We start from the raw sequence: 69445 nt of genomic DNA on the forward strand, positions 1-69445 counted from the left end.
CATGAATGTACATGCAGTTTTGTGAGCTGTGTGCTAGGCCAGACCTACGTACATAAAGGCGACGCCTACAGTTCCTGCAACAAAAGATTCACGTATGATCAGGCTTCATAGAAACAGCGAGACTGTTTCCCCAAGTGGGTGCATGAGAATTCCAGTAGCTGCATATCCTTACCGACACCTGGCACGCTAAGCATTCTCTATTTGCCTTTCTTCTGGGGTTGCAGAAGAAGTTCTCTCTGCAACCTGAACTCGCATTTCCAATGACCAAGGCTGCTGGGCACTTTTGTAAGTTTAGTGGTTTAATGTCCTTCCAGATGTGCCCTTTCTGGAGGGCTCTTGCAATCAGGTCTTTTGCCTATTTTTATATTGAGTCACTTTTTCTTTTTAACATGCAGGAGTTCTTCCATATTCTGGGTCCATGCCCTCTGTTGGTTATATTTACTGCAAAAATGCCCTAGTGTCTGGGCTTGCCTTTCATTCTCTTAATGGTGTCTTTTGATGAAGAGAAGGTCTTTATTTTGATGTCCAATTTGTTCATTTTCCCCGTTTACAGTTAGCCCTTTATTTTCCATCTGTTTGCCTCCAAGATCATGAAGATATTCTCCTGTTTAATTCCAGAAGCTTTGTTGTCTTACCTTTCATGTTTAGATTCAGTCCATCCAAAACTGATTTTTATTTATGGTATGAGATATGGGTCAACATTAATTCTTTTCTATAGGGATATGAAATTGACAAGAACCCACTATTTATTGAAAAGACCATGCTCTCCCCTCCGCAACATCACTCTTTTCATAAACCAAATACCTATCTATCTATCTATCTATCTATCTACCCACCCTTATCTCTTTTTGTACTCCTCATTCTGTCCCATTGGTCTGTTTGTCTATTCCTGCACTAATACCATGCTGTTGTAATTACTACAGCTTCCTCATATATCTTGATACCTGGTAGTAAATCCTCTGTCCTCGTTCTTCTTCAAGATCGCCTTGGTTATTCTTAGTCCTTCCCAAATGGGGGTTGGGGGAGATACATTTTAGAATCAGCTTGTCAATTTCAACAAAAGAAAACTTGGGGGGCTTTTTATTGGGATTCTATTAAATCTATAGATCAATTTGGAGGTAACTGTCCTCTTTACAGTTTTGAGACTTTTAATCCAAGAATAAGGCAAATCCTCTCTTCATTTACAAGTCCTTCAATTTCTTGATATACTTTTGTGGTTTTCAGTGTAGGGCTCTTTCACATGTTTCTGGGGATTTGAGTTTTTTGGGTTTTTTAAACAAAATTCTAACACAAATGGCATCCTTTCTTTTAAATTTTTAAAGTTAAAGTTAAAAATTTTTATCTCTCTTGTTGCTGGTACATAGAACACAATTTTTTAAACTTTCTTCTTGAAACAATTACAGATTTACAGGAAGTTTCAAAGAAAGATGGAGGGAGGTTCTGTGCACCCTTCACCCTGTCTTCCCCGATGACACTGTCCTACATGATGGTAGCCTCCACACTGGGACACTGACTTTGATGCAATCCATGGAACTTAGATTCTACCAGTTATACATGCATTCACCTATGTGCGTGCACCTGTGTGTGTGTGTGTGCACATGCATATGCAGATACGCTTGTAGCTCTATGCTATTTTGTTAGCTGTGTAGCTTCGTGGACCACCACCATCAAGATACGGAACGTTTCCATCACAACCCCCCATTCCCTAGCCTCTGGTGACCACTAATCTGTTCTCCATCTCTATATAATTTTGTTATTTCAGGGATGTTACTTAAGCAGAATTACATTGTATGTAATCTTCTGAGATGGACTCTCTTCACGCAACATAATTCTCTCCAGGGGTCCAGGCTGTTGCTTGTATCAACAGTCCATTGGTTTTTCTAGCCGAGCAGTGTTCCATGGTATGGATGTACCACACTTGTTTAGCTGTTCACCTTTGAAGAACAGGTGGGTGGTTCTCAGTTTTTAGCTGCTAGGAATGAAGCTGCTACGAACATTCATTCGAGTTTCTCTGTGAACCTAAATTTTCATTTCTCTGGGGTTAATGTTTAAGACTGTAATTGCTAGGCTGTATTACAGTTCATTTTTAGTTTTACACCTTTTCCAATTTGGAAACTGCTAAACTGCTCTTTAGCAGAGCGGCTGTACCTTCTCACATTCTTACTAGCAGTGTATGCGTGAACTAGCTTCTCTTCATCTTCTCCACCATTTGGTGTTATCACTATGTTTTTCATTTGGCCTTTCTGATAAGTGTGAAGTGGTATCTCATTGTGGATTTAATTTACATTTTTCTAATGGCTGATCACGTTGAACATCTTTTCATGTGCTTATTGGTTATGTGTATAACCTCTTCAGTGAAATGTCCGTTCATGTCTTTTGCCCACTTTTTAATTGGATTACTTCTTACTGTTCAGTTCTGAGATTTCTTTGTGTGTTCTAGATGCAAGTGCCTGGTCACACCTGTGGTTTGCAGGTGTCCACCTCCACCCCCATCCCCACAGTTGCTTTTTCATCCTCTAAGGGTTTCTCACAGAGCAAAACTTTTTAAAAATTTTGATGAGGTCCAATTTACCAATTTTTCCTTTTTTGTATTATGCACTTGGTGTCAAGCCAAAGAATTCTTTCCCTAGTCCTAGGACAGTGATGTCCGATATTTAATTTAAGGTTATTTTGTTTCCTACTGGGATCGCTCTCCCTTTTTCGCTAGGGCATCAGTAAAAGTTGTTAAACACAGAACTTTGTCTTGGGAAGTGAGATGAAGGATGTGTGTTTGCTTGGGGTGAAGCAGGAAAGACAACCGGAGTGCTGGAGGGAAGATGCAAGTGGTGTGGACAGTGACACAAGGCCAGAGAGTCTGACAGGGAGGTGTCCCCACCCTCACCCCCCCGGACTTCTCAGACGCGCTGGCAAGGACACGGAGCTTCTCAGACACATCAGAATGTAGAGCCAAGCCTTGGGTAATAAGCGGTGATTCCACAGGGCTGGATGACTTAGGGCTACCTGGTCACGCCTGCTCATCCAGCTGTATTTGACGTGCACCTGTGATGTGTTAGGAGCTTTGCTTGGGGCTGGGGGCACAGTGGTGTAGGATCTGGAAGTGGCCCATGCTGCCGGACAATGCAGGGTGTAGAACACTATTCTCTCCATGTGGCTCATTGACATCAGAATTAGCTGGAAGCTTGTTAAACACATTTTAGGGCCCATCCCAGATCTTCTAAATCAGACCCTCTGGCACTGGGGACTAGGAATCTGTATTCTGGATAAGCAGGGATTCTCTTATTAGAGAAACAGCCATTGAAAGGACCTTCGTTTTTACAACTCCAATGATCATTCTGAAAAGTTGAAAACCAAATGAAATTTAAACAAAAGAAAAGTTAGGGTGTTAAAAACAATAAGCCGGAGGAGGAGAGTGAGGATCGTAAAGCCTTTTCAAACGGCAGCCTGGTAGGTAAGAAATCTCACATTAAAGTCACCTTCTAACCTGAAAGGAACTGAGGCCCCCGGTCATTGGATCGAGGTTTTAACAGGGGAATGAGGACAGCTTTTGTTTGCATGTTACTCAAGGTGTTGACAACACCAGGCCCGCCAAGGGGTATGAGACCTCTTAGACCTGGAGTCACGAGCCAGGCGGGGAGATGGGCCCTGGGGAGGCGGAGGATGCGCGGACCTCAGCCAGGCCGGCCCTGCTGGACAAGCGCCGTGGCTCGGAAAGGTCAGCCTACGGTCCTCCTTCAGAGCCTCTCGGACGCCCGCGCTCACGCCGGCCCTCCTTTCACCCCCCGCCCCTAGCCCCAGGCCGCCTTCCTAGCCTCGGGTGGTTTGTGAGCTATGGAGACACTTTCGAAGAGGTGGTTTTGAAGTCCGCACCTGCCGGTCTAGGGAGTTTGGGAGCGTCCTGGACGCGGGATGTGCTGCAGCAGTAACTACGAGGTCTGGGGCGGCCTCGGCTCCCCGCACTGCGCGCCGTCAAAACCGGGCAGTGGGCAGGCCTCCCCTTGGAGCCCGGGCGGCGGGCGGGCACTACAAGGTCCAGAGGAGGCGGACGCCAAGGGAGACCCGAGGTTAACCAGCCCCCGGCTGCGCTCTGCGCGCCTGCGTCCACCGTCCGGAAGTTCCCGACAGGCGCGGCGCGGGCATCCCGGCAGTGACGTCACTGTGGCGCGCCGGTCGCGGGAGGGGCCCTGTCGCGACTGCGTCCCCTCGGGTCCTTGAGCCGGTGCTGACAGCGGAGCCATGGCCTTGAGGCTGCTGAGACTGGTCCCCGTGTCCGCGACCTCTCGGGGCCTCGCGGCGGTCGTCCAGCGCGTGGTGAGGCGGCGGCGGGCGGAGGCCGCGGGTGGGACCTGGCTTGTCCTCCTGGCGCCGCCCCTTCCTCACCTCCCCGGGCCTCCCGGCGTCATTCTCGGGGGGGATTCTACTGTCCCCTGGAGAGTTTGGTCCTGAGTCGCGAGGGTAGGCCTCGGAAGGGCCGCCGCGAGCTTCTCCAGGTCGTTTTGTCTCAGCTCCGAGCAGAACGTGGGGCCCGGTGGGGAATAGGCGGCCTGGCCGCCCTCCTCGGGGAGGCCAGGTTGCAGATATTATTACCCAGTGCGATTGTGCGATAGACGAATGAGCTGGTGTGGGCGAGCCGCGAGAGCCTGGGGGCGCTCATGCATTCATTAATTCATGGGGCAGCGCTGTCAAGGGCCAGGTAAGGGGCGATGTGACGTTGAGCAGAAACGTTGAGCAGAAGGCGTTCAGGTTAGATCTGGAAGGATTAGGAGAACTTCTTATGGTAGAGACAGTGGAATGACGTTGTACGCGGATTCAACAAGACAAGCAAATGAACTGTGGCTGGAAACCTTAGGAAAACTATTTTATGACAGTGACTGTATAGTGGCTGGAGCAACGTTGGTGTCGAACTGTAAAGGGACTTGACCTCTGTGCTCAGGATTTTGATGAGCAAAGGATTTTGAACAGAACAGTACAATAACCTTATTAAAAAGTCATATAAATGTTTTCAGGAGATAACTCGGGCTGCAAAATAGAAGAAAGGGAGAAAGAATGAAAGAGGGAAAGGTGATTGTCTATAATACCCAGCGTACTTCCCTGCATTAGTGACAGTGAGGGCCCCAGAGTAGAGGGGGCTGCTGGGCACACACTAGGTGGACCCACCTGTAAAACTGTGTTCACCTCTGGACGCTACTCCCTACAGGGGATGTAGATGGCCTTCAGTAGGTCCAGAGAAAAATGAATAAGATGAAAAGGGTATACAGCTTGATACTTGGAATAATTGAGGGAATTGGAAATGTGTCGTGAAAGATCACTTATTCCCTGTGATTCCAGAGAGCAGAAGAATGGAACTGAGGATGGGAAATAATAGAAAAACTGTCATAACCGTAAAAAAGCACTTTCTAAAGATTTGAAGTCGGGGAAGAGTTGATTGCTTTATTCACATATCACTGTGCACCTGCAGTGTGCCACATCCGAGGTATATTCAAGTCGGGGACACAGATGGGAGACAGTTTGCACATGGCTCAGAGGTAACCTGGAGGAGAGAGTGATTAATTTCTTGGGTGCAAGGTACCAATATGATTAACACCCCGTCACTTATCTCATCTGCTACTCTTCCCGCACCCAGTCCACTTGGCACCAGCTACACTGGCCTTGCTGACCTTGCCTCAGGGTGTTGGCGCTTACTGTTCCCCCTGCCCGAGAGGGAGACCCTCTTTCAGGTAGCCACGTGGCCAGTTCCCTCACTGCCGTCCAGTCTCGGTTCAAATGTCACTCTTTCTGCGAGGGTTCCGTGACCACCCGTTTTAACGTACATCCCATCCCGTAAACCGTCCTCTCCTTCACAGCACTTACTTAATATGCTGTATAATTACTTGTTTTGTTATCCTGTGGAATTTTTTGGCTCACTGCTCTATCCCCATCGTCTAGAAAAAAGATTGCATAGTATGGGAATCTAATGAACAGTTGCCAAATGAATAAACGAATGAGTGAATGACACACAGTTGCAACTGAGTAAATTAGGTATTCGCAGTTGTTGGGATTTGAGAGTTTTGGAATATATAGAGAATATCCTGCCGTTTACTCTCCTGGTCTCCTGTCGAGGGACCTTTGGTTGGTTCCAGTTGTTGTTGTTGTTGCAGGTGTTACTCTGTGAGCGTTTTGATATGTGTCATTCCTCCTGTTTGCTTCTCTTGGTTGCGGTGGCTTCTCAAATTCTCCTTGTTTCTGTTGACCTTGGCAGTTTTGAGCAGTACTGTGTGGGTAGTTTGTCCCTCGGTGGGACCCGTCTGATATTTCTCGTGACTTGACTGGGGCTGTGTGTTCTTAGGAGGAAGAGCACAGAGGCAAAGTGCTGTTCTCATCACATAATATGAAAGGTACACTGTGAGCATGACTTACCACTGAGGACCTTCGTCACCTGGCTGAGGTGGCGGTAGTGTCTCTGCTGTGAAGTTACCCTTGCTTCCCCCTTTCCATCGTGTCCTCTTTGGAGGGGAGTCACTGCGTGCACACGGAGAGTGGGGGGTTAGGCTCCCTTCCTCGAAGGCAGAGTAGCCACATAAATTGTTTGGAATTCTTCTTTATGGGAGGTTTGTCTCTTCTCCGCATTTATTTATTTATACCAGTATGGACTTGTGTATATTTATTTTAAATTTGGGGGTAAAGTTCAGCACAGCTCTCCTTTGTTGCTCAGACCGTTCCAACTGTGCCATTGGGAGCTCCTTCAGGTGGCTCCTGTGTCCCTGTAACCTGCCCCTCACGGTGTGTGTTGAGCACTTCCTTACTACCTGGCCTGGCAAGCTGGTAGGCGTAGAATGAGCCATTTCTCTGAGGAGCCCTTGTTCCTTTTACTGGAGAATGGCGTTAGAAACCAAGACCTAGGTACTCCGTGTGACTGATCTTGGAGCTTTGTTGCTTCTAGGTCCTCTCAGCAGACAGAGCAAGGAAGTGTACTGTACTAACCTGTGTACATGCCCACATCTGTAAGTACTTCTCTGTGTCCACTAAACGAGTTCATGCTGTGTCTGTAGCTCCAATGCGGTTCTGCATGGGTCATTCCAGCTCCTCCCCTTGCTGATCCGTGGGGTTTTTTGTTTTTCAGGGATAGGGGTTGTTTGAGTTTCAGTGTGGAGAGTAGATTGGGACACTGGAGACAGGAGACAGAGCAGGCATTTGCGTTGCAGACGAGAGACATGAGGATGTCGCAGAATCGGTGCACTGGGGGTGGGGAGGGGCCGCTGGCCCGAGAGACTTCAGATTAGGATCAGTAGGGTTTTGTGAGTGATTATGGAGTTGGAGGAAGGAGGAGGGTATCAAAGGTGACTTGTGGCTTTGCTCTGTTCTGCTTGGTGGATGGTGGATAGGGAGCTTGTGAGGGGAGCAGATTGGGGCTTGGGGTGCGGATGCTGAATTTCAGTTTTAGGTCTGTTAGCTTTCAGGTACTTTCAGGACATCTAGGACATCAGGAGCTGTTTAAAGGCATGAGATAACCCGTTCCAGAGCTCAGGACGGGAGCCTGCACTAGAGAAATGTTCCTTATCCCCTTCCGCCCTGTCCCCCCCTCCCCCTCCTTCCTGCCTTTCTGTCATCCGTCCATCCATCCGTCCATCCAATTTTTATTGAACGTGGTAAGCATGTCCTGTTCCAGGCCCTGAGGATTTAGCAGTGATCAAAGCAGGCAGTCGCTGTCTTTATGAACTTACGTTGGGGGTGGGGCTGAGAGGCAGTAATTCAACAAATAGGTTATACAGAGGTCGGTGTTTTGTCACCAGGGGTCTTCTTGGCATTTATATTTACCTAATAGCTGCTGGTGCCTGCGGTGACCAGAATGCTCACGTGCTGTTGTCTGCTGTGTGTTTTTCAGGGAGGAATTCACACAAGTGTCCAGTGCAAGCTGCAGTACGGCCCGCTGGCGTACCTGCTTGGTGAAAGAACGACCAAAAAGCTGACGGGAAAGAGCAAAGTGATAACTGTGGACGGCAACATATGTTCGGGGAAAGGCAGGCTTGCAAAAGAAATAGCAGAGAAGCTAGGTATGAACTTGTGTCCTGCAGAGTGACACGACTTTCTCAGATACACAGTTACTTATCTGAGTTGGATTTTGCTTTAACATTGAGCAGGTAGAATTGCGCCTGAGGTAGGTATTTTACGCTTTTGAAATATCTCCTGAAAAAGCTGTTTTTAGTCTTTCAGATTTGGAAAATTTTAAAAGTCCACACTGGTTGTCAGTTTGAATTGGGATTTTATCTTGACCATGTAAGCAGAGCACTTTCACAGGAGCAGTCTCATTTGAACTGTGTAACAGCCCGTGGAACAGGGCTGACAATCTCCTCTCACTTACGGATGGGCAACCTCAGTAAGAAGCTGGGTCACAGGCTGCTTTGTGTAGGGCCAGGCGTCCACCCCGTTTCCCGACTCTGGAGCCGGTGTCGTCCCCATGCCTTTCTCTAGTGTTTGACGAGCCGAAGCCCAGTTGCATGCAGCGGGCACCCCGCTCAGGGGCAGCTCTCCTCAGGAGGAGTTCACACGATGGTGCAGTGGGAGATGCTGCCATGCAGCCCTGGACCTTCATGCTGCCCTTGCACACGTGCTTCAGACATGTCGTCTTCCGTGTCTCGTGTGCTCCCTTTCACGCACCAAGAACACAGGTGTCAGGGTAACTTTCCCCAGGTCTTCGCCGACCGGCCTCAGCAATGGTGTCCACATGCATCTCCGCCGCTTGCTGGTGGGATGCGCCGTGCCCATAGCATGTTTTGTCCGGTTGTTTCTCTCCTCAGGCCTGAAGCACTTTCCCGAGGCAGGGATCCATTATGCAGCCAGCACCACTGGGGATGGGAAACCCCTGGACATACAGCTCAGCAGCAACTGCAGTTTGGAGAAGTTTTACGATGACCCGAAAAGTAATGACGGCAACAGCTACCGCCTGCAGTCCTGGTTGTACGCCAGTCGCCTCCTGCAGTACGCGGACGCCTTGGAGCACCTGCTGAGCACAGGTGCAGTATCTGTGGTTGGGTAGCTGTCGGGCGTGTCCTGCACTTGAACCCTTTTCTGAAATGCAGTCGTTTTAGATTGCTGCTCATTAGAGCTTTTTTAAAAGGGTATTTGATGAGGCAAGCTCTGGCTTTCCAATAAGATCATGGATTCTCTGAGATCCATGGTGGTGGGCGTGGGGCGGATGCCCCGGGGGTCTTACTGAGCATCTGGGAATGGGGCAGGGTTGCAGTGGACAGGGACGGGGGGGGGGGGGGGGGGGGGGGCGGGGCAGGACCTATGGTTCCAAAACGAAATCCCTTTCTCTAGTAGCCGGATGCTTTCATCAGGGCTGAAAGAATGAAACAGAACATTGTATCGCCAAATCCAAAAAAGTATTGTAGTTTTGAAAATGATTTCCCACTTAGAAGTGCAAGTATGTTCTTTTGAAAATATTTGGTTTGGAAATGGAATTGTAAATAATTTTTTCCCTTTCTAAAATGAAAGGGCTGGTTTTCGTTGCTTTAATTACTATCTGAGTTTTGATGTTTGTCTCCATGTTTTTACACAGGGCAGGGTGTGGTGCTGGAGCGCTCCGTCTACAGTGACTTTGTCTTTGTGGAGGCGATGTACCGACAGGGCTTCATCCGGAAGCAGTGTGAGTCCGGCCGGCAGGCTGGCCTTCCTGGGCACATGGGGTGACTTGGTAAAGGCCCTGCTACACTCACCCTGCAGTTAGTATGCGTTTTGTGAACATCCGTTAAGTAGATGAATAATGCCATTCCACAGGAGAAACCAATTCCTTCCACCCTCTTTCCCTCCTAAATTCGTCTCTCCCTGTGAAAGCACGGTGGTGTACTGGATCCTGAACGCACAGCTTACGCCGAGTCTCCACACAGCCTCCCAGGAAACTTCCCTGGCTCTCCAGCCACCTTGTGGCATAGCCCCGTGGCTCTGGGGCCCGTGGCTAGCTTCACTGAGCGGTCCTGTTCCCGTGCCTCCCTCACTCCTCTTTGCTGGCCCCTGTGACTGCAGCATTCTTGTCCTTTCCTCCTCTCCTGCACGTGCTGGTCTAGTGCTTTTAGGGACACTAGCACTGGGTTGGGGGATTGTTGAAAGTCTGGCAAGTGGCCAGTGACAAGAATAAAGGCTCCTAGCTGAAGTAGCCTGGCCATGAGGAGTGAGGGAACCCGTCCGGTTGGGGCCGGGGTGTCTGGAGCTAGGCGTGTGCTGGACAGGGCTGTGGAAAGGCCGTGTTGTCGTTCAGCCTGTGGGCATTTTCACTGTGAGCTTGGTCGCCTGGATCCAGCAGGTGGCTAGATCTGGAGCGCAGAGTACGAGCGGTGGGTTCCTGAATGGGGAGACCGAAGCCAGCCAAGGCTGAGCGGTGAGGCGGCCGCCCTTGGTCTGCGGGCCCGTCCTGCTGTCTGCGCAGTCCTGGTGCCTGTGCGGAGGGCAGCCAGAGCCCGTGCTGCTGAGCCAGGCGCTGAGTCACACAGACACTCCGACAGCCTCGAGGCCAGTCAGCCGGCCTTTCCGGGGTGCGCGCTGTGTGCCGGGCTCTGCCTTAGGTGAGACGAGGCCCGCGCCATCCTGGGGGGAGGGGTGGGAAAGCAGCCTAGGTGCGTAGTTGCAGTGAGCGCGCTTGCTGGCTGCGCAGCGTGGTCCCCGGGTGCAGAGGAAGCGTGTCGAGAGTGTCTGACCCGTCGGGAGACGGGGTGTTGTGGGCAGCCTCCCTGAGGAGTGAGCGCTGGCTGAGCCGTTGGTGGTGCCGCTACAGGAGCTGGTGCGGCTTGGAGGGGGCCGGGTGCTGGCGGAGGGGCGGGCAGGGCCGCGCTAGCAGGACGGGCACCTTGGCCGGGACGCTTAGGTTTCTCCTGAAAGTACTGAGGAGCCCCTGAGGGGTTTTAGGTGCGGGAGGCATGTGGTTAGGTTTGAATTTGTTTATCTGAAGGATGGTTCGGGGAAGGCAGGTCAAGGAAAAGGAGAGCCTTGGGCGCAAGTCGGGGTTGGAGGGGGCCCCGCGGGAGGGAGGCCCGTGGCGGGCAGCGGAGCAGCCTGCTGGGCTGGGCGGACCTGGACACGGGCGCGCTCTTGGCCAGCCCGGCTGCTCAGCTCTGTGGGAGAGGAAGAGTGGACCCAACTGGGCCGCTGGGGCCAGCAGCGAGGAGGACCCGGAGGGGCAGCAGGCTGGGAGGGGGTAAAGGTGCTGCACCCTCCCGTGTGGCCGGGCGCACTTCAGGTCTGGCCTTTAGAAAGCTGTTAGGCCGGGCCTAAAATCCCAGTGTTGGTATAAGTTGCCTGATTTCTCTGGCCTGACTCTCTTGGTCTGTAGAGACGAGAAGCCCTGCCCTGCAGGGTGGCTGCGAGTGCTGCGGTCGCCGTGCGCCAGCCTCACGTGTGCGCAGCTGGCGGTAACGGCCGTGACTGTTACGTGGTTCGCGGGTCGACACGTGGCTCTGAGAACCGCGTGTACCTTTGGCCTTTTATTTGAAGAGAAGTGTGCATCTGAGGGCTGTCCGTGGACCATCGGCTGACAGATGGTGCCTCTCTTGTGCCAGGTGTGGACCACTACAACGAGGTGAAGAAGGTCACCATTTGCGAGTACCTGCCCCCTCACGTGGTCATCTACGTCGACGTGCCCGTTCCCGAGATCCAGAGCCGGATCCAGAAGAAGGGAAACGTAACTCAGTCTTTAAGTCCAAGACCACTGTCTCTTTATGTGTCCTCATTACGTTTGACATAGATCAGCACTTCCCACCGATACTTATAGTGGGATACTGTGAATTCCTGATGGCCCCCACAGGGACGGGGGCACGCACATGGGTCCCCCCGGGGGAGCGGGCACTTGTGAGATGGGCGACTGAAGGAGGCCCCGGCCGCTCACTGCTCTCCTCCAGTGCTCTCCGTCCCTGGTACCATCCTGCCACTGTCCCCTGACCCTGGGTCACCTGAGCCACTCTGAGGATGGGTGCATCTCCTGACATGACTTCCCTTTCTGTTTTTCTAATGGGCTTTTCATGCCCTGTTGTTTCCTACAAGTTGAAAATAATTTCTAATACCCTTTCAGTTTACCACTCCCATATGTTGGGCCTGTCTTCCTCTTTTTCCTACTCAGTGACCCTAAAACAGTAGAGCAGTGATCTCCACACGCGTTCATTAACTCTTAGGGGCGTCGAGACAGACAGGTGCCTAGAAACCCTGCGATTTGAGGTTGGCTCTGCAGGTGTGATGCAGGATGCAGGTCAACAAGGCCTGTCTTTGCCCTTTTGACTAGTTCTTATTTGGAAAGATCCCTCCTACCTGGAGTATTTCTTCCTGGGAGGAAATGCTCTTTTTGACATTGTGATGAAAAGGTAGGCTTGCCTGTATATCTGTCATCCCAGGGCCCGTCCTTGGCGCTGGGAGTCTTGTGGGTGCTCCGTGAGTGCCTCTCTGATGGCAGGTCCTTGCCAGGGTGGCAGAGACGCTCTGGGCGTCTTTGCTGCAACTGAAAGAGGCTGTGGGTCCCCCTCCTCGCTCTTTTGGTGGTGAACACACGTGACACCCGTGGCTCCCTGTTGGTTACCAGTCTGCACCTGTGAGAGTTTCCTCCTAAGTGTGATGTGTAAGGTAGACTTTGGAGAATATTCCATCAGGTGGCGGAAGGAGGGAACTGCAAGTCAAAAGTATTTAATTATCATTCAGTGGAATAATTTTGAACACTTTTGCTTATTAGAGGGACGTTTGTTGAGAAATAGGAAGATATATATTTAGAATTCTCTAGATAACTTTTGATATCTGGATAGCAATATTTTAGAAACCATCTTGAGGAACAACTTAGAGCTATGAACATTTTTATTTTTCCAGTATTCCATGAATACTGTCACCAGCTAAAATTACCACTGTGTCTAAGTAAAGGAGACATTTTATCAAAGAAACATTATGTCATTAATAGATGTGTGTTCTTATATTCTAGCGGGGAGACTAATAGTAAACAAGGAAATAAATAAGAAGTACGGGAAATAAAGGCAGATGCCGTGAAGAAAATCAAACAGGGTGACAGATAACTTCGCCTTTAGCGTTGCTAAACCGTGAGAGGTTTTCAGTATGGAGACTTGCCACTCAAAATTGGAGCTTTATGTTTCTGAAATTGGCAAACGTTGTATGAAAGGGAAGTGGAGATGGAAAAAACGGGAGAGGTGGGGGTGAGTGGTAGAAAAGCGGGGTGGGCCACGGGGGCGGGTTCTGCGGCTCGGGGGGGGAAGTGGGCCAGTGCCCCTCCCAGTCCCCTCGTGTGGCGTGTTGTCTTGCATCGCCTGCACTCGGGCACGGCCCAGAACGGGAGGCGGGGCTGTAACTATAAAGGGGGGTTCTTCCTGATCCTGTTCTAAGTCCACCTCTTAGAGTCTGTGAAAGAAAGGTCATGCCATACGTTCACCTGGGCAGGCTTCCATGCTCTCTGCGGTGCAATGAGAACTGTTCTAACTGGTACCGAAGCCCCTCCCATCACCCCACAGTTCCTAGAGCACCCAGCGTGACTCGTTCTAGGAAAGCTGTTCGTTGATTGTCTCACATTTTCCATAAGCACGGGAAAAAGGAAAGTCCAGACGTATCACACTTCTCTGCTTCTTTTTAGCCACATGAGATGAAGATCACCTCCGCCTACCTTCAGGGCATCGAGAATGCCTATAAGAGGACCTTCCTTCCTGAGATGAGGTGAGCCCAGGGCACAGTGGATTGATGTATTTATTTAATTTTATTTAATTTTATTTTTCTAGATGTTTTTGATGTGGACCGTTTTTAAAGTCTTTATTAAATTTGTTACAGTATTGCTTCTGTTTTATGGCCTCAAGGCATGTGGGACCTTAGCTCCCTGACCAGGAGTCAGACCTGCACCCCCTGCATTGGTAGAGGAGGTCTTAACCACTGGGCCGCCAGGGAAGTCGCAAGGATTTATCTGACAGAACTCCACACGTGCAGTTCCTTAGGCCCCACCAGCCCAGGGGCGCGCTCTTGTTGATTTCAGTGGATGTCGTCTGGGGAGTTTTAATGTGACGTTCATAAGCAACAGTGACAGCAGATATTTCAGTTTGAGTTAGTAGGTTTGGGGTTGACTTTTGTGTTTTGATTTGCTTATTTTGCCAAGACATTTTTTTGTTGTGTTTTTAGAATATTTTGATGCTAGAAGTGAGCTGAAGCTGTATTCTGTGACAGGTTTTAGGGTTAGAGAACTCATGTGTTCACTCTAGGTGGCAACTGAATGGTCATGTTTATTACCTGGAAGCCTTGCCCGAAGGTGCTCAGTGAGTCCACACAGAATTTGTGAAAGGTCAGCAACGTCTGTACATACTTTTGAAAGATGTTCTTAAGTGGGGTCTGGGTTAAATGAAAACACCACCAGACCTTTCTCCATTTGGTTTCTTCTCTCCCTCCCTCTTTCTTTATTGAAAGCACCGAGGGATTCGTGGTTTCATCCATTCTCTCTAGATGGTCATTCTGTGGTCTGCGTGTGTGTCGTGTGGAAGGGGTCATCTCCTGCTGTCACGCAAGTCCAAGTAAAATTAGGATGTTTGAATAATGCTGTTACTGAAGGTCTCTAGTAGTATTTCTCAGACTTTTAGAAAACGTAAGCCTCTCTTGATACCTTAAAGTATTATGCTCTTGTTGTTTAAAATTTCAAAGTAACTGTAAAATTGTGAATAAAAACAAAGTAATGTCTAGCAGTTTTGGAAGAAAAGTTTGATTTTAAATTGGAATGTAATTTTTTTAGCTGTGAGCATTGAGGCTTACAGTATCTCTGCTTGCTTGTGATAAGCTTTTCTCTCATAGGCAGTAGAAGCAACAGGGCGGACTGTAGGTCGTACTGCTCTATTTTCAAGGCCAGAAGTGCAGGAAAAAAGTCAGTTCTGTAAATCTTGTCCAGGGGAATATATAGAGCTATGAGAATAAACAGAGATGGTTGACCCTAGGATTTCAGTTCCAACGGTTCCTCTTGGAGAGCTTCTGGCTACAAAATCACCACCGAGACAAGGCTGCCCAGCAAGTTCTCAAATAGGCCGTTCAGCTGTAACATCAGGAAAGTACAGGCTAGATTGAACTTGCAGATGGAGTGGGATTTTTCCTGTACCTGGCAGTTATTTTCCAGAACTTACCCTCAGGGCTCCCTGATCATGAAGTGTTGAGCAGTGATTCTAAGTATCCGTTGCTCCACTTGGCGCTCCGCCCTTGAGCCGCGTTGGGAGTCAGCTCGTGGCCTCTCCAAGGTTCAGCGCTCCCGAGGGGCCGCTTTCCGTTGTGCTGGAGACCAGACAGCCTCCTCCTCCGCTGGTGAACCCAGCCCAGCACGTTGTCCTCTGGTGACTGGTGAATCCCAGCGTGGAGTGGACGGTCCTTCACATCCTCACCGGTCAGGGCAGACGGTCAGATGTTCAGTTCTGTTTTCACATCCCTGCCTCGGTGGTCGGGCGCGGGCCTTGTGGGTCGCCGCACGATTTGGAGGCCGTGGCTCGCTGGTGATGGACTGGTAGTTCCTAAGGATGGGTTTTTACTGGCTCTTGGTCTCTGCTGGACGGTGGCGCCGCACGCTGGGTCACCCCGCGGGGTCAGTCTGGGAGCTTGGTGGTGTCACCGTAACGGCGCAGGTGTTGTGCCTTCCAGCTGATTCCCGGGCTTGAAACAGCAGCTTTCTCTGCACCTCATTCTGAGGAACCTTGCGGGCGGGGTGAGCTTCCTGCGTTGTGGTGTGCGAGGCCCTCGTCGGGAGGTGCCCCTGAGGATGTGCGGTGCGCCGGCCGTGTACAGCGGGGCCTTTGCGGCCTCTGCTGGTCCCTCGTGCCAGGGCCGCTCGCTCTCCTAGAGTCAGGTCGCACTTGGAGGGAGAGGCATCTCCGGCGTCCTCGCAGGTTGGGCTGGGTCTGGATGTTTTTAAGTGCCACGGGCTCAGTTAGTTCAGAGTCGCTCAGGAGTGTTGGACCTGCTGTGCGTTGTGAAACGGACCTCTGTTTCTGCCGCGCGGACTTCCCAGATTCCCGGGTTGGTTCCTTTCTCTCTTGGTCCCCAGCCTCAGCCACCTGAAAGGGGAAGGTGCAGCCAAGGTCTGGCTCTGCCTGTGGAGCCGAACCTGTTGGGGCACGGAGTCGGGCTTCCCCTCCAGGAGGCTGCGCTGCTGTCCTTGTTTCCGTCTCTCTCCTTGCAGACTCACCCCCAGTCGGGCCCCTCAGGCCCGAACGCTGGCTTCTACTTTGATAAGCAGTGAGCAAACCAGAAGAAATAAAAAAGAGGGTTTTGTGTTGATGTTTGTTTGCTCTTCACGCGACATGTAGCGCGGCACTGTGACTGCAGAGTCTGTTTAAGATGACGCATTTATTCGCCTGAAAGGAGGAGGCTCCGCTCTTGTTTATGATGGTGCCACAGGCCGTCCTGCGCGCTGCTGCCCGACACTGCACAGGGCCCGGGCTTCCCGCCTGGAGCCGCTTTGCAGGAAGGTTGGGTGGAGCCCTGCTTCCAGTAGTTTGTATTGGAGGAGCTGTATGTGGGCATATGCGTGGGGGCCGTGTGTTCTTGGAGTGTTGACCCTTGCCCTTCTGCTGTACCCTCCTGGAAGCGGGGCGGGGGGGGCGGAGTCAAACACTCCTGCAGAGACAGGCTCTCCAGTGGGCCTCTCTGAAGCGTCCCTCGGGTTGGTCTGGAGGTGGTGGCAGAGGCAAGGGCACACTGACTAGGAGGCGGGTTTCAGTCTTCGCCTGGCTGGGCAGCCAGGTCTCCGCACAGCAGTAGATGTGGTGAGGAAATGGGTAGACGTGCAGGAAGCTCACTCCACTGTCCCCCTTTTTGGGACCAGCGTGACTTCTCAGTGTCCAGACTAAGGACCTGGACTAAGGGAACCGAGTTGCTGCTGTCCTGTTGCATAGTTTGGTTGAAACAGGTTATTTTGAGGGTTTCATTTGTCTCCGAAATTCCAGCAGCTCAAGTAACGTGCCCCTCCCATCCCCCCTCTGGCTCCGCGACACCCACCCTCCAAACACCACTTAGCTGCTCTCTGTGCGTCCGTCCCACTCAGGCCCCGGGCTCCCCTGTACCTTCCTGTAGCGCGTGCTGCAGCTGGAGATGGTTTGCGTGGCAGCAGAGATGACTCGAGTCCCTGCTCCCTGTAGACGCTGGCCTCACGCCCACGCAGCGGGGGACGGTCCAGTCAGAGGGGAAGTCAGGAAACAGACCTGCAGCTGTCACCGTCCAGCCTCGAGCATGTCCCTGCTTCTGACTTGCCCTCCTTAGCTGGTCGTGCCCCGTGAGCCAGTTCAGAGAATGTGGAGTGTTGATACTTAGAGTGGGAGCCTGGATGTCAGGTATTCATTTGTACAGTAACGTCCACATGGGAAATTTACATGAATGTCGTCTTGTTTTCTCTAACAGTGAAAACTGTGAGGTTTTACAGTACAGTGCAAGGGAAGCTGAAGATGCAGAAAAGGTAAGAAAATGGCTGAAAAACTTACAATTATTCTTAAATTTAATTCATGTATAAGGTTTTACAAATCAGGTAATGAATTCAGCTCCTACTGGTCTTAGAGGCGTCTGTGTTTTATAATCTAAAACAAGTACTGAGCCAACCCATCACATTCCCCTGGTCATGAGATTTTGATTTTCTTTTAAATTATTCAGCTTCTAGAATCTTAAAATTATGGAATGGTGAAGATGCAAAGAACCTTAGGTTATCTGCACCAACATTTTTGTTAAACAGATGGTAAAACTGAAAGTTGGATTAGTTAACGGGAAAGACTTATTAAGACTGTTGACCCTTGAACTACACGGGTTTGAACCGTGCGTGTCTGCTCATACGTGGGTTTTTTCAGTAGTAAATCCTATAGCACTGCACGGTCTTCAGTTTCCAGTAGTAAACCTCCTGGCGCTACACGGCAGCGCGGATGTGCAGGGTACCGTCCACGCACGGGGAGGGCCGCCTCCAGGTTGTACTCGGGGTTTTGACCGTGTGGAGCATGTTCAGCGCCAACTGTGTAAAGACACCAGCTTTCCCCAGATTCGCAGGTGCATTTGTGAAATCAAGTCACCCTCTGCAATTTTCAGAACTTAGTGAGTAATAACCAAAAATTTTGAGAAAGAATAACATTTTCCTGCCCAAGTATGAAAACATATTACAAACTTACGTTAATTAAGGCACTGTGGTATTAATGCAAGGATTAATAAATACCTTAATGGAACAGAACAGAGTGCAGAAACAGGTGCATATGTGTGCTCATGTGTGTTTGTAACTTTAGCTTGGAAAAGTCAGTACCTTAAAGGTTGATAAAAAACAAAATAGAGGAAAATAGATTATTTCTTAAATGGTATTGAGGCAAATGACCATCTGTTACGTTAAAGAAAAAAGGCCTGTATTTTGTGTTATATATTAAGCATAAATTACTAAAAACACACAACAAAAGGTGTAAAAAATCTAGAAGAAAGTACAGGTTTTATGATGTGGGGTTGGGGTGTAGGTGGTGACAGCAGACAGAAAGCTTTGCAAAGCAGTTGGCTGCTTTAATGATAGCACAGCCCTCAGCTGCCTCCTGGCATGGGGAGAGGGGAGGAGAGAGTTGGAGGGAATAGGCCTCTCTCCTCCAGGACGGGAGACCTGCAGTCAAGTCCGGCTCTGGGCCCAGCCCTGGCAGTTCTTTTCGGCCTGGCTCTTTCTACTTGGACCCGTTAAGTTGCATTTCATTTCCTTCCAGCCTTCTTTTTCTGTGATGTTGATTTTTGTTGGTCTTTGGGTAATTTTTGTTCCTTTGACAGACTGTTTCTGTGGCATGTGCCTGAGCAGAAGAGTAATACATTTTCTCTGAGACTGGGTTATTATTTGTGTTCATAACTGAATGTGCTCCAATTCTTGAAAGCTAAAGAGAGGTGCCCAGGTTCGGTGTGTTTTGGGGGAGAATGCGTCTGGAATGGCCGCCCTCTGGGAGGTCAGGCTGTACGGACCGCAGGCTTTGGGGCTGAGGACTTGGATTATTGGCGCTCTCTAGGACATGTATTTATTTTCTTGTCCTGTTGTTTCGAGTGGCTGAATCCTGCCTTCTGGAGGAAGGTTACATGGGAGGAAATAAGGAGTCTGAGGAATGCTGATTTTCCTCCCTCGTCTGGATTCTTCCTGCACCTGCTCCTTTTCTCCCAGCCTGCCAGGGAGTTTCCACAGCACCCCGGTGTCAGCTGGGCCAGGTGCCCACACTGGGCGTCGTCACTCGGCCCCCGCCTCACAGAAGGCTGTCTGCCCACCTTCCTTTCGTTTTGACTTTCACGGTGCGATTCTCCCGCCAGGTATTTGTGGCTTGTCGTGCACTGAATGTTGTCTCATTAAATTCCTCTGTCCAGGTGATCGAGGATATTGAGTATCTGAAGTACGAGAAAGGCCCGTGGCTGGACCAGGACGACCGCACTTTCCACAGTCTGAGGATGCGGTGAGTCTGCCGGAGCTGGGCGGTGCCGGGGGGGGGGCAGGGCTGGCTTCCAGTATGGCGCGTTGCCCGCTGTGGGAACTTACAGAATTTTGGAGTAACTGTGTTGCAGGTTGCCAGATATGAGGCGTACGTCCTGTTCCCTTCCACACAGGCTCTTGCTCTCTCTGACCTGGCGGTGAATTGATAGACAGCCATTATTAACTCACCAAGTATTTTGCTTGCGCCCTGTGCCAGGCAGTGTTCCAGATTTAGGGAATATAGTGTCAAATAAAAGTCCTGCTGTCACTGAAACAGTAGAGCCATACGGGTGCTAAAGGCCGGGGAGAAAGGTAACCCTGAGTAATGGGGCAGCCAGTGGCTGGGGTGAGTGACAGAGCGCGCTCTGGGGAAGGCTTGAAGGCCTCTCTTCTGAGGAGAGCCGAGTGTGCGAGGACTGGGCCCCGCAGTGTCTGGGGTTAGCGTGGGGCAGGGATGCCGGCGGGTGGAGAGGTCCTGAGACAGGAGCCGCTGGGGCTGGAGCCGGGAGAGGAGGGGCGGGGAGGCCATGGTGAACGTGGAGGTGGGGGAGGCCACGGCAGAAGGGGACATGCTGAGTGGGCTGCTTTGTTCATGAAAGATGCAGTGACACGTGGGCAGTATTTTGCCCAGAAAGCCCGTTAGACACTCAGTGCGCAGAACTTGTGCTGGGTGCTGGTCACACAGCACCCTCTGCTTTAGTACCTCCTTGGGTCCCAGCCTCCCAGCGAGGAGTCAGGTGCTCGCCGTGGTCACGCTGTCCCCGGTGCGTGGGGCTTGGTACTCCAGCCCAGGGCGACGGCGGTGCGGGCCTGCTGTGCTCGCAGCAGTGGGCAAGTTCTGTAGGCGTACGAGCTGTGCTCCTGCAGAAGTGTTCCAGGCAGAGAAGACAGCTCCGACCCAGGAAACGTCACTTTCCTGTGAGCGTAGGCGGCCGCCCCCGTGCCGGGGGTCCGGGCAGCCGACGCCCGTAGTGCCCGGGGCGGGGGCCTGGCGGAGGCTCGCGTCGGCCTGCGCTGCTGGCACCCGGGCCAGGCGGTGTCAGCGGGCGCGCGTCTGCTGACCCTCGCGTGGCCTTCTGCCTGGGTGGCCGCTCTGCCCTCAGCCCATCGGGTGAGCGCCGCGGAGCTGGTCTGCCGGCCTTCCGCGGTGCAGAGCCCTTTGCTAGGTCAGTCTCTCTCAATAGCGAACGCACTTGTTTCTTTCCACTTGGGCGCACCCTAATATGAGCGTGTATGGAAAATGGACCTGCCGTTAGTTTTCCACATCCTGTGCTTGAAAGTGAGTAAGTTTTCCTTTTGAACCTGTTGATTTAGTTGTTAAAACTAAGACTTAAAATTTTATTCATTTTTCACTGTTTTTGTGGTGTGTTTTTTGTTTTTTGTTTTTTTGCGGTACGCGGGCCTCTCACTGCTGTGGCCTCTCCCGTCGTGGAGCACAGGCCCTGGACGCGCAGGCTCAGCGGCCATGGCTCACAGGCCCAGCTGCCCTGCAGCATGTGGGAAGTTCCCGGGCCGGGGCACGAACCCGTGTCCCCTGCAGGCGGACTCTCAGCCACTGCGCCACCAGGGGAGCCCTGTTGTGTGTTTTAGGTGGAAGAAATCGCATGTTTTGTACCAATGAGAGAGGTCCTGTGGCTGGGCTGGGGGCAAGGATGCTGAGAGGACAGGAGAGGCCCTGGAGGAGGGCGTGGGCTGGTGCACTGATGGGCAGTTCCTGCTTCCCACGCTGGCGCTGGGCAGGCGGGGACAGGGCGGGGCTTAGGGAAGTGGGTCTGTGCCAGGCGTGCCTGGAGCTTCTCTTCAGCTGGCTTCTGTCTTCACAGTGAAATGAGAGAGGGGTCATCAGCCCTGAGAGGCCTTGAGGGCGGGAGGGGCCGTGTTGCGGTTTGAGGAGGGAGGAGAAGGTCCAGAACGCCGCCCAGGCCCGTGGGGAGGACCGGACGGGGAAGGAGCTGTGGGCGGCTGCCGCGGACGGGGGTGCATGGTCATGGAGGTACCGTAGGGGTGAGGCAGAGCTCTGCATGCGAACAGGGTCAGGCTTTGCCGGTGGATGTGAGCGGGCGGGAGAGCTGAGAGAGTGTGATGATGAAGAATTTAACCTGGGGAGGGGCACTGAAAAAAGACTGGGATCGAGAGGGTCAGAGGTCAGAGTCACACCCACACGTAGAAGAAAGTCAGGAAACAGAAGTCCAAGACGGAGCCAGATCTCCTACAGTTCTGCCACCACAGGAGCCAGCGTCAGAGTTTAATGCAGGCTCTTCCAGTCTTTTGTAAAGTGTCGGTGTGTTCATATATTTCTAAATAAAATTACCTTGCATTATGTCTTTGTATTGTAACTTCTAATATGAGCATGTCCCTATCTTGTTAGACTTTTAAAACTCGATTTTTTAATGGCTGCTCACACTGCATAAATCCATTGACTGATGCCAGTCAGGGGTTGGCAGACCATGGTCTGTGGGCCCACCCAGGCCTCAGCTGCTAAGAACGGTCCTTACATTTTTAAAAGACTGAAGGAAAAAGTGCACATATGAAGCCATACGTAGCTCTCTCAGGCTGAAATATTTACTATCTGGCCCTTTACAGAAAACGTTGTTGACCTCTGAGATACAGGCATAATCCATTTGCCGCTTCTTTAATATCAGTCTTTTGGGTTATTTCCATTTCTTCATAATCGTAGTAACGGTAATGAGCGTAGTGTATTTATTTTTGTTCCATTTCAGGTTACTTTCTTAAGGTATAAAAGTGGAGTTACCGGGTCAGATTATATGAACACATTTTGCAACTATTGGTGTGTTGTGAAATTGTTCTCCAGAAGATGTGTACCAGCTTGCACACTTGGACCGGTCTTCTGAAAGCCCTTATTAAGCCAGAATAGTTAAAATAAGAAGCAAACAAAAACTTGTGATTTTGATATCAAAGAAAAGCATTTGCTTTATTTTTGCATTTCATAAACACTGAACTTCAAACAGGTGTATTTTTATTGGCTATTTATTTGTCCTTTGTGAATTTTTTCTTCATGTTTATTGATCTTTTTAAAGCACCAGCTCTTTGTTTTATTGATGTTCTCTGTTCTTTTCTTATTTTCAGTTTCATTGACATCTACTCCAATTTTTATTGCTATTTTTTTAACCTGTTTCCTTTGGGCTTCAATTGCTCTTCTTTCTCTAGTTTCCTAAGGTAGAAGCTTAGGTGATTGGATCTTTCTCCTTTTCTAATGTATGCACTCGATGCTATAAATTTCCCTCTAGTCTAATTCCGCTGTGGTCCTAGAACGTACTTTGTATGATTTCTGCCCTTTTACCCTTGTTAAGACGTTTCATGTGGTCAGCAGTGTTTTCTGTCTTGAATAATGTTCTGACTGAGCGTGAGAAGGGTGTGTATTCTGCTGTGGTCAGATGGCGTGTTCTACAAATGTCAGTGAGACTGAGCTGATTGGTGGTGATGTTCAGGTCATCCATGTCCTTACTGCTTTTCTGTTTGCTGGATCTGCCCGATCCTGAAGGAGAGTGTTGAAATCTTTAACTGCAATGGCAGATTTGTCTGTTTCTCCTTTGAGTTTTATTCGTTTTTGCCTCGTTTATTTTGGTGCTCTGTAAGTTGCGGGCGTGTTTAGGATGTTAAGTCTCTTCTTGGACGACTGAGCTCTTTACTCTTACACAGTGCCCCTGTGTAAAGGATTCCTGATCCTTTCTTGTTCTGAAGTCTGCTTTGTCTGAAATTAATGCATCTGTTCCAGCTTTCACTTAATCTAGCAATGGTGTATCTTTTTCCATCCCTTTTCTCTTAGCCCGAGTCTTTGGATTGATTTCAGGTGGGTTTCTTATAGACGGCATATAGTTGGCCTTATGTCTTTTGAATCGACTCTGTCAGTCTCCAGCTTTAATTAGTATATTTGGATAGTTCACATTTAAAGTGGCTATTGATATATTTGGATTAATTTCTACCATGTTTGTCATCATTTTCTATTTGTTGCATTTGTTCTTTGTTTCCTTCCCCTGCCCCTTTTTTCTACCTTTTCTGGTTTTAATTGGGCATTCTGTATGATTCCATTTTACCTTTTCTCTTAGCACATCTGTTGTACTCTGTAAAAATTTGTTATCGTTGTTGTGGTTTCCAGTTCACGTCTGCCTGCTTTCAGGTGGCGATACCACTTCACGGCTGGGGCAGATTCCTCCCTCCATCCCTTATGGCGTTGCTGTCGTTCATTCCACTCTGTGTGCTCTAATCACCCATATGTTGTTGCTACTGTTATTCCAGGACAAGCAATTGATTTTCATTTTTCTCAGCTTCCTTTGTTGTAAAGGACTAGAGAGGTGGTTTCCAGGCTGTCTCCTTGTTGGCGCTGAACCTGGAGTCCCTCTTTGTTTTTTAAAGCTTAGTGGTTGACTTTGTTTTTTGTCAGATACTTACATATGTATATGTGTTTGTAAATTTACCTAAATGATATTATGTACTATTTCGTTCTGAACCTTGTTTAAAAAAAGTAATCTTTACAGGCAGACTTGAGAGATAATGCAGGTTGGTTCCAGACCACCACAGTAAAGCAAGTCTCACAGTAAAGCAAGTCACATGAACTGTTTGGTTTCCCAGCGCATATAAAAGTTATGTTTACACCAAACTGTAGTCTGTTAGGTGTGCAGTAGCATTATGTCTAGAAAAACGTACATACCTTAATTAAAAAATCCTTCATTGCTAAAAAATCGTAACCACCATCTGACGGCGCAGGGTTGCCACGAACCTCCAACTTGTAAGAGACGCAGCATCTGCACAGTGCAGTAGAGCAGAGCACGTGAGATGAGGTCTGCCTGAGCTGCTGCGTGGTGTTCTCCCTCTGCTGAGAGCTCGAGGTGTCAGCTTGATCCCAGGCACACAGTCAGCATCGACACCGTGTCTGGGAGGTGTCTGGGAAACGTTTCCTGAGTCCACAGCGCTCCGCCTGGTGGAGGTTCCCGTCCTCTTGCAGGTGGGGGACTGGGCCTCCAAGAGCACTGCCCCGCTGAGGTCCTGGAGCCCTCAGCTCGCCGCGCCCTCCTGCGGTCTCCGTTGTGCCCTCCCTCCTATCAGCCTGGAGGCCGGGTGGGGTCGTTGCTTCCTCCCCTGGGGTCATCTGCTTGAACCCTCCTTTTCCCTCCTGACCCCTCACCTTCCCCTGGGTCCCGCCCTCAGGGTGGTGCTGGTCTCCGGTGACTCTTCTTTGGGGTTTGATCTCCGTTTCTTGGTTAGTTATTTCTTCATCCCACCCATCCCCTGTGCGTATGCCCGCCAGGTTAATTTTCATAAAATATCACAGTGACCCTGTTCTTTCTTTACTCAGAATCCTTCAGTGGCATATCTTGGTTTAGGCATAAATCCAAGTTTCATTTCCTAGAATTAATTCAGAGTCCTAATCATCTGGTTCTACCTCTTCCATCAGGATACGGTCTCCTGAATCCATTACCTCCCCCTCTGCCCAGTAATTACCCAAAGATCTGAGCATTCTCCTAAGCCTCGCTCTGTGCACCTTCTTTTCTACTTGAACCCTTCTCTTAACTTTTCCGGCTGTCGCTGTATGTGGATTTATATGTGATTCTTGTTAGCATTAGCATTAGCATTAGCATTAGCTACTGCAGGGCAGAGTACGTGAAAAACATACAAAAAGGTGACTGTCCTGGCACCCTGACATCTTGCTGAGACTGGGCTCAGCAGCCCAGTGGGCTGTGGGATGCCTTTTCCACTCCTTGCCCGGGTGGTAAGCACAGTGTAATTCCTAAAGGTACTCTGGAATGTGTATCAGTTAGATGCTAGACCATGTCCAAAGTTCGTGTCTTAAGATCATAGTCTTATTAGTTATTCGGTTATGTTGATATCAGAGCATGGAGAGGGAGCCTGTCATTCCCTCACAGTTTACAGATTACAGCATTCAATTGGTTTAATTATTTTTGAAATAAATGGTATTGTTCTTCCTTCTCGCAGTTTTTTGCTCCTCTGCCTCCCAAGGATATTGCATAATGGTTTACAATGGTAATTGTGTTTACTTTCATTTAAGTACCATTTCGTAATTTGGGAGACTCAAGTGAAAATTATGGCCATTTTCTAAGATAATTATGGTAAACCTGCCATTTACCAGTTGTACTCATTTTGTCTAGAACCTGACCAAATTATTGGTTTAGGACATTTTTGTACCATCTCCGAACGTGTGTGGGGTATAATTATGTGCGTGTGAGTGCTTATTTCCCAACCTTGATAGCATTTTGTGTTCGTATCCGTAATCCATAACTGACCGGCGCCGCCCTGGTGGTTTCATCCTCCTGCTGGAGACTTGTTACCAGTGAGGCCTCCACTGTGCCCACCTTCCTCCCGCCCTCCAGAGCCTGGGCTCCCCTCTCGCCCTTGCTGCTTCATCACTGCGACTTGTGTTTCTAAGACTCCTGGAGGATGGCTTTCTAACAGGAAATTCCAGTGCGACAAAAACTGCAGGGTATGAGTTTGGTATCAGAAGTATAGGGTTTCAAGCAGACCTTTGCAATTCAGGAGAAACTAAAGAATATGCTTTGGACATGTTTTAGGAGAAAGTATAAGCATTCTGTTAATTGGGAAACACTTTGAGTCATAAGTCATAGTTTACTATTTTTGTTTTCTTTCTCTTCTTGGCCTCACTCTTCTGTTTTGGAATTATGTGGCAGAGCACCTCGTTTTGTGAACCACACTGTAGGATGCTCTGTCTTCTTACGGGGGGTGGGGGGGCACTTTGGCCTGTGATGTGAAGAGTGTGTGCTCAGGTTTTGAATCTCCTTAATTAAACTAAGTGCTCTGTGAACAGAATTTTTCCTTTCACTGCTTTTTGCTCCTGAGTCATAAAAGGCTTCCTGTTGTCTTCGTTCCTCGCTTATCTTCAATCTAGAATGTGTCTGTAGTTTTTGGAGGCTGAGATTTCGGGTTTACTGGAGACAGGACACACGGGCTCTTCTTGGTCATCGTTTAAGCTGGTAGTCAGAAACTGAAGGAGCAGTTTATCCAAGTTTGAGTAAGTGGGAGAACAGTCACTGTAGATTATTTTTTTAATCTCCAAAGGCAGTTTGAAGATATTTGTTCAAAGATACACCCATTTTGAAAGGGGGGGAGGTTGTGTGTAAACTGTAATTCTGCCAACTTATGCATAGATGGCGCCGTTGCTCTGTGTATTCCACACAAGCCCCTAGGCCAGTCTGTACTTTCCAGTTCTTCAGGGTTGTGTTAGGTTTTTCAAACCACAGAGAAAATCAAATCATACCCCACTTTGATATTTATTAACATTTAAAAATATAAACTTCATTTTTAGTTGCAATTGTTTATGGTAAGATCACTTTAAACGTTATCCTTGCTGTAATAAGTATAGAATAATTCTATTTGTGTTAAAAATAAATATGTACTTTATTGATACATGCTGATGAAAGGTATTCTATAACCAACTTACGGTTAAAACTGAGAAACACTTCTCATGTTTGAGCGTGTACGTTATAGCCATATGCAAGATGTCGCAGCAGTGTTTGCTTGGAGTGATGTTAGGTTATTGGATTACTAGTTGTCATATGAGTGACACAGACACAGTGTTTATGGTGACCCTGGGATGTGCCTGTGCCTCCTGTTCAGTCACATTCAGCCTGTCACAGGTTCTCAGTGCTCTGTGGTCCTCTATGGGAGAGGGGCCGAGCGTCATCCGGGCTTGGGCTGGGACCAGGCGGTTCTGACTGCGGCTGAGTCTGCCCAGGGTGCAGGGGACAGGCTGGGCTTGTCCTCACAAAGCGTCTGAGAGCCAGATCCATTTAAAAGAGCTTCCGTTTGGGCCATTACAGACAGAAACTAAGTCATTAATGGGAAAGGGGCCATTTAAAAGAATCATTTTCTTTGTTTTGAGCCCTTAAGAAAGGAAACTTTATTTTAACATTTTTTCCTAAAAGCACTCAAAATGCTTTTTATCTTCAAGTATAGTGGTTATATTCAGACTAAATTTGATTTAAAATAAGCAAGTTATAACAAAGTATAAATATTTTAGCATTCAAAATAAAATGGTCAGGCAAGGAGTGTGTCCTCGCATGTGTGTTTCTCGGTGCCGAGAAAAGCAGGGGAGGAGACGTTTATAAGCAGGGATGCAGCAGGCCGTCCTGCGGGGCAGTTCTCCCCAGCCCCGCCCTGCAGTTCCACTAAGGCCTCGTCAGCCTCCGCCCTGGAATCGGTCCCCCAGGCGGCGTGGGCATCGCGCGGGGCGGTGGGGGGGGGGGGCGGGGGGAGATGCAGGAGAGTTGCTCGTCTCTCTTTCCCCCAAGAGTCATTAAATGTGCACATTGTTCATGAGAGCAGACCACGCGCGGCACTGTGCCATGTGGTGTTTGTGTTTAGCTCTGTATTCCTGGTAGTCCTATGTTTAAAACACACTGCGGCTCCTTTTTTATTTTTCAAAACTGTGTCTGTCCCCAAAGGGAGTCACCTGTGGCCATGAGACTCTTGAAAGACCCCGTCTCCGGCTGCGGAGGTGGTTTCAGAAGAGCAGCCGCCGCAGCCCGGACGGTCTCTGGGGGGGAGTTTGGCTTCTGAGATGCCTGCTTGGGAGCGCGTGGATGAATTTCTCAACATGGATGTTTTAAAGAACCAGCCTGATAGCTTATTTTGTTATATTTACTTTGATGTTTAGTGTGACTATATCTGCCTTACCTTCTAGGGTTCAGAACAAGTTGGAGGTGCTGAATTACACAACCATTCCTGTCTACCTCCCAGAGGTCACCATCGGCTCTCACCAGAGCGACCGGGTCTTCCACGAGTTCAAGGAGGTGAGGCCCTCGAGTGCCGGGTCTCAGACGACTGGCACAAAGTCACTGCTCTGAAGAATGCTTTCTGTTTGTTTGTTTTAGTGAGAGAGCTCCGTTTTCACTGCAGTAATTCTCCTTTCCCCCTTCATCAGTGTATTGACGTGGCAGGGCTGCGTGCAGGGCGCTGCCCCTCTGGGCCATGTGTGCCGCGGGCAGCCTTCCGGGTCAGCGTGTTGTCTTGACATCAGAACCTTCTCTCTTCCTCAGCTTTCCTCTACGTCCTTTCATGTCAGATTTCACTCTGGCGTCGCCTTCCTCTTCACGGTACATCCTCCATAAGGAGGGAAGGTGTGTGTTTCTGCAGAAGGCGCTCGGTTGGACGGGAGCCCTCGGGAGGGCGAGGGGCAGGAGTGAGGCGGGAGCTGGGCGGGGCCGACTGCTTGTTGGTCGTCTTTCCAATTTCCGTAGCTTTTTAGTGAATTACCTGTTTTCAGCATGGTGAATGGTGAACTTAGAGAATATTGTAAGTTCTGCCTTGGGACCTGGCCGGTGAGTGAGCACCTCCTCTGAGAATCGTGGCGTCAGTGGGGTAGTGAGAACGTGACCCGTTTCCGCGTCAGTGGTGGTTGTGTTTGGTTATCGGCAAAGGTGTGAAATGATTGTACTTAGGTCAGAACTTCAAGCTGAGCAGTCGATACTTAGGTGAGTTGAAATCTGGGTTAGATATTTTTGCATGACTGTGATTCTCTGATTTGATGCTTAGCACATTGCTTGCAGCTGCGCCGATCGAATGTCCAGGGGTACCCCGTTGCTCTCTTTCTTACCTGAGATACTTGGCCTTTTCTTTTACGTAAGTTCTTTTGGTGGCCTTGGAAGTGGTGTTATTAAATGTAGACATTCGGGGAAGTACGTAAAACTGTAAAGGTGTCACTCGGAGGGACCTACAGTTAGTATTTTGGCACATTTCTTTCTTCCTCATGTTTGCGGGGATGTGAGTGCATGCGTGGTGTCTCTTTCTCTTTTTGAGGGGAGCTGGCAGGCCAGAGGCCGAGCTGGCTCCTCTCGGCCGCTGGTGCCTCGATGCCGCTCCTGCCGAGGCCGAGAGACCCACCCCGTCGCTGTCCCCACCCTACATGTAATGACCCACCCGGCCTTGATGAGGCTGTCTTACAGGCGGCTGTCCTGTCATCAGGGCCGCTACCTTGTGCCGGCCTCCACCGTCCTACTTAAATTTGTCCTGCAGCTTCCTGTCTGGCCTCCTCCGCGTCGGGTCTCTCCCTGCAGCCCTCCTCTGCAGTGCAGAAGTGCCTGAGCTGAAATGCCAAAGCGGCAGAGTCTGTCCCATGCCTGTAGCCCTTCCGTGACCTCTGATGAATTCGGTCCTGCAGGGTGGGTGCCCTGGCCCCTGCAGAGTCCCCTCCCTCATCGCAGCCCTGCGAGCGCCCGTGGTCTCACTGGTGGTGTCCGTGAGTCCATATACGGGGCCCTGGGGGTTTGGAGGTGGTGCACAGAGAATTTTGAAACAGATAAATAAATTGCCCTTTTAACTTGTAAATTTTTCTGATTACACCAGAGTAGTGATTTACTGATAATGTGTCTTTAACGCCTCTGTAGCGTTCTGTGACCTCACTTTTAAACAAGGAAGCAGCGGGCAGTGGGTTCAGAGATTGTGCAGTCGCCCACGTGGAGTGGGGTTTAGGGACGTGGCTTTGCTTCGGCGGTTTTTCTTATGCTTCCTACTGTGGTTGCGTGGTAATGGCTTTTCACTTGTATTACTGATACAAAGTTTCCTTTTAAAATGAATTTATGTAAGAAAAAAAGGCATTGCATTTTTTAATGTAAGCGGCAGTGCACTTGGTATGCAGCTGTGACCTGCTGGGCAAGGTGCCCTCGGATGACCTGAGTAGCCGCCTCTGCTCATTTCAGGTTCTTCGGGCATCAGACGCTTTCATCTTGTTCTTTCATGCATTTACTCCATTTGTTCATTAGGTCAGCTATTTATTCCACTAAATATTTATGAGTGGCACTAGGTGTTATGAGTGGCGCTAGGTGTTATGAGTGGCGCTAGGTGTTATGAGTGGCGCTAGGTGTTATGAGTGGCGCTAGGTGTTATGAGTGGCGCTAGGTGTTATGAGTGGCGCTAGGTGTTATGAGTGGCGCTAGCTGCCAGACCTGTCCTAGGCCCTGGGAACAAAGCAGCGCGTGACCCGGAGAAGAATCCCCGACCTCCCAGGCACTTACGTCCGAGTGGGAGGAAACAGAAAATAAACAGAAGGTGAAGCAAAGAATTCGTTAAGTGACGGTGGCAAGTGCTGTGGAGAAAATTAAATTCCCAGAGGAGGGCAGGGCCAGCTGTTGTGGGCTGGGGGAGTTGGATTTGAAGTCCGGTCGTGGTCCAGGAAGGCCTCACCCAGAAGCTGATGGGTGAGCAGAGGCTGCAGGGGCGAGGGGAGGGGGGGTGGGTGTGCTGGGGGAGGTGGCCACACGGGGAGGAGAACCGAGGCAGTGGCGCAGCTCCACGTGTCTGGGACATCAGAGACACAGGCAGGAGGCCACTGTGGCTGGAGCGGGGAGGGCGGGCTGGGACAAGCAGTAAGAGGTGGCGGAGGCCCCCCGGGCTGGTGTGAGGGCTCTGGCTTGTCCTGTGCAGGATACGGGGAATAAGAATGATTTGTGAGATGCACTTGGTAGTGGGAACGTTCTGGTTTCTGATTAAAGGATGGATTGAGTAGGGGCGCAGGCAGAAGCAGGGAGATTAGCTAGGAGGCTGGTAACGGCATACGGACTGGGAGGTATGTCAGCTGGGACCAGGGTGGTCCTTGTAGGCGTTTTGGACAGTGCTCAGGTCGTGGATAGACCCGACAGAGGCTATTGAACTTTTGTATTGGGAAGTGAGAAAAGGAAGCTGATTTCTAGGTTTCTGGCCTCAGGAACTAAAACTCTGGAGTTGGAACCGGCAGACTTTGGGAAGGCGCAGAGGTACAGGTTTCCAGGAAAGATCAAGAATTTTTCATTGGCCATGGCAAGTTCGAGATGCTCGTTATTCCCCAGAGGAGGTGCTGAGTGGGTGGTCGCCCTCTTTTCATCGCACTGTGTGGATACTGTGTTTCTCACCGATTGAAGGTTTGCCTTAAGGCATGCACAGTGGTTTTTTTCAGACATAATGCCACTGCACACCTAATAGACTACAGTATAGCATAAACATAACTTTTATACGCGCTGGGAAGCCAGAAATTCACGTGACTTGCTTTATTGTGTTGTTTGGACCTGAACCTGCTTCCAAGGTCTGCCCGTAATGGGTTTGGAGTCTGGAAGTTGTCAGCGTCTGACTGTCGTGTGAAGCTGTGGTCCTGGTTGAGACGGCTTTGCAGTGAGGAGAGAAGGGGAGCACGAGGTTCAGAGGGGCGGGAGATGGCAGGGGGCCCAAGTCACTGTCTTCAGGGAGCTTATGCTTTTGTGTGTTTATTACTTCATCAGTTATCTTTACAAGTGGGAGACTGTTCATAGGAATTTCGTCTTTTCTGTTAATGTATGTCTCTTTATAAACAGGTTGTGTTTATCTCTATCTCTGTAAGCAAGGAGGATTGAGCCAAATGACCCCAGAGAAGTTGAATGGTACCCAGAACAGGCAGGACCCTCGTAGCCAGGTAGGGGGGCGTGCACTGTGGTCGAGCATGGGTGGGCAGATGAGGGGCTCAGGAGGTCCAGCAGGGCTCCTGGGGACGGAGTGGCCTGACGTGTCGTGGAGGAGACCCAGTTGCACCGACGTTGTCCCTCGTGGAGTGGGTGAGGGCCCCAGGTGGCCCTGCTCACTGCTGGGAGGAGACACTTCTCAGAGCAAATAAATTCCAACAAACCAACAGCCCAGGCCATCGTCACGACAATTACGGGAAACACTACAAGTTTCAAAAATTAAATCTGTGTGGAAAATGGGCATTTGAAAGTCCCATATAAAAAGGAAAATGCATGCCAGCAAGTAATGACAGTTTTGTTTCTTTCTAATCTTTATACCCGTGTCTCTTCCTTGCCTTAATACATTGGGTGTGTCTCTAGTTCATGGTTGGATAGAAATTGTAACAGTGGTCGTCCTTCTCTTGTTTCTGATCTCGTGGAGGAAGTTTTCAATAATTCACCAGATATTATGTTTGCTCTGTGTTAGGTGTAGATACTCTTTATCAGGTTGGGGAAGTTCCATTTTATTAGTAGTTTCCGAGGACCTTCTGTCGAGTACGGGTGTTGAGTTTTATCACATTTGTCTGTCACGGGTGATTTTCCTCTTCTTTATGTTAATATGGTCATAAAAATTATAGTGATTGATTTTCTCATGTGAGGCCAGCCTTGGTTTCCTGGATCAGTCCCACTTGTGTGTGCTTTATAAACTCTCCATGTGTAGCCGAACCTAATTCACATATCTAGTTTAGGAGTTTTGTGTTTATGTTGGATGGTAATGTTTCTTTCTTGTAATATCCTTGTCAGATTTACTATCAGGATCATGCTGCTATCAAACACTAAGCTGAGATGGGACCCTCACATTTTAGTCTCTGGAAGAGTTTGCCTAAGATTGTTATTACTGCTTCTTTCAGTGTTTAGGATTGACTGATGGAGCTATGTTGAAATATTTTAAATTATAAATTTGTTTAATCGATGCGGAATGTTCAATATTCTGTTACTTCTTAGGTTTGAAAGTTGTGTTTGTTGAGGAAGTTGCCCTCATTTCTAATTTTCTAATTTCTTTCACTAAGTTGTTTAAAGTGTCCTTTTTTAATGTTTTTAATTAGATCACATCTGATGGTGACCGCTGTCCCCTTCTCCATCCCTGTTGTTGGTCCTGGTGTGTCCCTTCCTTCTATACTCTTGAGAGAAATTTGTCATTTAGGGACTAGCTTCTTGCTTGGTATTGTTTGTTGTACATTCGAATTCACTGATTATTGCTCCTTATTTTTTCCTTTTCATTTGCTGTTTTTCTATCTTCTTAGTATGAGTGGGTGGATCATTGATTTTCAGCCTGTCTTGCTTTTGAATATATGCGTGTAAAGCTGGTCACATTGTCCTCCAAATTTGTCTTAATTAACTTGATCTCATAATTCTTTCTTTTTTAAAAAATTTTAAAAAAATTTTACTTGTTTTTGGCTGCATTGGGTCTTCGTTGCTGCACACGGGCTTTCTCTAGTTGCGTCGAGCGGGGCTACTCTTCGTTGCAGTGCGTGGGCTTCTGATGGTGGTGGCTTCTCTTGTTGTGGAGCACAGGCTCTAGGCGTGCAGGCTTCAGTAGTTGTGGCATGTGGCCTCAGTAGTTGTGGCTTGCAGGCTACTGAGAGTGCAGGCTCAGTAGTTGCGGCGCACGGGCTTAGTTGCTCCACAGCATGTGGGATCTTCCCGGACAAGGGCTTGCTCGAACCCATGTCCCCTGCGTTGGCAGGCGGATTCTTAACCACTGCGCCACCAAGGAAGTCCTGATCTCATAATTGTTGATGTTATGTTTTCATTATCCTTCAATTCAAAATATTTTCTGATTTTAATCTGGTTTCTCTTTTGACCAGTGTGCGAATTCAAATTATATTGGATCATTTAAAAGCAGTTAGAATCTTTCTAATTGTCTTTTTGTTACTGATTTCTTGCTTAATTTCACTCTAGGCAGAAACAGTCTTATGATTTCTGTTCTTGGAACATGGCTGAGACTGACCCTTCGTCCGAGCATTGGTCATTTTGGTGATGTTTCACGGTCCTTGAGAAGAAGGCCTACTCTGCCCCATTGTGTGCAAGGTTCTTGCAGCGTCATTGAAAGGAAGTCTCTTGATCACATTCTTCAGATTGTCTCTATGCTCACTGATTTTTGTTTCCTTCTTCTGTCAGTTTGCTGTGAGAGGCGTCTGGAAATCTGTCACTCTGTGTGGGTTTCTGCCTCCTGTATTTCTGTCAAGTTCTGCTTTGTGTGTATCTTGAGGTCGTATTATTAGACATACACAAATTTAGACTTGCTCTACATTCCTAATAGAGTCACCCTTTTATGTGTTATGAAATTTTCCCTGTTAACTTTAGTCATGGTTCTTACCTTAAAGGTTACTTTATTTGAAACTTATGCAGTGTCTACAACTTTCCTTTGGTTAGCATTTGCATGGTATTGCTTTTTCTACATCTTTTAATTTCATTCATTCTGTATCTTTGTATTTCCAGTGGACACCTTTTAACCTGAAAACAGTTATGTCTTTAGTTTTTGTCCAGTCTAAATATTGGGAATATTTGTCCATTCACATTTAGTGTAATTACTGATACATTTGTGTTTAAATAGCTTATCCTACTACATGTTTTATATTTTTCTTACCTGTTCTTTGTATTTGTTGTCATTTTTCCTTGCCTTCTTTTGGATTAAGAGGTTTTTTTTTAACATTTTTATTCCATTTTCCCCTCTATTTGCTTACTAGTTATCATTCTTTCAATAGTTTTTAGTGGCTAACCTGGTAATTACAGTATTCATCCTTGATTTATTAACTTCTGTTATAAGTTAGTAGCTCTCTAGTTCCAGAACACTGTAAGGACCTCATAACACTTCTAACTCCATTTACCCAAGTCTTGTGTTTTGTGTTGTTTTTGTCATATATTGTAATTCTTCATGTATTTTAAGCCCTCGGGACACTGTGGTTATTGTTCATGTGGTCAGTTCGTGCAGATTGACCCATGGCTGCCCTGCTGCTGCTCTTACCCTCCCTGGTCTCCATACCTCCACATAGGATCATAGTTCTTCTGACTGAGGAAGCTTTGCTGACAACAAATTCTCACCCTTATTGTTTAAAATGGTCTTTAATTTGTTCTAGTTTTTATTTTGGAATTTTTCAAACTTACAAAAATAGCAAAAATAGAAAAATAACTTCTGAACCTTTGTAAGTGGGCATCATTATACCCCATTATCTTCAAACATCTTAATGCACAGATTCTCAGAGTGTGGTCCCCATATCGGCATCACCTGGGCACTCATGAGGAATGCAAGTTCTCAGGCCCCAGCCCAGGCCTACTGGATGAGATTCTCTGGGCATGGGGCCCAGGAATCTATTTAAAGGAGTCCTCCAGCCAATTCTGATATGCACTAAGGTTTGGGAACCACTGCTTTAATGTGTAATTCTTATAAACAAGGACATTCTCTTATATGACCACAATATAACTATCAAAATCAGGAAATTAACATTCATACATTGCTACCTCTAATCTACAGACCTTGTTCAAGGCTAATCAGTTGTCCCAGGAATGTTCTTCAGAGCAAAAAGGTCTAATCCAGGATAATGGATTGCATTTAATTATCTTGTCTCTTTAGAATCTTTGAATCTGATCAGTTCTTCAGGCTTTCCTTGATATTCAAGACCTTGACACTTCTGAAGATTACAGGATGGTTACTTTTTAATATCCCTCAATTTGGTTTTGTTTGATGTTTTCCCATGATTGGATTTAGGTTTCATGTGTTTTTTGTAGGAAGGTCACAGAACTCATTATATCTTATCAGGTAGCACGTGATTCCTCTTTGTCCCATCACTGTTTCTATTAACTTTGATCACTTGACTGAGATAGTGTCCTCGCTGTGAAGTTATTCTTTTACTCCTTGTAATTTATAAGTATTTTCGGGGGAAGTACTTTGAAGCTAGGTAAATATCCATTTTCTCATCAAACCTTGACCCAGTAGTTAGCATCTGTTGATTTTCATGGCTAAATTAATTATTAGGTAATTTTCCTAATTCTGTCATTCCTTCTACATTATTAGTTACTATTCTACTATAAAGAAATGCTCTGTTTTTTCATTTATTTATTTATGTCACTGTGGACTCACAGATTTCTGTTTTGTCCGTATACATCTGTATTCATTTCTGTCTCTCAGTATACTGACAGCTATGAATTCACATCAGTACCTTCAGTTCCAGAGTGACACAACAAGGCTCGTTCTCATTGTCCCCCAGCCCACGTCCTTCTCAGATAGTGAGAAACCTGGCTTCCCTCAGGTCAGTGCGTCTCCTTCCTGGATCATTCCCCCCAGTGTATCACCAGGTTCCCACCACTGCTACCACTGCTCCCTTCCACAGTTTCCACTGGTGTTTCTCCAGCCTCTGCTGTGTCCTGCTGCCCACCCATGTAGGTGCAAACCTCTTTTGAAGACCGTTTTCCTGTGTTCCTGGCAAGGTTTGGTTTTGTTTTGTTTTAGGTGGTGTTTCTGACTTGGTTCTGAGCAGTCACACTGTCTCGGGGTGTGTGCGTCTGTGCTTCTGTGTGTGCTTTGCTTGTAGCTCAGAACATTCTTTGGCTGGCGTTCGTTGTCAGTTTTAGAAGAGTCTTGCTGGCACCTCGTCAGTGTTGCTACACCCCGTCTTCTCTGCTCTCCTTGGGCTCCACTTGACCACATGTTGGACCTTTTCACCATGTGCTGTGTCCCTCTTTTCTGTGTCTCTCATTCTGTTTTCTCTGTGACCTTCAGCCCGGATATGTTCTTCAGTCTGTCTTCTAAGTTACTACTCTTTCAGCGCTTCCCAATATGCTCCTAGACATGTATTTTCTATATTTGAAGTTTTAACTTTAATTGTAGTCCTTTTTGATTTTAGAATTTCCATTTTTTTAATAATTTTGAGTTGTCTGTTGAAATTATTTTGTTATCTAAATTCTTTGACATATTAATCACAAAGTTATCTGGTAACCGTAATATCTGGACCTCTGTTCCATCTGTTTAAACTGATTCTCCCTCTGTCCTTTCCGTTTGGGGACATTTAATCTTTTTTGGTATGCTGGTATTTTTTAAAAGGCCAGTCATTATTTTGGAAGAACTGTAAAGCTAGCGTGAGGCTGCTGTCGCTGTCCTTGCTGTCTTCTGGCAGCGTTTTAGTAGGGCAGACTCCCGAGTCTGTCAGAAACCAAGCCAGGGGACCCTGCACTTAGGTGTGTGCGGTCTGGCGTATTTCCTGTTTGACCTTCCTGGTGGAGCACTTTTACTAGAGCCCCTCCTCTTTGGTGGGTCCTGACGTGCAGTTTTGTCCCCATGGCCCCCTCCCTGCTGAGGGCTGGCTCAGCCCCCAGGCTCCTGCCAGTGAGAGTGGGCGGGGCCGTGGGGGGCAGCAGTCACCTTGCAGCCGTCCTTTTTGCTTTCCTTTCCTGGGGCCTTGGCACCGCCCTGCCTTTGATGTCTCGGCACAGGTGTTTTTTCATGTTGTCCGTTTGTCTTGGTGGCTTGGGAGGGGCTTGCTCTGCACTAGTCCACCAGAAGCTGGACGTACTCGTCGCTTTACCCAGTGACACGGGGAGGCTGTTTGGCAGGTTTTCATCGTTGTTAAGTTCTGTCTTATTTTTAATCTGTGAGCATTAAAGGGAATCTATTAATACTGTATTGGACTTACAATTTTAAAGTTTAGAAATGTTGGAATTTTTAATCAATATTTAAATGATTGGGGAAATCTAACTTTTAAAATGCTTAACTGTTTTTAAAAAATAACTTCATTTTTTAGAACGGTTTTAGCGTTACAGAAAAATGAAGGTACTGGAGAGTTCTCATATACCCCAGCTTCCCATATTAACGTCTTATATTTGTGGTATATTTGTTACCAATACTGAACAATATTGATACATGTTACTAACTAAAGTCCATACCTTATTCAGATTTCCATCGTTTTCTCCCTAATGTCCTTTTTCTGTCCCAGGATCCCATGCAGAATAGCACGTGACTTTCAATTGTCACGTCTCCATCGGCCCCTCCTGGCTGTGACGACTTCTCAGACTTTGCTTGTTTTTAGTGATTCTGACAGTTTTGAGGAGTACTGGTCAGGTGTCTTACAGAATGTCCATCAACTGCAGTTTGTCTGGTGTTTTCCTTACAATTAGCCTGGATGTGTGTGTTTGGGGGAGAAAGACCACAGGGTTAAGTACCATCAACGTGACACATCACTGCTGGTGTTGACATTGACACCTGGCTGAGGTATGTCTGTCAGGCCTCTCCGCTGTGTGTTTGCTCTTTCCCCCTTCCCAGAAGTCACCATGCCTGCCGTAGCCTTTATATTTGTCTGTGGGGTAAAAATTGTGTGACTGTTTAGAGGAATGCTGTTTTCTGAAAGGAAATTTAGTTGCTTGATATTTTAAAAAATGATAAATTGAAATTAGAATGTAAATAGAGTGACTATATTTCTTCATTCACAGAATTTCTTTTGAGTGTTGAAGACATGAGCAACAGTTATTACCAAATTTCCCTCTAGAAAGCGTGTTATGAGGGATAAAGACGAATGAGTGAAGCCCTTCTGTGAGCGTCTTCTGCAGCTGTTTGTAGCTGGAAAGGTTTGTTGCTACTCAGAGAAGGTTCCCTGGCCAGGCTGCAGAGCGTATTTCTAGAAACGCCCAGGCGAGCGGCCGGGAGGCTGGTGTGTCTCTGAGACACCGAGACACCGGTTGGTTCCCTGCAGGGAGGGAGCCAGCAGTTTGGGAACATTTTAAGGAACTGTTTCTTTTAGAGAAGGACTGGTTCAGTATTAGAGTGGAGGGTGTTTTGTGGCCATTTATTTCCTGGAATAAGGGGGGGTTGATGGGGTGCTTTTTTATGGCAGTGGTCTGTAGAAATCAGTTTCCCTGGTTCCTCATATTCTAGGAAAAAAAAAAATTAATGTTAAGTATGTTTTAGCCAAACTCCACTGACAACGTGAGAAGTTTATACAGTTGACCCTTGAACAACGTGGGGGCATATAACTTACAGGCGGGCCTCGGTATCCACGGTCTGTGGTTCCCCCTGTCCGTGGATTCAGCCACCCAGGGCCCGGGTGGCACGGTAGTGTTCACTGTCGAAAAGTATCCACAGATGAGTGGCCCCACAGAGTTCAGCCCACGTTGTTCAGGGGTCCACTGTATCATCCTGATTAATATAACAAGGGTGATAAACTTAGAGACACACTTCATGGTTTCATGAGAAGCTTGAAGGGCACTTGCACTGTGCTTATGGAGACACTTGGGAAGCCTGAGGAGGGAGGTGTTCTCATAATACATCCATTATATCGTATGCATATTTTATAGTGGATATGGAACTTGTTGATACTTTGTGGCTGGAAATTATTGGCCAACACTTCTAATTCTTGGAAAAAGTCATGCAACGTCCTTTTGTGTTTTTTTTTTCTTTAAACACAGAAAAAGTAAACCAAAATCTATTCATATGCATATGGGGAATTATAAAATAAGTAGGTGGTAAATGGCTAAAATTAGACGCTTACATGATTAACTTCAGAAGGGAAAGGGAGGGGCAACAAGAAGCTTGCATCAGAAGAACAATTTTGTTTCTAGGGGAACAAACGGGAGGTAAGAAAATTTGTGATACTAATTGTTTATGCAGGTGCAAGTGGTATTTTCCATATGTTCATGGCCATAAACACCCCAGCAATAGGAATTTATGACAGTTTCTTCTTTCTTTAAAAAAATAATTAATTAATTAATTTATGGCTGTATTGGGTCTTTGTTGCTGCGCACGGGCTTTCTCTGGTTGTGGCGAGCAGGGGCTACTCTTCGTTGCGGTGCGTGGGCTTCTTGTTGTGGAGCACAGGCTCTAGGTGTGCGGGCTTCAGTAGTTGAAGCACTCGGGCTCTGTAGTTGTGGCTTGTGGGCCCTAGAGCGCAGGCTCAGTAGTTGTGGCGCATGGGCTTAGTTGTTCCGCGGCATGTGGGATCCTCCTGGACCAGGGCTCAAACCTGTGTCCCATGCATTGGCAGGTGGCTTCTTAACCACTGCACCACCAGGGAAGTCCCTTTATGACAGTTTCTTCCCCAGAAGTGTCTGCTTCCTTTTTTTTTTTTAAATGAAATATTATGGTCTCCTTTTCTCTTTCAGGAACTTTCTACTCTTCCTGTCTGGTGTTTTAGAGTTTAACCAAGATAGGTGTAGATTTAAATTTCTCTTTTGTTACGTGGGTACTTTCTGATTTGTTGGTAGGACCTTATTCCTTGCTTCTGTTTTCAGTTTCTTCTCTTGCTTTGAACATCTTAAATGTAGTCACTGTCTTCTGTGTGTGATCTCAGGTTTGGAGGCCTGTCTGACTCTGTCGTTTATTGTGTCCTCTGATTCTCACCCATGGTGGCTTATTTCCTTCTGCATTTTGGAGACTTTGGACACTGAGTTCATGCTTCGTGGGTATTTATCCCTGGGCCCCAGGGACGTTTGATTTCAGGTGAACCCAGACTCTCTCGGTGTAAGCACGCCCCAAATATTTCGTTCACGGGGCATCCTGTGTTGTTTGCTAACGCTGACAGCCCTGCTCCTGGAAGGTCTGTTGCCGCCTCCAGGCCCTGAGATTCAGGAGGAACCGGGAATTAAGCTTCCTTTGCTGCTTGTGGGATTCCAGGCCCCACATGGTGAGGATTGGAACCCCACACTTGTGTGAGGACAGGCTGAGGCTGTGAATTCTTAAGACGCCCGCTGAGACCCCCTTGCCGTCAGGGCGCTTTCTTCCCTCCTGCCTTCCCCTGAGGGTGCGCCCTCGGAGCTGCACATATGTGCAGAGGTGCATCACAGGTGTCCACCTGCACGGGGCGCCGCTTTGCCTTGCCTCCCAGCGGCTCTGCAGATGCCCCGGGGTGGCGGAGGCTGCAACTCTCCCTCTGGTTTCCAGCTCGCTCTTCATTTCAGCCCCTTATGATTTCTCGCAGAGCCCATCAGTGCATTTAAAAGCATTTGTAGAGGTTTTATATCACGAGGTTTTTCAGGGTATTGGGCTGTTGTTTTGCTGGAAATGGAAGGCGTCTGTTTCTCTGTATGATCTGAAAGCTGATTTGGTGCTGGTTCTTCCCATGTCCCTTCCACAGAGGGTCCAAGTGGGGAGCTCTGTGTCTTCCTTTGCTCAGTGAACCCCCGGGATGGAGAAATCTTTCATTCCCCAGCGTTGAAGGCGTAGGAGGGAAACGCAGAGGATAAAAGGCTTGTGCGGTGATGGGAGGATTCTGTCCGGGAGAGCTATTCGGGCATCTCCAGAGCACTGAGTGGCACGAGGGATGGTGGCTCAGCCCGCGCACGTGGTGCTGAGCCTGACGTTGCAGACACGCCCCAGTGGGGTCATCTCAGGCCGTGTTCTACATCCAGTCACTCACCCCTCAGCAAACACTTTCTGTTGCAGGCACTGTTCTGAGCACTGGGGATATTGGGGAATAAGACAGAGTTGGGGGAGGAATGGGCAAGCGATCACCAAATACGTAGGGGGGGGCCTCTGAGTGCTGTGGGGCGGAAGTAAAGCCGTCCCGGGTGGGAGCTGTTTTGTGGAGAGAGAGGCCTTGGGTACCAGAAGACGTGGGTGTCCCGGCTGCACTTGCGGGGAAGGGGCAGGGTTGGGAGGTAGAGGCAGGCTTGGCACGTTCTAGGAAAGGAAGAGTCCACGTGGTGAAATGGAGGGGCGGGCCCAGTGCAGGTGAGGTGAGAAGGTAGCAGGGCGCGCGCAGCAAGGGCCTGTGGGCTGTGGTGTGAGGACTTTGGTTGAAGTCGTAGCAAAGCTGTGGCCCGTTGGCATGCTCTGAGCGATAGAATCTGAACCACGTGTTAGGAGGATGGCTCTGCGTGCCGTGTTGGATGTCGACTGGGGCACAGGTGGAGGCGGGGAAGCAGAGCTTCAGGGTGTGGGTGAGAGACGACGGGGGCATGGCTGTGACCAGGACAAGCTCACCTTCCTTCCCCGCAGCTGCTGTCTCCCGGGGCAACCTTGCTGGTCCCTGTGCAGCCAGATTTGTTCTTACTCCCTAGGTTTTCAAAACTAAACTATCATTGAAGGATTCAAACGAAAGAGGGTCCACAGGGGAAGGGCTGTGACTGCGAGACAGGAGAGTGGGCACCTGAGGTCCCTGCGATGGACGTGGGTATTGGTCTTACGACTTTCAGACTCACGTGTATGGTCCTAGGAAGAGAGTGGGGAGCAGTGTAGACCACACCTGGGTGTACTCTGAACTGGATGCTGATGGCAGTGGGGTTGATGTGGGGGTGCAGGGGATTCCTAAGAGGGGGAGTTGCTTGTGGCAACAGTGACCTTTCGTTGTAGACCGTCAGGCACTCTGGTTTATGGAGATCTTTCCTTTAGAGGCTGGACAGACTCAGGGGCGCCGGGGCCTGAGCTGGGAAGTGTCCAGGTCACAGGGTCCAGGCAACTCATTTTGCTTCTTGGGCGTTTGTAATTCTTTCTTTTGCTTGCCCTTGTGTAGTTTGAGGTCCACGCTGACATTTGGGCATGCGGTCTGCATGACTTAGGCCCCAACAGGTGGCCCATATCCTGGGAAGGGGCCTGTTTTTCCGGGAACTTCTTCATGGGGCCTCTCAGCTCTTGCAGCCCTGGCGTTGGGCGCCTGCTTTCTGGCTCCGCAGCGTGCAGGGTGATACGTTTCCGTGGTGGCCACACTTGTCACACCGCAGAGCCAGGAAGAGGCCCTGGGAGCTCCCCTGTCCTGTGTATTCATCCGGTGCCCATTCGTTGCGCTCTCAGTGCCAGACGCGGCTCTAAGGACACAGAGCTCTGGAGAGTCACCGACCAGTGGGGGCGACAGGCACGTGGACACAGGATGCGACGAGGTTCCCGCTGGGGGCTGACGGGGGAGAGGGCTTCACGGTCGTGGCCCGGGTGTTGGGATTACAGGACGAGGGGGTGAGCCGAGTCGTCGGGAGCCTGGGGGCCTGGGTCTTCTCCGAGAGGAGAAGGCTGGAGGGCTGGAGGCCGCCGGGACGGGGCTGCCGCGGGCAGGGGGGCTGGTGTGTTGGCTCCGGGGCGTGTGTTCATGACGGGAAGGGGGAGTGGTGAGGGCTGGGAACCGAGGCAGGTCGCGGGGGCTCCCGGCTGCTCGGGGATCCTGAGTCTCGCTGCGGGGAAAGGGCTTTTGTGGGCCCCTGGGATGAGCCGCGGGCTTTGTTTAGAATCACTGACTGCAAGAAGCCCTGCGAGGAGAACCTGCGAGACAAGGGAAGGGCGTGAGGCTCGGGGGCCAGCCCAGGGCGACACTGGTAGGAGGAGGTGTGCGGCAGAAGCGGGGTGGAGGTCGGGTCAGGAAGGCGTCTCCCCGCGGCCGCGCACCTGGGGCACCCGGGGCGGCGGGAGCAGGCGGGAGTCGGGGAGGCTGGCCTGAGGGTGAGGCCGGAGGGTCACGGTGGGAGCGGGCCTGAGGGCACGGGACGGGAGCGGGGTGGGGGAGGAGGCTGACGAGGAAGTGGCCTTGCTGGCCAGCTTTGAGCTCCCGTGTGGGCGGGCCCCGCGCTGTGCCCACAGGAAGGCATGACGGTTCTCGTCGCCGCTGGTAGGTGAGGCCCCGCGGCTCCGGGAGGGCAGGTGAGGCCACGGCGTCTGCCGTCCATGGCAGGCAGCCCTTCACGCCCAGGTCCCGGCTGGGGCCGCGGGGCCTCCCGTGCAGCCCGGGCCGGCGGCTCGTGGCACAGTTCACGTGTCAGCACTGCCCCTTCAGCTGTGTTGTGGCCCTGGGGCCTCCACGAGTGCGGAGCGACCTTTTTAGGAGAGAAAGGAGCTCGGGTTTTCATAGAACAGAAGGACTTGTAACGTCGGTTTGGTTTGGTTTGGTGGATCTGGTGGCCTGGGCGTGTGGCTCAGTCCTGTGGCTGGACTGGCTGGGGTCCTGCTGGCCTTCAGCCTCCCCTCTGGTCTCCAGGGCCTGCCCGGGGATCTCAGAGGGGCGTGAGTACCCGGAGCCTGAGAAGCATGTGTCGACGCATTTTTCATTCACACAGCCCCTGCCATTTTCTGTTTGGAAGTGACGCTATAGACAAATTCGTGTAGATACCCAGTGTGTGCATGGGCGCCTGCCAATTCTTTTAAGTCATTTCCCAGGCACTGTGCCAGGTCACTGTTTGTCGCTGTGCAGCCCTCCCTCGGGGTAGGCAAGCTGTGAGTCGGCCTCCACTTGACCGATTCCATCTCTTCCCAATTTAAGGAGGCCAGACGCTGTTAAGATACTGCGTTCCTTCCATGAATCCGATCTTGTCCAAGGCAGTTGCTAGGACAACAGCATCTTCGGTTTTCTCTCCTGCTATTTTTATTTCTTTACTATCTCAGGTTACTATTTTCATTTTCCGTATCAAGTTCCTCTTTACCATTTTTAAAAATAGAGATGTTTAATAACTTTAATATGTTAACACTGTATGTTCTTGCCTTTACGAAGTTCACCTTAATAAAGACAAACTCGCAATAAACAGAAAGGCCTTAGGATCAATGTATCTAAACCTGCCGAAGAAGAAAGGTACAGACTCGGTCGTTTCATGTTTCCTCTCGATGTTCAAACCTTAGTTAGAGCTTAATTTGGTATTTATCTTTTATGTTAAAATACCGATTCTCAGTTTAGAAGTCGTTTAACATGAAAGTAGGTGCTAAATGTCTTCAGTCTGTCCTTCATTAGTTGTGGCTGGAAGAGGCACGCACCCCTCTGCCCTCAGTGCATGCCCCATGGAAAGCTCATGATCGAAGTCCAGTGTTCGTCTCCATGTCCCGTTATTTATATTTCTGCGTGCAGGAAATAACGTATGTCCCTTGGAGAAGAAAGTTAGTGATAAAAAGTAGACTTTCTACCAGGTGCACTGATTGGTGGGCAGTTGCAGGTTTTCACAGGGACCTGCTGGTGCGAAATGATAGGGTAGTGTTTCACACGCACCCTGGCCCACCAGGGGTGCCTGGACTTTGCGTGTGTCCAGTCATTCCTTTGGTTTTAGAATTTTTAGGACACATCCCGCTTCCAGGTATTTGAACGGGCGCTTGAGTTAGGAGCTTTTCTTCTTCACAGTTAATATGAGTTAAATGGGATTCAGACATTTAAAGTATATGATGTTGTGACACGTGTGGTGTGAAGATAGGACCTCAGTGTGGATGTATGTGTAATAGGCTGTGGTGTTCGTGTGCTAAAAATAGGAGGCACTCATTTTTAAAATAAAAAGATTGTTTTTGAAAATGGACTTTGACAAAATAAGATTTTTTGGAAGTTGATTTCATTTTTTTATACTTGATTTATGTTTAAGGTAATGGAAAATTGGGGAAATTGTATATCAAAGAAGTGACTTTAATAACTAATTTCTCTGGTGCTCTTCTTTAAAATTAATGGGAAATTCTTAGCCGGGCTCATCAGCATTCGTATGCAATAATGAGTAACAGGGCTGGGGGATTGGAGTCCCCGAGCCACCCCGCAGTTAGTTAGTAGTTTCCAGCTCCTTGGTGCATCTAGACAGAGCAGAGTCAACAGTACCTAACAGTACTATCTACTGCTCCAGAGGAGTAGAGCAGATCCAGAAGAGGCAAGGCGTAGTCCATCCTTTTCTAAAAAATTCTCCTTTTTACGGTAATACAACACAGGATTTGATGCTAGAATTACTACCTATATTTAGTCCTCCAGGAAAACTCTTCCAACCAGGAAACCCCGAGCATCACTGACTACCCCTGAGGTGGTGCTAAGAAATAAAAGTGCCCCCACTCCCCGGGTAGTTCTTCGAGGCACACGTAAGAGGGCAGGAAAAGCGGGGCCTTCCCGGGGCAGGATGGTTGTGGACTGGACCCTGACATGCGTCCTGCAGTCTCACAGCGGCAGAGCTCAGTGTGTACTGGCTGACAGGAGGGGAAAGCTCCACGTGGTGCAGGGACTTCACGCGCTAACAGCGCACGGAGACGTGCCGTTTAATACAGCGGATACCTGCAGGGGCTGGTGGGCAAGACGTTCCTGGACTCGAGGGTCAGAGCATCTGGGTTCGGGTGTCAGCCTGACTCTTCTCGCCCGGTGACCTTGAGTGCGGCACTTAACATCTTTTACCTCCGAGACAGTGCCTGCCTGCTGACCTCCCATGTCCGATCCCAAGGCGGTGATGGGACTGGCAGGCAGGCCGCCCTCTAGGATCCAAGTCCATCTTCATTGCGGCAGGCGTCACCAAGGTGGGTACCCAGAGGATGGGACGGTGGACTCGGGAGTTCCCAGGAGTGGTGCTGGCTCCCTCAGCTTGAGGAGAGGTGTCGTGGAGGAGCGGGCATCGTTTAGGGCAGGCGTTCAGGAGGAAGAGATAGATGCTCAGGAGGGCGCTCCAGGGAGGGCAGCCAGTGCTGGGGAGAGCGGGTCCGCGCACGTCCAGGAGGCTCGCTGTGGGCCCGTGAGGACCCTCGATTCGTCTGATGGGGGCTGAGCAGCGGGGGTGTGGTCGGCTTTCTCCCGAATGGTATTTCCAAGGGCATCGGGTCATCAGACTCACTGAGTGTTCTTTCCTCCCAAATCGTTAGTTTTCATAAAGCGGCAGTTTTCTTACAGGACTTCTTTCCTGAGAGTGATTCTCTAACTGGTAGATAACTGCATGCAGTAGCAGCTGGGGCTGGAGAGTTAGGCGTTCTCTGAGCAGAAACCGAAGTACCGGCACCGAGGTCATCCATTGAAGGGGGCGCGCCCGTGACCTTTGTGCTGTCAGCCGCCTCCGGGGAGGGGCTTCCTGGGTCAGGGCGAGGCGCTTCTGCTGAGGGACCCGCTGCTCCTGACCTGCTCACGTTTCAGCCCTGCAGCAGCGTCTTACTCCCTCTTTCTCTGGCTTCTGTGTGCTAGTTGATTGTTTAACGTGGTTCTGTTTCATTCCCTCCGTTGACCTATCCGCTGCACCTCTTTATCTCATCGTTAGTGACTGCTGTGAGGTGTGCAGTGCACACCTTTACCTTGTCACGGTCCCCCAGAAAGCCAGCATCGGGCCACGTCACACATGACGTGAGCCCCTCGCAGCCGGCTTCTCTCCCCGCTTCTGTCCTCTGTGCTGTTACGCGTGTGTTTTTCACTTCCACACATGTTAGGAACCTCAGGATATACTGTTACTACTTTGGCTTTAAACAGTTCATTCGAGCTTTTTATTCCGTCTTCCCTCCTTCCTGCCCTTCTTCCTGCAGCTGTGGTTCCTGCTGTGCTCGGTTCCTTCATGCAGGTCCGGGTTTCACCTGGCTGAGCAGAGCCCCCTTCAATAGCTGAGCTCAAACTGCAGGCCTGCTAGTGATGACTTCTATTAGCCGTTGTTTAGAAAGATATGTATTTCCATTTCATTTTGGTAGATTTTTCATTCATCATAGAATTCTGGGTTGACGGTTGTTTTCTGCCAACACTGAAGATACTCCATAGATTCCTGGCTTGCACAGTTTCTGATGAGAAATATGAAATTATTCTTATCCTTGGCCCTTGTACCTAATGGAGCTGTTTTCTCTGGCTGCTTTTAAGACTTCCCCTTACTCTCTCTTTAATTATTATGTGCTCCTGTGGTCTCCTCTCTGTTTGTCCGGCTTGGCGTTTATTGAGTTTCTTGGCGGTGAGGGTTTCTAGTTTTCCTATCATTTGGAAAATGTTTGGTCGTTATTTCTTCAGATCGTTTTCCTCCCCCATCGAGGACTCTGAGTGCACATATGCTGGCTGACTTGATCCTGTCCCGCAGGCCACTAAGGGTCTGTCCATTTGTCCTTGACCTTTTCTCTCTGTGTCTTGTTTGGGATAGTTTCTGTTGCTCAGTCTTCAAGTTCACTGCTGTTTTCTTCTGCGGTTACATGTAATAACGCTGTTAATCCATTGCGTTAGTTTGGGTCCTCCGAGAAACAGAAGCCAGGATGGGAGTAAACACTGATGAGGTTTTGGAGGGAAGCCCCTGTGAAGGATAAAGGGACCAGACCTGAGGTGGAAGGAGTCTGGCCCTGTGACAGGGAAGGGGAGGGGAGGAGATTGGGGAGGAACAGTCCAGGAAGGGTTTGGCCAGGCTGACGGGGTGTCCTAGAGCCAAAGGCTCCTGCTGAAAGAGGCCCACGGCCCACGGATGGGCTGCCATGGAACTTCTGCTGCTCTTGGTCGTGGGCTGCACCCTTACGTGGGAGGCGTGGCCTCTGCGTGAACAGGGTGGCGGGCCCAGAGGGTCAGCACCTGGGCCCTCGGCCACTCGGGCCTCCTCGCAGCAGGGCATCTGAGCAGCACATCTGCATGGCTGCCACACCTACCCAGTGGAATCTGTATTTCGGGAATCCTGGTTTTTTTAAAATTCTAGAAGTTCTTTTTATATTTTCCAGTTCTTTCATTATTTTCCTTTTCCATTTAATTTCTTGATTACATTGAATATTTTTATAGCTGTTTTAATGTCCTTGTTTCCTAATCCATCATCTTTGTCATGTCCTTAGTCTGCTTGATTTTTTTCCCCTGGTTACAGGTTACATTTTTCTCTCTCACGTGTCTAGAACATCGGTTGCCGTAAATCACGAGCCTTTATGTTTATGAGCACCAGGTTTTGTTTCATTCTATTGAATGGCAGGCAGTTAAGATACTTGCAAGTCAGTTTAAGCTTTCGGGGCTTGATGTTTAACCGCTTTGGTGGGTCTAGAGCAGCCTGTCTTTTAGGGAAGGGTTAGCCCGGCCCCCGGTGTGCAGTGAGCGGTCCCTCTGCTCTGGCTGGCTCAGCCCCAGGGCAGCTCTTGGACTGCTCACCCGGAGACACCCTGGGACGTCCTTTGCCTGGGGTGCTCTCCACCCGCCGCGGGGGCACCGCCCCACGCACCCTGCCTGCTGCTCAGCTAGAGACCAAACGCGCTGGATTGACGTGGCTCTCTTCTGCCCAGGTCCTTCCCCCTAGCACTCAGCCCGTGTCTGCTCAGTGCCACCAGCACACTCAGGTGGTCCAGTTTCCAGATGCGTGTGGCCAGGGGTTGAGTCCAGGCCCTATTACTCCCTCGTGGCGGGAACTACAGGCATTACCTGGCATGCGTTGGCCTCTCGCTTGGGCTGTCCCTAGTGGCGCCGCTAGAGGCCAAGGTGACTGAGGTCGTGGCCATCAGGGAGCAGCTTTCCACGCCCGGCGGCTCCAGCAGGACGCGCTCCGCCCCATCCTGTCACCCTTGCCCCCCCGTCCTCCTGACCGTGTCCTCTTCTCCGCTGTCCGGGTCGGTCAGGGAGGACTTCTGCATCCCCTCCACTCCTCCAGCACTTTCCACCTGCTACCATCCCACTTCCCAACTGGTTTATATATTCTGTGTATTTTATAATGTTAGAGAAGATGGGACTTTTATTCGTGTCTCAAAGCAGCCAGGACACAGTGTATCAAATGTAGAAGGAATGCACAGTTTCCTCCAGGAGGCTGAGTGCATATATGTTTCTCTTCTCAGCTGGCTTTTGTCCAAGCAGCTGCCGGCATCTCTAAGCTGCGTGTGACAGCAGTGCCTGGGAGGAGCAGCCTCTGTGAGCTCAGACCTCTTGAGCCACTGCACGGCACCCGCGCCGTCCCGGCCTGTAGCGTGTAGAGATGGGCGCCTTTTTCTAAAATCAGAACTCACCCAGGGTTTAAAGCGTCCTCACAGTCAAACTCAGCAGCATCACTTTGTTTCAGCCGCAACACCCTGAGCTCAGACCTACCATGCCTGCGGCTCCCCGGCCTGACCCAGGACAAAACTGACTGCGGGCCCGCGGCCAGGAGTCACGCTCTCGTGCTGACGGTCGGACGAGGTGCCCGCGTCAGCTTCTGAGAGATGCTCCCGCCAGGAGGTCCTGGGCCACTCCGTCCTCACAGGGCCACAGAGCGTGTTTTCTCAAGTGGTGAATGTGGTGGACTGGGGCTGGGAGGTTTGGAGGCTGGCTTAAAGAAGCGGATGCAGGTATGAGGTGATGAAAAGGAAGCAGCTTTGTTTTGCTTTCTCGTTGTGAAACATCCCAAATGGGAGCCCTCCTGGGGTTCTCTGTTGGCTTAACTGCACTGAAAGGGAACCCTGAGGGTCTGGGGACCCTTGTCTGGGTGTGAAGGGCCAGTTAGGTGCTGCCCCAGGAGGTCCAGAGAGCAGATTTTGTGATGCAGTTAATAGACGCTGGCTGCACTCAGCGGTTCCACATCCCGCGAGTTTTTATTCTCTGCTCTGTGGTTTAAAATTTGATTTGCAAAGAAGACAGCAGAGCCAAACTGTGGCCTCCCGGCCCTTCCTCAGCAGGTGCTGGGGGCTGGCCCGGTGCCGGTGTGCTGGTGTCGGCGAAGCTTGAAAACCTTTCCGATGAAAAGAAATCACTTTCTGGTGTGATAAAAATTACGGAGGGATAAAAATTAAGATTGTTCTTTTATTGCTGCAGCAGTTGTGTATTCATAGCAGTTGGCTGGGAACGTCTTTGTGGACAGGGAGAGACCACGTGGGGAGATGCACCCGCGGCTCCTGCTTTGTGGCCCCTCTGCCCCCGTCCTGGTTCTTGTTCCCAGGGGGTGGCCGCTCTCCCACGGCCTCAGCGCGGCCTCTCTCTCGTTGTACAGACATGCCCAGTGTCTCCATCATAAAACGCAGAACAAGCTGCATGGGTTTTCTGTAGCAGCTGTAACGAACGGCCACTGGCGGAGCGGGTGAGAAGGTGCCCGTGTCATTTTCCGGTTCTGGGGGTCAGAGCACAAACCCAGGCGAGGGGCTGTGCTCCCACTGGGGCTCTGGGGAGCCTCTGCTTCTTTCCTTTCCAGCTTCTAGGGCCCCTCGCGCCTTGGCTCCCGTCCTCGGTCAGGCCGACCTCTGCTTCTGCCACCGCATCTCCTGACCTGACCCTCTCCCAGGACCCTCATGATGACCCTGGGCCCACCTGTCAGTCCAGGGCGGTCTTCCCGCCTCGAGGTCCCGGCTTAATCATGTCTGCACGGGCACAGGGTCTGGGCGTGAGGGCGTGGGAGTCTAGGGGGGATTTTGCGATCTCAGTACCCCCTTGACACAGAGGCTCTGCTCACACCCCATCTCCGCACACAGCGCCCCCTGCTCGCAGGCTCCGGGGCCCCTCCTCTCCTCGGGTTCTCCCCCGCGCCGTCCTCGCTGGGATGGCGACCCTCCCTCGAGATGCCGGGGCGGCAGCTGTGCAACTGGGTCTCCAGCAGAGCCCCGCCTTCTCAGCCACCGACCCAGCTCCCCACCTGCCCGTTGGTGGTCTCCCCGCGGCGGCCCACGCGCTGCTCCCATTCCGCTTAGGAGCCAACCGGGGTGCCCGCCTCCCTGGGGCGCCACCCGCTCATGCTCCGCTGTGCTGCCCAGGCTCTCCTGAGCCCTTAAGGCCCGTGGAGGTCGCTGAGACCCTCGCGCAGGGCCGCACTTGCAGCTCTTCCGGCCCAGCGACCACCTTCTGCCGCAGTGCCTGTCGGAGTTGGAGAGCAGGGGCGCCGCCCTCACTCCGGGTTCTCCCGCCACTCCTGTCCCCTGCTCCTCCCGTGGCCATGCCAGGCGTCCCCGCTCGCCCCGTCCCCGGGCTCTGCTGCTCCGTGTGCGCCCCCCGCCGGCTCCCCCTTGGCGGGCACCCTGGGCCGTCGTGTGCCACTGGCTCCCTTCCCAGTCTCCGCCCAAGAGGATGACTCCTGGCGGGGAGCCGGGTGTTTCCTTTTTCCTCTGTTGTATACCCAGGGTGTTCCTAGCACCTGGACGAGACCTTGTGCACAGAGGCTCCCAGGGCCGGAAGCTGCGGTCAGCCTGCACTTCGGTCCTCCCCACTTACAGGTCCCTGCTTCTCTCCACGTCCTGCAGCCGCGCACGCCCACTGCAGGCCTGTGCACCTGCCAGAGGGGACGTAGGCTCAGTGCCGGGATGGGTAGTGTGGCCGCGGGGCGTGTCCAGGCAGGGCTGTGTCTGGCCTCGGGTGTGACTGTGACCCCCCTCCTTGCACTGTAGCCTCTGCCTCCACCTTGGTGTGGCAGGTAATGAATGCCCTCTGCTGATGAGAATCAAGGAAAGGCGGATTTCTTTTTTAAGCTGCTTCAGTACTTGTTCTCAAGGGCAAAGTGTGGAGGATTTTTGTGTGCAGTATGTAGTGTGTACATATCTGCTGCTGGACCACATTAACTGGAAGGCAGGAAAAAGAAAACTCCGTATTTTGTCCCCACTGTTAACTGGATGAATCTCAGTGTGCTTTGCCTGTTCCCTGCCTGGCCCACGCAAGACTCCTTCCAGCCTGGCCTTCAGAGCCAGGCTTCCACGCTCCACGGTGGAGGCCAACCCCGTGACGCGCCATCCCAGCCTGTGGACCCCTCGTCCTCGCCGCAGGTTCCCTTCCCCTGGGAGCCCTCCTGGCCATGTGAGGGAGCCTCTGTGCCCCTCCAGGTCCACCCTGTGTGTGCCCTGCACCCCTGGGGCCCCTGCCCCCGATTTGTGGTGGGGCCCATGGCAGGAGGTGCTGGCAGGAGACGGGCAGGTGGGGCAGAGAGAGGGGCTGAGACACCTCCCCTCCCGCCCTCTCCCCCCCGAAAGCTGCGGCTCCCCTAGGTCAGGGCCACTTCTGCCCGAGGCTCCACGGCCACCCTCCCAGCAGCAGCACGGACACGCGGGTTGGCCACTGGCGTTTGTAGCCCCCCCAGCAGCATGGAGGCTCCCGAGGGCAGGGTCGTGTTGTGCTTCCTTCCGCGGGACCCCTCACCCTTACAGTGGGACCGCCAGAAGCAGGCCCTGCCGGCGCGGGGAGGGCAAGAGTGGAGTGGAGGAAGCCGTCAGGTGAGCTGCGGGGACGGATGGACGTTGTAAACTGTTGGTGACCACGGCTTTCCCTCCCGCAGCTGCCGGGCCGCAGGTACAGCCCTGGGTACAACGAGGACGTGGGGGACAGATGGATCTGGCTGAAGTGACGGCCGCCTGCGTGGAAGCTGCCTCGCGAGGATGGAGGTGCACCCAGGCCGCCTGACTCCCCTGGACTCCACGTAGCTTAACATCGGGGGTGGGAGTGAATGATCCTGAAGTTGCACAGTGGAAGAAACGGCCCAGCAAACGGCAGTCTGCCCTGCAGTGTACTTACGGGAGTGGAAGGAGGCGCCCCCATTTAAAGGGGGGCCCTCCAGCTTTATTCTGGGACGGTGATCACTGGGGAGTAACAGTCTGCTGGAAAGAGCAGGTGTCACTTGGAGAAGCTCATTTCGTCACAGTCATGCTCTGTGTCAGGCAGGTTTTGTACACTGTGTGTTCAGACTTCAAGAAATAAAACCGTTCCTGTGGCACATCCCTCCATTATACATCTGCCCACACGCGTACGCGCCACACACGTGTGTACGCACACACACTTACCATTAGCCAACAGTTGGCTTTGATGTGGTTTGGTTTGATCAAGACATATATTAGGATTGAAGAGTTTTTCTGAAGCATTTCTTCTTTTTGTTTTAGAATGTAACTACCACATTAGAGAAAAAGGAAAAAAGCAAAGAGGAAATACCAAAAAGAGGAAGCAGTTACCCTAGATTCAAAGAGCAGAGTATTGGCTGTGAAAGGGCTTTGGGAAGAGTCTCCTGTGACGGCCCCCGTCGCTGGTGGTGCGACTCCTTCCTGAGGGGACTTTCAAGCACAGTGTCAGTGGGTAAAACACAAAAGCAAAACATACTCTCTTTATCACCTAAAAGTCAAGTTGTTGATCAAAACTGAGTCACGTGAGAGAAAATCGCGCTTGCTTACCCACCTCTGTTGAAACTTAGAAACAAAAGTAAGATTTCCTGAAGGCCAATTGCTGAGGTCCGCGTTTTAGTTGCGGAGTTAAGCTGTGAGTCCTGTTAAGTTGGGTTTTCTACTGTGGAGCCCCACTGTGTTCAGCATGGTCACTCCGAGCCCACACGTGTCTATTTAAATGTAAATGAATTAAAATCCACGCCCTCAGCTGCGCTGGCCACAGCTCAGGTGCTCGGAAGCCACGTGGCCCGTGGCTTCCGTCCCGGACGGCGCAGGCGAGACGGCATCCTCACCGTGGAAGGTGCCCTCCAGCGTGGCTGTGTTGGAGCTCCCGCTGGCCGCCGCACCATCCTTCCTTTCCCTCCCTCCCTCCCCTCGCCCGTCTCTCCCTCTCTCTCTCTTTGGATTTTAAGAACTGAACGTTAAGGTTCCCAGCAGTTTCCGAGTTGGAGTCTAGATTTAAGTGGGCGACATTTTGCATTTCACTAAAACCCAAAGCGCTTTCACGGTTGACTGAAAGTGCACCAGGCGTGGGGCCAGTCCTGCAGTCTCGTGGCCCGGGCGCCGCACAGACCCCTTAGAGAGGGGAGGACGGAAGATGGGACCGCGTTCAACTGTCCTGGCTGCTCTGGTGTCTCTCGCCGCCACCCTGCAGTGTCCCTCCCACCGGGGTCGGCGTGCGTGTGGCCAGAGGACTTGGGTGGCAGACAGGCCTCTCGGGCGGGCAAGGCCGGTTCCAGCTTTGGGGGCAGCCTACACCCCCGACGGGGTGTGGCTCTGTGATTGGTGGGGCTGAGAGGGTGAATGGTGTCATGTTCGGTGGTTCCTTTCCCGTGAGGTTGGGCAGAAGAGCAAGTGGATGGTGCCCAAGTCTCTGCACATTGAAGCCCTGAGGGGCCCGGCCGACGCCACGTCTTCCCCCAGAGCTGCCGCGTCGTCGCCTCACAAGAATGCTCGCAGCCCTGGGCAGACCCACGGTGACAGTCAAACTACATTCTGAGTGTTTCCTGCTCGAGGATCGGGACGGAACGACGCGGTTACGTGTCTTGCAGGTGTGTGTTTCCAGGCGGGAGACTCTGTATTGAGGAAAAAGTGCTCATTCTTTTCCTAAAGTACGTTTTTTGTTCTATCAGGTTTTGTAAGCAGAAAGGTGAGAACGGCGGCTGCCCAGAGGGAAACGACAGAGGGTTTCTTCCGTCCATCCTAGCCGGCGGGTCACCCCGGCCTCACCGTCCCCCGCTGGCCGCAGCCGTTCAGCAGTCACCCGCTGGGGCCCGCAGCCTCGTGCTGACAAGGCGTGTGGCCCAGCGAGGGCAGGTGACGAGGCTCTTCAGACGGCAGGTGTGCCGAGGACTCTCTGGTTACGTTGTTCTCATCTGATCTCGAGGGCTGGGGTCTGTGATACAACAGGAATGAAAGGCGCGCCTGCCTTGCCTGCCAAAAAAGCCCCTTTTGTTTGTCAAAGCCTCCCCCCCCCCCATCAGCCACCAGCTTGGCTTGGGACCTTGCTGTGTCCTGTGTCCTTACCAGTTACCCGTTTCTGGGCTGGCCGTTCTTAGAGGTGTTTGTACATGTCAGAACGAAGCAAGCCTTCAGCTGTCTTTTCGTAAGAAAGCACGGTCCGTGCTCGCACTGGGTGCAGATCAGTGAGGCTCGGGGATTGGCAGAGCGCGGGTGGAGAGAAAGCTGCGGTTACTGTCACATTGGGCTTTAGAGGAGACGCCTGTGTGGGCAGCAGCCCCAGGCTGGTCAGGACTGGGTGAATGGAAGCGTGCGCCCGAGGGATTCGGGGCTTTCACGTGGCTGCAAATGAAAGGCGGGAACCCGAGGCTTCCTTCGGGGACATCGGGAAAACGCAAGGGCAGCGGCTGTGGTGCCACCCCGCTGCAGGGACCGCCTGATACTTTTTTGAATTTTGCTGAGGAAAGTGTGCTTTTAAGTCCACATCCAGGACTTGAACCAGAGGTTTCCTCGGGGAGGTGCTGGGGGCTTGGCTAGGATGAACCTGGGGTGTTGGGACCCTCGGGGCTGCAGGAAGAGGTGACGCTTCCCCGCGCAGCATGGTCACCGGGCTCGCAGTTTGGCTCAAGTTGCCGTCAGGATTCTCCCCTCAGGAAGCAGTGAAGCGTGGTCAGACTTTACCTTCAAACACGTAAATAAATTCCACATCTATACCGTTGACTTACTAGTTTTGAAATTCCTGACGAAAAATTGTAATAAGAGGAATGACGTGTGTTTCACAAGTGGTGCTTCCTAGTTGAGGTTCTGAAGCTCCGTGCTTAGACCCGGCTGCTGCTGGTAATTTGGAAAGTACTCAGGTTGGTACCATGTAGTTTCATGGAATTAACTTTTTGTTAATCACGAGGCTATGCTAGTGACTAATAAAATCCCAGCTTTTCATTTTTAAAAAGGCCTTTTCCTTGGCATGGTTTGCGTGGTGGTGGGTTCTTTAATACGTGGGTGTGTGGAGCCTCCTGGGTCCCAGGCACCATTTGCGGCCCTGGACGGAGGGCAAAGAAGAAACAGACACCAACCGCAGCTCCAGATGTCGGGTCCCTCGTGCGGAGAAGCGCTGGACGCCGTGAGGCTCGGTGACCGGCGGGGCGAGCGTGTCGGCCGAGGAGGTCCAGGCCGGCCCCCGGGGCACCCCAGCACTGACTCGGGAGCTGAGGTCGGGGGACAGTGTGGCTTTGGGAGGTGGCCGGGCCGAGGTCCTGGGAGGATCTGGGCCGGGAAGACGGCCGGGGATGTGACCCCCGGCAGGGCTGCGTCCGGAGGTGGACGGAGAGCCTGGTGGGTGGGGACCAGGTGGGGCAGGGAAGCACGTGGGGACAGCTGGGAGCAGCTGTTAAATTCCGAGTTTTCCACTGGCCTTCTTGTAAAGTCAGTCCCCACGCCAGAAGTACACGAGGGTGAGCACGTGCCCGTTCCTCGTTGCTGAGCCTTCGTCTGCTTGGGAAGCGCCGTGAAGAGACGGCTGGGGGTCACCGGGGGCAGCCTCGCCCGGGCTGAGCATTCCCTCCCGAGACGCAGGGACACTCGGGCCGGGGAGGCCACGTCTTCTCCGAGTGTCGCAGTGGAGTGTACAGCCGGAACCCTTTCGTGGGAGTCTGGGAGCCTGAAGGAGGACTTGGACTTTAATCTCCCAGACGTGTGCTAAGTGAGGCCAGGGCCCTGGCCGGACGGGAGCCAGTGCTAAGCCCCCTCCTGCTTGCGCTGCTGCTCCCACCTGTTCTCCCTCTAGAGGAGTCACCTGACACGTGGTGAAGACGCCAGTGTTTTTGCTTGAGTTTGTGCGTCTCACCTGTGTGGCCCTGGGGGCTCACCTGGGCTCAGGTGGGCGGCGCGTCAGCAGGGGGGTGTCCAGAGCTCAGTTTTCTGTTGGGGGCCAGGGATGAGCGTGTCTGCATCAGCGCGGCATGTGTCTCCAGGGATGACTCCAGGCCCCTGACCTGGCCCCGGCCCCTTGTCCTGTTGCTGCCTCCTCTCCTGTCCCAGTCCCGGGGCACCCAGCCCATCCCCCTGCGGCGTGGGTGCATGCAGCCCTGAGCCTCGCTGCTGCCGCCCTTCCTGCCCTTGGTCCCTCAGCGGGGAGGCAGTGCTGCTGCTGGAGGAGAGCATGTCTGCAGAGGGGGCCGGCGGCGGAGTCCACGCAGAGCTCGTGGGTCGGTGGCTGGCCCCTCCCCCAGTGCCGCCCTCAGCTTCCCCGCCTCCTCAGCCCAGGCTGCCTGTGGGTGGCTCTGGAGGGGGGGTCTTCAGTGGACTCACAACTCTCACCCTCACCTTGTAGGCTCTTCCGTCCGGGTACCGGGCACTGTGAGCCTGGAGCTGAGGGGCCCTGTGGGCCGGACCCGGATGAGGAGGCCTGGGCACTGAGCACTGGCTTGGCCGCCGGACAGCCGCATCCTGGTCCCGCTGCCATGAGCTCTCTGCCATCCTGAGGCCTGGACGCCCCCGCTGGCGCCCGGTCGTCACACAGCCAGGCACCCCGAGGGCCCCTCCACCCTCCTCTGGCCCCTTCACATTCTGCAGAAGGGTCTTCCCCCACCCCCAGCCCCCCACGTGCTGAGGTTGCCGAGATGACCTGCTCTCAGGGCAGTTTTCCACATATATACGTCTATAGTATTTGTGTACTTCATGTGAGGCTTGCTTTCTTAGGAGATAAATGCAATAAACCCGTTTCTGTTGAAATAAAAAGCAAGACTTGCAACGCACCCGTCAAAGCTGAAACGAAAATGAATCCCTTCTGCGAAGGGGGACAGTCTTGCCAAGAGAATGTAGCTTAGATGCAGAGAGAATTCCAGCTGGCAAGAAATCCCCAGTGCAAAAAGCCGGCACATGAGCCACTTGTCCGAGGAAGCGTGGCTGCCCGTGGCAGGGAGGGGTGGCGGCAGTGACGGCAGTGACGCCTGGGTCTTAGGACCCTTGTTTCGAGAACGAACTCGAAGCCAGCGTCATGGCGTCAGTCACTGCCTGTCAGCCGTGCTGTGCCGTCAGGCATCTCTGGTCTTGCTCTGGCTTTTTCCAGCTGTCAGCAGGTTTTACATCTGTGAGTACAAAAAAAAATCGAATGATAGTCTTTACCTGGTCAGAGGTGGCTGGAAAGACCCCAGACCTTCTTCTTTGTTGTAACATAAAACAGCCCTTTTCTCTCCGCCAACAAGTCTCATCACGTTTGCTCTCTCGTGGGTCCATGTCTGTTGCTGCTGCTTCCCTCGAAGGTGCAGGGTCGGCCGAGTGTGCAGTCACCTCGCCCCCCTTAGGAGCCGCTCCTGCGCCCCGATGCCGCTGCTCTGGAAGCTGGTTGGCGGTGGACCACCCCCCCCACCCCGGGGCCGGGACGTACCCCAGAGGAAGCTGTGGCAAGCGCACATGGGGACGCCGGGGGACTGGCTTTTCCCTGCAGGGCCAGGCCTGGAGCCCGGGTGAGGCAGCGGTGGGGAGCCGTCCTGTGAAGGGCGGTGTCCGGCACATGGAGCGGGTGTCCAGGTGGGAGGGGCCCCGCGGTGGGTGCCCGGAGCCCTGCGCGATTCTGCAGGGCACGCTCGGCGGGGCCTGGAGTGGGGCCGTCACAGCCGCCATGGACTTAGGGGATCAGAGGACACCTGTGTCCTCTCGCAGCGGGCCTTGGGTCCAGCTGCCGGCAGGGCTGGTTCCTCCCGGAGGCTCAGCAGAGGCCGGTTCCCTGGCTGTTGCAGCTTCTGGACGCTGCCCGCAGGCCCTGGCTCGCGGCCCCTTCCTCGCACCACTGGCCTCTGCTTCTGTCCGCACGTCTCCTCTGACTCTGGCCCTCCTGCCTCCCTCCCTGAGGGCCCTGTGAGGACATGGCCCACCGAGATAAGCCGGGGGTCCTGTCTCAAGGTCCCCGATCACATCTGCAGAGCCCCGTCTGCCACACAGGGTCAGAGCCACAGGTTCTGGGACCAGGACGTGGACATCTCGGGGGCCGCCAGTCTCTCCACCACGAACCCCATAACACAACGACTGAAAGGCCCTTTAAAGGCCACGGGGATGGCCTGGCAGTGCTCCTGGCGGTCCTGACCGTCTCCCGAGGGGCCCGGCCGGGAAGGTCCATCCCTGGAGAAGGTGCTTGGCACCGAGACCCACCTCGGGGTTGTACCCTGCTGTCCCCAGCAGCTGTCGACAGCCCTGGCCGTCGTGAGCCAGGCCCACACTCGCTGGGATCCAGCAGCTCCCAAGGTGGGCCCTGCCCTCCCCGGGGCGCCCTGCCCGCACCCAGGCTGGCTGCCCACACCGTGGGGGGCGGCTCTGAGCGGTCTCCATGGGCTTGCCCAGCGTGGTGGCTGCTCCCTGGGGAGGGTCCCCGCCAGAGCCGCTGGCCTCCCGGACCTTCACTGTCCATGACACCCGCTGCCTCCTCCCCGCCCGGGTTGGGGTGCGCCCTCTGCTGCCGCCCTGCTTTGTGGTCCCTGGAGCCCTGCTGGCCACCCAACCCCTCCCCGGGCCTGCCTGCAGCCTCTGTCTCCCGGGGCCTCTGCTGCGTACCTCTCCGCGAGCTGCTCCACCCATGGCCCAGCTCCTCTGAGATGCAGCGTCGGGGCCACGTGCGTGACGGCGTGGGCCGGGCCCGGCGGGGTCACCGTGCACATACCTCGTGTGGACCGTGGGCCGGACCCCGAGGCTGGGCGGGGACAGGAGTGCTGGGCACCAAAGCCCCTTCCCAAGTGTGGTTTGGGTACTGTGGCCCCGCTGAGCTGGGCACGTCCTACCAGCCGCTGCTCGAGCCCCAACCGCGGGGACGGGAGGGAATGTCGGGACCAGAGAGGGACGCTCCCACCCCCTGCCCTCCCTGCTGTCTGGGTGATGACCAGGCGGGGCCCTGGAGGTCAGGGCTCTGGGGAAGTGCCCCAGCCCAGCCGGTGGCATCAGTACCCCGTTTCCTTACCATCCTTCCTCCCCACTTCCTGATGCTCCAGTACTGTGTGACCGTTTTACACAGTTTAGGGATTCCAGGTGGCAACAAGGAAGAGGACTTTGGAGTCAGCTGTGTTCTCTTTCTCCATGTCCTTAAAGACCTTCCCAGACAGTGTGACGGCGCTCGGTGCCCCCTGCCCAGACGGGATAGAAGTTGTGATCCCACCCTGGGGTTTCTCACCTGAGCCCAGTGGCCAGTGTGCCCCGTATGGGGGGTTCAGGGCACCGGGGGGAGCGTGCTGAGCAGTGGACCCTGGCCCAGTGCTGCGGGCATCTCACGGGGCCGCTGGCGTTGGTACCTCTGCCACTTTGCTTTGCCGGTTTTCCCTCTTCCAAAATGAACGTTCCCTGATTCCTTGTGGCCGGACCTCGGGCAGTGGTGGGCACAGCTCTGATGCCTGCGCCTCTCAGTGGTCTCAGCTGAGCTTGCCCGCGAGCGAGGACACACGTGGACCTGAGAAGGGGCCACGGAGCCCGGCAACCTCCAGCCTGGCGAGGAGAGGCCTCCGTGGGCACCGTCTGTGTTGATTCAGGAGTTTTCACTTAATTAGCGGATCCTCTGAGGCAGGGCCCTCCAAGATCAACTGGCTGCCGAGGGAGCCGGGCTGGAGTGGAGAGGTACGGAAGCCGTGGCCGGCATGTGGTCTGCTGGACGCCGATGGGACACCTTCCTGAAGCAGGTGCAGGAGTCGTGAGAATGGTTTCCCTGTAAACTATGGGACGGTAGCCTTCAAATGTCTGCCTGTTCTAAGGACACGGCAGAGCGCGAGGGGCCCCCGGACACCAGGATGAAGAAGCGGGGTGTCATGGGTGCTACCCCCGAACCCAGTGAGGGACGTGGACCCGCTTTGGGGTGTCTCTGGTTCCGTGGCGGCCCGAGCCCAGTGCCTGCAGCCTCAGATGGGCGTGGGAGAGTGGGTCTGTGCTTCTGATTCCTACACCAGTCAGATTCCCAAGTCAGTGTCTTCGAGGGCAGGGAAGGGCCTGGCCACTCTCCTGATCTCCAAGGGGAAGGCGCCTCGAGGGCTGCGCGGGCTTCAGCTGTCTGTGGGTTCCCGGGGTCTCACGGCCACGCCTGTGCTCTGACAAGGCTCTGGGTGGGTGCACCGGAGACCCGGCCTTGCTTTACCATCCGCTCCTTGAGTCAGTAGCAGCCGGCAGACCATTTCCCTCCAAGCTCAGTGCGGCCCGCGGGCCTGGGGCGCAGGCTGGCGGGTGGGAGGCCTGGATGGGGCTCAGCCCCAGACCAGGGACACCATCGCGAGCGCTGCCAGGGGGCCTTGGAGCCGCGCTCCCGGAGTTCGGTCTCGCTTCCCAGGAAGACCCCAGCTTCTACTGAATTGCAGATCATTTTTTTGATCCAGGCTGCCAGTTCCCGTGCAGAAAAACACTCCCAAACCAGCGTGGTGGGAGCCCCACCTCCCTGGCCTGGCTAGGCCAGGGCTGAGTTAACACAGGAGAGAAAACCCATCCCCGTGGGCTCGCCGAGAGCAAGTCTGACAGCCTGGGCCTTGGGGGTCTCCACCGTCTGGGACTGCACTCGGGTCCCCAGCGGGGGGCAGAGGCCCACCCCGCCACCCCGTGGGATGCTCTCCCGCTACGTCGAGTGATGGGGAAGGCCTCAGCATCCACGGGTCCTTTCAGGTCTGGCCTGGGGCTCCTAGCAGGAGGACCGCAGTGCCCGGCAGGGGTTGTCCAGCCTGTGTCAGCAGCCTGGGTCTGGATCCATGCTCTGTGTCCTCGGGAGGACCAGTCTGGGTGGCCGCAGACCCTCAGGATGCCGGGGGAGGCCCCGTGATGCCCCAGGATGAGGGAGCAGGGCACCTGGAGTCTGAGGTCCCCCGGCGACGGTGGCCGGCTAGGGCTGACCTCAGCTCTTTGCCCCGAGCACTTGCGTGCCGAGGTCCATCCCTGGGAAGGGGCATAGGGAACCGGGCCCTGACGTGAGGAGGCGGGAGCTGCAGGCTCCCACGCTCACATGCCCCCACTCGCGCTCCCACCTTTATAAAGCTCCAGTGGGTGCCAGGCACTCTGCAGAGAGGGGTCAGCACTGAGGGAGGTGGGAAGGCCCCCGGCCGCCTGCGGGGGACAAGGATGTGACGGGGCACGGGGGGAAGGGGCCCGAGTGGAAGGTCGCACACAGAGCCCTGAGGATCACTCTTGAGAGGCCGGAGCAGCGAGGGGTGGGGGGCCGTATACAGATGGGCCAGGGTCCCGGAGGTGGGCCGAGGTGGGGAGGGTGGGAGAGCAGGGAAGCCCTGGAGCCAGTTCCCAGGAGTGGGGAGCGACCGGTCCTGCGTCTGGAAAGTCAGCGTGGCTGCAGGGGGTGGGTGGTAGGTACCGAGGGGGCAGAAGCTCAAGAGGAGGGCGGGGCGGGCCGTGCAGGAGCAGTGGGCACCGCGACGTCTGAGCCCCGGCGCGGCATCCAGGTCGCACAGCCCACCCGCCTCGGGCTTCGCCGGCCGCAGGGCGTCTGGGAAGTGCCTCGCTTTCTAAGGAGCCCGAGTCCCGCCTGTGAGGACGTCGTCAGATCCGGAACCTGCCTGGGGGACGTCTCCCTTCTTGGCCTTGATATTACTTTTGCTCTTTTGACCTGGATTGCGCTCCAGTCGTGGCCCTAAAGCACTACGTTTTCCCTTCTCAGGGACATTCCCAGCATCCCCAAATCAGATATGCTCTTGTGGGGCTAAGAGTTGTCCCTGCTTGTGAACATTCAAAAAAAAGGTCAAAGATAGCAGATGAGGCAGAGGCTCCTGCCCCCAGTCCCTGAACGAATAAAAAGGAAACGATGACAAATTAGAAAAAGAATCCCAGCAAAAAACAAGCTAGGTCATGAACTTCAGACACAGGTTGCTGAGGAAAGAGGGGAGGGCTCCACGGCAGAGCGGAGGCGCAGACCAGTTGGCGCCCGGGCCCGCCCTCCTGCCTTGGAAACACGCCGGCTGGTGACTGGGGGCTGGGAACCCTGGATCGTCTGCACATATGGACCCTGGGAGGTTGTGGCATAGCAGAAATGGGGCAGGCTGTGGGCTGACCCTCCCTGGGGGAAGGGGAGGCTCTAGGCACACTGGCCATGGGAGTGGCCTGGGATCTGGGACTGGACGTGCCACTCTCCCACTGTGAGTCCAGGACATTTCACGGGATTTCAGGAGGAAGCAAGGTCGGGCTTCTAACAACACCCCTCCCAGGTCGTGGAGACCTTCCTTCTGCCACCAGCCCCTCAAGCATCCCAAGTCATCCAGAACACAAACATCTGTGCCTCCGATGGGAGAAAAACATCATTGCCAGGCTTGGAGGGACAAGGGTTAAAGATGCAGTGGGACACTTGGACACAGTCGCTCAGGCTTGAACAAGATGGAAAGGGGTGGGGTGACCAGGCTGTGTGCAAACAACCACGGGAAAATAAGTGACTCAGTGCACAGGACAGGGTCATAGCCTGCAAAGATGACTACACACCCAACTTAGGAAAAACACAGCTAGGGAACAGAACGAAACCTCCTCCCATGCTCTGGCTGAGAGAATAGTTTGATAAGAACACGACTCATAAGATAAGCATCAAAAATACACAAAAGGCTAAGAAATGAAAATAAGGTTCCAGACCTCAGAAAACAACTTGAAAACCAAACAGTATCAATAAAGAACCAATAAATGAATTACAGAGAGCAAGGAGCAAAACAGACAAGGCTGAAGTCAAGCAGGGGACGAAAAGCAGTGTTCTCGGAGTGTGGTCCCTGGACCAGCAGTGCTAGCAACTCTGTTATAAATGCAGGTTCTCAGGCAGACCATATTGATTCAGAAGCTCCGGGTGCAGGGGGACACCCAGCCTGGTTTAGATGACCCAGTAAATGAAGTAAGTTAAATAGGTTTTTATTAAGAACTGTGTAAACTTAATTCACATTAAGAATAGACAAGACAATCCAACATAAGGATAATTGGTGCTCTTGAAGTGGAGCTTCCAGCAAAAGGAACTTAAAAGGTGTGCCTGTGGGGGGGTATGTGTGTGTGTATGTGTGGAATGCACGTATGTGTTTTGTGTGTGTACGCCTGTGTACACATGTAGTGGGGTGTATGTACACATATGGGGTGTACACGTGTGGGTGGGTGTGCACACGTGTACGTGTGTGTGCACATGATGTGATCTTTCAAAATGCAAAACCAGTTTTGGTGTTTTGTTTTGTTTTGTTTTTTCATTTCAAGGGATTTTTAAAATCAAAGGTACAGACTGTTGTGGTGCAGAAATATTTCAAGTTTAGAAAATGCACTAGTTTTACTTCTATTATGTTAAACTTAACATTAAATGAAATTAAATGTACTTTGAGGTAGCATCTATAGTAAGATTTCATTTTATAAAAGTGTAGCTATCCTTCTGTATGTACGCACTTGAAAGTGTCACGTTCGCTTATGTGAATGGTGGTTTTGCTGAAGAGAAGACCTTGGCCTGTTTTCCTCCTTCCTTATGTGATTTTTTGTGTAGATGGCGTGGAGGGACGTCTGACACCAAGGACTGAGATGACCAGGCTCTCAGTTCCTGGTGCGTCGTCATACTTGGGCAACGGCAGCCCCTCCTCGTTCGTTTGCTGATGTGTTTCGTCCCCCGTCTCTCCCCTGACAGAGGCAGCAGGGCTCCTGTGCTTAGTCCATCTGTGCCGCGCGTGTGTGTTCTTGCCTGATGCGTTGTTTTGTGTGCAGGCATTTTAATGCACACGCGTCTATGGGATCTACAGCTCCTTGCGCTGCTTGTATGTTTTGCCCACTGCTATGTCTTAAAGATACGTCCTGATGCCGTGTGCACCTGGCTGGTCATCCCTAACTGCCCCGTGGGATTCGGTGGTGGCGTACCTTCTACAGGGACGGACACTCCGGCAGTGCTGTGAGGACAACCCTGCAGGTGTGAATGTTCCCACTTCAACATTAAACTGTACGTAGTCTAGAGAACGCGGTCAAGGTTACCTGATTCTAGTCTGTCGTGGGCTTTGGGCTGTTTTCCAGCTCTGTGGGGCGTAGGTGACTGAAGAGCACAAAATACTCCTTATAGATGGGCAAGCCCTGCACCACCCATGGACGCTAACCAATACCTCCTCTCACAATGTCCTTGTCCCTTTAAATCCGGATCCATCCGTGTCTGGTCTTCGGATTCTCTCTGAGCCAGTTACAACGTCAGTCCTATTCCTACAATGAATAGAATAAAATCTCTAATGTGTTCCTTTTTACATCTCTCCATTGAGAGACATGACTTTCTTTCTAGAAGTTATCTTGTCCGCTGAGGGGACCCCTGACTCCTCGGGGAGCCATGCGAGTGTTTCTTTGGGAAACGTGTCAAAGGAGGATCTCGCTGATGGGCCGTATTGCACGTTCTCACCAGCGTCTGTTCTCTCCTCCCTCCGGGTGCCTGACAGCCAGGTGGCACCGGATGACTCCTTCAGGTCTCTGGGCCGGGAGTAGAGGTGGCACGACATCTCCAAAGCAGAGGAGGCCCCCCCGATGAGGCCTGTGCGCTCCAAGCTCACTTCCCTGGCCCTGGGGGTGCGCGATGTTCTAGATCGGGGGTCAGCTAACTGTGGCCCGTGGGCCGACTCACCGTCTGTTTCTGTAAATAAGTTTTATTGGGACATAGCTGCCTCTCATCCACTGGCTCTTCTGTCGGGCAGAGATGAATCTTTCCAACACAGGAAAGGCCTTCTGACCTTGTTCTGGGTGGTAGGGCCTCCGTCAGGTGAAGCAGAACCCACTTCAGCACGTCCAGGAGCCAGGCCTCTGCCGGGCGGGCCGCCCAGATCTGCTCTCAGGCTCCCGGCGGCTCTGTCTGCACGTGACAATGCAGGCTGCTCCCAGCCCCTGCCCACACCCCTCCACGCCGGGCTCGCCCCCTCCCTGACTGTTTCTCCCTGAAGAGCCCTGGTTTTGACGCACGATTGCCCGTGGGAGGGGTGTGGGCAGGGTCATCCGTTAGGGTCTTGCTTCGTGCCCGAGCTCGATTTCTTCTGAGTCGCCTGCTGCGTTCTTGGCTCCTTTCTGGCTGGGAGAGCTGTTGTCCCTTTGTCGCTGACATGGAGAAAATCCTTTTCTATTCTAGAAACTGTGCACATTACAAACATCTCCTACCATTTCTTTTTTTTTTTTTTTTTTTTTGCGGTACTCGGGCCTCTCACTGTTGTGGCCTCTCCCGCTGCGGAGCACAGGCTCCAGATGCGCAGGCTCAGCGGCCATGGCTCACGGGCCCAGCCGCTCCGCGGCACGTGGGATCTTCCCGGACCGAGGCACGAACCCGCGTCCGCTGCATCGGCAGGCGGACTCCCAACCACTGCGCCACCAGGGAAGCCCCATCTCCTACCATTTCTTGAGTGTTTCTGCACAGCTATCCTTTATAATGAACTTGCATAATTTTTACCAAAACAATGAGATTTTTCCTAAAAATACACACACAAAAGTGTGGCAAGGGCAGAAATGCTTTAAGCAGCGGTGGAAACCTTGGGATAAGCGAACCCCGGGGAACTGTGCCGCGCGTAGCAGCATCACCTCCTGGTTGCGTGAGCTTTGCGGGCGGGTATTCCTGCTCCTTTCCTCCGCAGAGCCCTGCTGCCTGCTCCCCCAGAACCCACAGTTGTTTCAGCAGCCGCCCTGTGGGGTGAGCTGGATGAGTCACCTCCTTGGAAAGTTCCGGGAAGACGCCGGGGTGGGTATGGCCCGCCCAGCTGAGACCCTGTGGGGCCTAAGACAGCCACCTCTCTTCCCACTGAGCGCCCCCAGGGAGGATGGGTGCTGTCTGCCGGGACCCTGATGGGCACAGGCCCCCCACATCCTCCCCCAGGTGGCACCACCTGTGTGATGTCCCTCCACCAAGCAGTGTTTCTCCCAACTTTATGGTTGGACAGGAACCAGGTGGTGGACGAGAGACCCCACTGCCCTCGTTACTCCGTGTGTGTTACTGGGCGCGCTTGCCAGTCAACACTCCTGCATCCCTGCCCGCAGGCCCGGGGCAGCCCAGTCTCCCCACAACCACTCCGGTTTAGTGGTTCGACCTTGCAGGCCTGCCAAGCAGGAGCCCGGCCTGGCCCATGCCCCCGTGTCCTCTCCTGGCAGCTCGGCCCTGCAGCTCGGCGGGACCCAACTCAGCACCTGCTCGGAGCAGAGGGCACAGGGAGGGGACACATCCTCTGCACACAAACACAGGGGTCCCTTCCTGCATTAGTTATACAGCCTCTGGCCAAATGGGGAGCAGTTGACCCGTTAGATGAGCCATAGGACATGCACGACCGCTGTGACCCCATAAACTCTTCAGCAGGGACGGGCCAGCACTGGGTCTGATTTTTCTGCCTGCACGGTTGATGGCTGAAGATCTTGGGCTGCCAGCCTGGCTGGTCGTGTTTGCAGCAGCTCCGTCCCAACAACGCAAACTGGTACTGGGGATCTGGTGTGAAAATGAGGTGAAGTAGAGGCTGCTCTCCAGGGACTTAACCGTGACCTAGTGGGTCCCACAGGGACAGCGTGCAGGATCAGGGTGCCGTGAGCAGCTGCGAGGTGCGTCACAGACAGTTTGCTGCAATGCAAGTCAGTGGCTGTAGAAAAAATCAGACAAGAACAAGCGCTGGCGAGGACGTGGAGAAGCTGGAGCCCTCGTGCACAGCTGCTGGGAGGGTAAACACGCAGCTGTTTTGTAAACAGAGTCACCCGTGGCCTGGCGGTTCCACCCCAGGTTGATACTCGAGAGAAATGAAAACACGTGTCCACACACACCCTTGTTTAGGGATGTTCACAGCAGCTCTATTCACAATAGCCCAAACCTGGAGACGCCCCAGTGTCCATTAGAACGTGGTCTGTCCACACAGTGGAATACTGTTTGGCCATAGAAAGGAGTGAAGCCCTGATAACATGCTACAAAGTAGGTGAGCCTTGAAACCATGACACTGAGTGGATGAAGCCACTCAGAAAATGATCACGTATTTCACGATTCCCTTTATTTGAAATGTTCAGAAGTTCAAGGCCAGAGAAGCAGGGGCTGGGCGGACGGGAGTGAGGAATGATGGCCAGTGAGCCGGGGGGGTCCCTTGGGGTCATGGGGATGTGCTAACATTGGATTTGCAGTGACTGTTGCACAACTCTGTCAATTGATGAGAAAGTGTTACGTCGTGCACTTAAAATGGGTGAATTTTATGGTATGTAAGTTATGCCTCTGTAAAGCTGTGAAAAAACTGAGTGGCAAAAAAATAAAGTTAATGGGTTCGAGTTTGCGTATTACTGACACTTTTGTAAATCTCAGCTGAGCGGAGATTGTCTCGAGGTAGACTCTGGTGGCTGAGCCTCCGTGTCCTTCCTGGGTCCACGCCTTCACCCTGGAGTTTGAGCCAGGAATGAGGCACGCTGTTCCCTCCACTCCTGATTCACCGAGAGGGGGCACGTGACCCGGTTCTGGCCCACGAGACAGGAGGGGAGGGCTGCTGAGGCTTCTAGAAAAGAGTTCATCACTTTTAAGAAGGAGGCACCGGACGAGATGCCCACCCCCTGCCCCTGGACTTCTCCCCGCCTCCACGTCCAGCCGTCTTGTAGCCTTGAGGAAACCAGCAGGGACGCGGGAGATCCTGGGTTCCGGAGCGTTCCTGTTTAAGTCGGTGTGTGTAGGGAACTGTGCTTTACTCTCAGCAAAACCATCCTAACTGCCTGTCTCTGTCCTTCCTTCCCCGTCTCCCTCACCCTCCCGCATCCTCACGAGCGCTCTTGAGCAGAAGAATAACGGCTGGGTCCACAGTCAGCATTTTGCTAAGCACACAGCCCGCTGTCTGGCCAGCTCTGCTGAGCCCTGGGTGAGCAGGTAGTGACAGCTTCCTTAATCACGGGCGGCTTCCAGGACGTTTCTGAAGGTGGCAGGGGTCTCCTCCAGGTCAGGACATGCCTGCCGATGTCATCCCTGACTTTGTGGGAAGATGTTACAGGCCAGTGAGCTCAGTGGGGGCTACAAAAGCGTTTATCAGCAAATACGCAATGAAAAGCTGAGCAGTTAACATGCCCCGAGCCAGCCCCTCGGGGTCCCGTTGGCCAGTGGGACCAGGGGATCTTGGGATAGAGCTGAGAGCAGTTCCTTTCTCTTATTCTGCCGTGAATCACAGATCTGTGACTTTCAACGAGGTTATGTCCTGATAAGCGCATCCTACGTTGAAAATATCGTCAGTTGAAAATGCACTTAATACCCCTGACCTACTGACCATCACAGCTTAGCCTCATACCTTAAAGGTGCTCAGAACACTTACGTCAGCCTACAATCGGGCAAAACCATTGAACACCAAGCCTATTTCACAGTAAAGTGCTGACTGTCTTATGTGATTTATTGAACACCGTCCTGAGAATGAAAAACAGAACAGCTGTCAGTGTATCGGTTGTTCACCTGGTGATCACGGGGCCGACGGGGAGATGCACTGCCCGGCATCACGAGAGGGGATCGGACCACGTACCACTGCCCAGGAGAAATGCAAAACCCAAAATTCAAAGTATGGT

General features: G+C 52.1%; 1 protein-coding gene and 1 long non-coding RNA gene across 3 annotated transcripts; both read left to right on the forward strand.

Moving 5' to 3' along the window:
- Positions 1-4150: 4150 nt before the first annotated feature.
- On the forward strand, positions 4151-53085 carry NDUFA10 (NADH:ubiquinone oxidoreductase subunit A10). Of its 2 annotated transcripts, XM_060151665.1 has the most exons (10): positions 4151-4308; positions 7859-8027; positions 8772-8987; positions 9536-9622; positions 11526-11647; positions 13583-13662; positions 17359-17413; positions 19309-19394; positions 28086-28194; positions 52651-53085. In XM_060151665.1, exons 1-10 carry the CDS (start codon positions 4234-4236, stop codon positions 52717-52719), a joined length of 1068 nt encoding a protein of 355 aa, XP_060007648.1. In that variant the 5' UTR covers positions 4151-4233; the 3' UTR covers positions 52720-53085. The 2 variants fall into 2 exon arrangements, with proteins under 2 accessions (XP_060007648.1, XP_060007649.1); XM_060151666.1 differs by lacking the exon at positions 28086-28194.
- A 1079-nt stretch (positions 53086-54164) lies between these two features.
- On the forward strand, positions 54165-55703 carry LOC132521968 (uncharacterized). Its single transcript, XR_009541000.1, has 2 exons — positions 54165-54576; positions 54658-55703. It is a non-coding gene; the product is annotated as an uncharacterized LOC132521968 (long non-coding RNA).
- Positions 55704-69445: the final 13742 nt, after the last annotated feature.

Source organism: Lagenorhynchus albirostris, chromosome 6, assembly GCF_949774975.1.
Source record: "Lagenorhynchus albirostris chromosome 6, mLagAlb1.1, whole genome shotgun sequence".
Classification (NCBI taxonomy): Eukaryota; Metazoa; Chordata; class Mammalia; order Artiodactyla; family Delphinidae; genus Lagenorhynchus; species Lagenorhynchus albirostris.

Excerpts from the sequence above, each read along its gene's own strand:
- NDUFA10 (XM_060151665.1), top strand. The coding sequence starts at position 4,234 with ATGGCCTTGAGGCTGCTGAGACTGGTCCCCGTGTCCGCGACCTCTCGG. Across the intron at positions 11,648-13,582 it reads GGATCCAGAAGAAGGGAAAC|CCACATGAGATGAAGATCAC; the intron begins GTAACTCAGTCT and ends GCTTCTTTTTAG. Across the intron at positions 19,395-28,085 it reads TTCCACAGTCTGAGGATGCG|GGTTCAGAACAAGTTGGAGG; the intron begins GTGAGTCTGCCG and ends CTTACCTTCTAG.